Raw genomic sequence first — 72,089 nt, 5'->3', positions numbered from 1 at the left:
TTTGGCTTCCGTAAAGATTTCGGGCATTATCGGTAAAGTACCGGGAGTGACGAATGGGTCCCGGGGTTTTACCGGGAGGGGCCACCCACCCGGGAGAGGACCTAATAGGCCCGTGGGTGGCGCATGAGCCCTTAGTGGTCTGGTGAGGCGAGCCCAATAGGGCTATTTCGGCTAGAGCAACAATAAAGGAAAGGGAAAAAAAGAGGAGGTGGGCAAGAAGGAAAGGACTCCTTGTAATGCCCCAAGAGTGTATCTTTCCCTTTTTGGAACCTTCTTCATGTGGGTCCAACTTGTCATTGCTATGAGAGCTATCCTATACTTATGATTTCATGTGTTGTCACTTTGTTCACTCTTCCTTTGCATGCATGCATGCCATATCATTTCATGCCCTTGTCTTGTGTTGGTGCATTGTGAATATGAGTGTGTATGTGCTTTGATGTTTATGTGTTGGTGTAGTGACATGTGGTATGATGTGAAGATGCTAGGTGAAGTGGATGTGTTTGTAGAAGGAAGTTTCTAGGTTGCCTGCATTAAAGTTTCAAAACCATCTCCCTCTCTTTCACCTCAAGCTCAAATATTCTTTTGCCCCTTCTCTTTTTTAAAACTGCCCATGGTTTAGGATATTTTGTGGTGATTTTGAGATATGGAAATGCTGTTTTGAAAAGGTGTTTCAAAAGGTGCAAATATTCCCAAAACAGATAAAATAAATGCTGTTTTGAAAATATTTAATTGCCCCAAATAATTCTTTTCTATTTTATTCAAATTGGTCATAATTCCCTTATGACCAGGGGGTATCTGTTTTATTTTTATTCCCCATCAGTTTTGCTTTGGATTTAAATCCTTCTCTGGCTTATTTAGAAATAGAAAACCTCTCAGAGAGTCTTTCTCTCTTTCTATCGCCAGCATTGGGCCATTTCTCCTCCCGTGGCCCAACTACTCTCCTCCTGCGCGGCAGCCTAGGGCGCGCGTCCCTCCTTCCTCCTCTGACGGCGTCTAGACCCCGTGTGCTGCTTTCCATCTGTAGTGCAGAGAGAGGAGTCGCGGCATGACAACGTCCATCCCATCAGTGGCCTTAAAGCCTCGGCGTTCGGGCCTTCCTTTCCCTAGGGTTTCCCCCTTCCCCATCTGCGTCGCCACCCTCTCCTTCCCCTCTTCCTTCCCCGCAGGTAGTCTCTGTAGATAGCACGCAAACAGAGAGAGAGTAGCACGCCGTCGATGACCGCCGCGCTCCCGTTGTCTCCGGCGCCGGCCGTCATGTCCAGGGGCACGGGAAAGGTGCCCACGCCCCATTCCCGTCCTCGGTGAGGCCGGGGAGTGACCTCACCGACGGCCAGGACCTCGTCTTCGGCTCGGTCCCGGTGTACTCCGTCCTCTTCCTCGGTTCTGCGGTAGAGCACTTTGCATCTGCGTTAGGGCGTCTCCATTCGGCTTCTTCCCCTTCCGATCTTCCCCATCTTCCTACCCCTAGGTGAGTAGGTTCCTCCTCTCCCTTACCCTCGAGTAGATCGGCCTAGGGCTCTCCGGCACTTCTCTGTCCCAAGAGGAGGTAGCCATGGTTGTTGTGTGTTGTCTGTGTGGTGTGTGCGTGGATGTTGCTTGAGTGTGTGATTGTGTAGTAGAAGAGCATGGCATGTGTCGGGACCCCGATCCTAGGTCATAAGAACCCAGCCTGTAACACATCACATCACTTTGCGGCCTCACGCACGGTAAACTCCACGGATGCCACCTTACCTTGGCCGGGACCGTTTGCGTCTTTTGGCTCACGTATATGAATATGTTGCTAGCGTTCAAACGACAAAGAACCCGGGTCGACATGACTAGTTATAAACCCAAGCGGTACATCCGTACAGGGACAGGCATACATAACCCAGCAAAGCAGGTGTCGGTCATCAGCGTGTGTAGACGAGTCGTAGCAAGCTACAAGTACTCCATTACACCGCGTGACATTTCCCCGAGGGGACAGACACAGCAGCAAAGAAGGATACATGCCGGTCGATCAATGTGTTCCGAGCAGTAGCAAACTACCAAGGCTCGATGGAATCACAAAGAGGCATTTCCCTGTAAAGAGTACTACTAAAGGCAAACAACTAGGTGTCGAATCCCACACATATAATGCATTTCAAACATACACACATTATGCACGATATGTGTAGATACAACATGGCATCACAACATAACTCTATGACTCAAGCATTTATTAAAGACTCATAAGAATCAACATAGTGTGGTATTACAAACAGGGGTCTCGTGACCCGACACTCAAGTCATACAAACAACAAGCGGAAGCAAATCATGTCTGGGTACAGACATCTACTAAAAGTGGCTGGAAGAGCCTGAAAAGCTACTACGACCCTACCAAAGGAGCCAGACCTCTGTCTGGGATTCCCAAGCTATTCCGGTCAACATCGAACACATCGCGTAGAACCTTTTAATGAGTCTAAGTCTTCTCTGCAAAAGCTACAAAGGTACTCAGCAAGTCTTACATCAGAACTATCTACATATGCATCATGTTTCAATGAAAGGATTGTGGGGTTTGATTGCAGCAAGCCAGCTTTGACTCTTGGCTAACCTGTACTACGACTACAAGTTCTTTCTTTGAGGTGGGATAACGCACACGAGTCCACATATTCACCAATGCAATACACCACTATGGATCCACTCTCGTCTCCCTACGAGAAGGCCTTCCATAGCACTCACACTTATCTTGCATGTTTTAGAGTATCCATTTAAATTGTCTATGTACCAGGTAATGTTTCCAAGTAGTCCATATCCGAGGACGCGGCTATTCGAATAGATTGAAACACCCTGCAGGGGTATACTTCTTCACACATGCTCCCACCACTTAGCACCATATGCACGTCATGCATCTCGGCAACCTTCAAGCGGAAGCACTGGCGTGGGTGTCAGCCACGACCGTTAACCACACAAGACCCTAGCCCAGGTTTATCGCCTATTTAAGACTGAACCCGCAAGGAAGTCCGGCCGAGGTTTCCTCTACGGCCCCAAGCGATGCGCGTAGGGTTCCCAAGCCCACCATCCGGGTGCCACTTGGTACACTGTGCCACTGTGTATCTACCGTAGTGAAGCCTACCCCGTCGGGCAGAGCTAAACACGGCCGCCAACACTTTTCCTACAAACACCAGAAACTAATTGCAACTCCTAGACAGAGATCTAGGCAATTAATAAGCCGAGCGGGGTCATATTTCAGGGCCCAATGCATGGTACTATCTTGTCTTGGATAACATACACAGAACTCAGTTCTTAAGGACGGTCCCAATGAGACAACCCGCCATGTACTCCTACATGGCCTCTCATCGCTACCTTTACCAAATCAGATTCACACCTTTACTCTCATACTGTAGGACATGAACACAACCATTCCGATACATCATTCAGATGGATCAGACCCGACACGACTCTAAGCATAGCAGGCATTGTAACAAGCATGGATGAGTAAGCACAACAAGGCTCAAGCAGTTGCTACTCATGCTAAGTGGTTTCAACTATTTACTGTGACAAAATCAGGTCATGCAGAGGAATGGGTTCAACTACCGATAACATGTACAGTTGAATCGTGTTTGTCCTGATGCAGTAAAAGAGAGCAGGAGCGAGAGAGTGGGTTTATATCAATATGCTCAAGGGGGGTTTGCTTGCCTGACACGTCTGAAAATAGCAATGAGTCTTCATCAATGTCAACGATCACATCGTCGGAAACATCGTTTACCGAGAGGGAACACCACCGGCAAACAAGAAAGAACAACAATTACTTCACGGAAATGCAACACTATGATGCATGCTCAAGACATGAAATGAAAGGTGGCAGGGCTAATGTGGCTATCACTTCTTAAGTCGAAGTTGGTTTGAATTAGGATCCAAGCATCACTTCAAGCCGGGTATCTTTTCAAGTACCCTTATAATTGATTCGACCTGATGCTCATAACAAATTGTTCGAACATGCATGGGGTTAGTGTTTTGAGGTACTGTTTTGCATTGACCAATGTTTGGTCATAACAATTGAAGTGTAATTCAAATAAGTATCAAATTCCATCTCCAAACTAATTATGAAATTTACCATATTCATCATTTTGCCTATTTGGTGTTGTTAACTTTCTCAAACATGCATGAAAATGCCATAATCAGATTCCTTGGATTTTTCTGATATTTTTTCATATATAAATTATTTTCATCCGAGTTATATTTTAATTTCTATGATTTTACAAGTTTTAGGCATTTTCTGGAATTAATTAAAATCAGAAAAGCTTTATTGCGTCACTGCGACGTCAGACTAGCGTCATCAGTCAACAGCAGCCGTTAGAGGTCAAACCTGACCAGTGGGGTCCACTGGTTAGTGACCCAGGGCTTAATCCCGCGTTCACCCACCCTAATGGTGGTTTGACTCACCCGTGGGGCCCTATGTCAGCGTCTCTGGGGAGGGGCGTTAGTGGCTAATAGCTGGCCACGTCGGCCCCCACCGGAGGGTGGTCGCCGGCGACCAAGCCCGCGGCGGAGGGCTCGCCGGAGTTGCGCTAAAACGCGCTACAGAGCACCAAATCGAGCGGGGTTTGCTGCTATAGGTTGGTGGCGAAGCGCCTGATCGACCAGGGCCATCAGAAGGAGCTAGGGTCACCGGAGAGAGTGCCGGCAACGAGCGTGCGCGGCAGCCGGAAGTGGAGCTCATCGGGGAGATGCTCTGGAGGGCGATTTCGAGCGGGAGAAAGAGGGAGAAGCATCGGAGGCTCACAGGGGTTCCATTCCTAGCATCGGAGAAGTTGGGGGGGCTCTCTGGCAGCGGATCGACGGCGGCGGATCTCGGTGATCGGAGATGGGGAATACGGCGGTGGCGACGCTTCAAGAGGCTGCAACTTGATTCCTTTGGCGTGGAGAAGCTACTCGTCGTGGCAGAGAGGATGGACTGCTCGGGGAGGCTTCGCTGCGGCCGAAAATGCGCCGGTGAGCTCAAGCAGAGCTCGGCCATGGCGGGAGGAAGAGGAGCGGGAAGCAGGAGGAGGAAACGGTGCTAGGTGAGGGGGAAAAGATCCAGGGGCTCATCCACATCGATTGCATACGCGGATAGGGACGGAGGAGGTGCCTCTAGCGCAAAGCATGAGGTGGAGCCGGCGCACGCGCTGCTGCCACGCAGCTGCTCGGGGAAGACGACGAGCAGGGGGAGGCCCTGGTGGGCTGGGCCTGCACGGGTGACAGGTAAGAGTTTCCTTTTTTTCTTCTATTCTTTTCTGTTTTGTTATTTCTAACATTTGTTTTATTTGTTTTTTCTCCTACTAATTCAAAGAAAATAGGTAAACAACTCTGGGATGTTATTTGGAGTATTTCCAACCCCATGTGAAGTTTTCAACATTTTATAAAACTAGGAAGCATTTGAAATCAGTTAATTAATTGATTTCAGTGGCTTTTGAGTTTAGAATAAAATGCCAAAAGTATTTTGAAAATAACTTTTTGGTGCTAAGAAGTATGCATTCTTTTGGTGCTAAGAAGTATGCATTCTTTACAATGTGCTCCTGTTTTAACTTCCCCAATTCCATAGATGATATTTCATCTTCAGGAAGAGGATTTCTATATATCACCCCTGATATTTTCTTTCCAACATTTATCAAAAATGATGGACTTTTATGAAAACCACTTTGATTCATTGATTTGTCACCACTTTTGAATTGTTTTCCATATAGAGTTTCTAGGGTTTTGTTTTGAATATAGAGTAGCTAGGATTTTTTTCTTGTTGAACCTATTTGGATGTTGTTTGGTGTTAGGGTTTGGTCATCCCCATTTGTAGATCATCCAAATTTGAATTAAATTGATTTTAATGCATTCATGAATGCTTACTGATGCAACTAACTACAAGATATAATCTAGGGCTGTGACAGCATGGGCTAGCCCCGCGTAGTAGTTGTGCAGTAGCGGTAGTGGTATACCCCCTCGTGGTGCAGCAGCAGTAGCAGTGCAGCCACGGCGGCCTCCCTGTCGTCGGCGCTTCTCTGTGCTTTGCAAAACAGAGCACACTGTAGTGGTAGTATACCTTGCAATTATTCCCTACTATGTCGAGCCTGTAGTTAGTAGCAGGGTGGTGAGTAGATGTGTTGTGATAACAGGGGGTCTGGAGTTCGACTCCTCCCCTGTGTCTTATTTTTTTAGTTGCTTTTATTTCCTGTTTTAGCTTTGCTTGATGCATACTTGGTGTGGCATGCTAGGTTAGATTAATGGGTTTTGTTTCTTGCCTCATACAGTAGGTTGTGGCTGTTATTGTGGCATGTGCAGATATCATATGTGCTTGTGTAGGTTATGTAGTGTTGTGTGTAGGTGAAGGGCCTTGTGTGCATGGGTGTTGTGTGAGTTAGCTAATGCTTGGCAGTTAGCTTGGCATGTATATGTGTGTAGCATACATGTTGTGGAGTGTGTGGTGATGTTATGTGCATGGGTGTGGTGCAAGTACTAAGGGTGGTATATATGCACCTCTTGTGCAATATGTGATGTGAGTGTGTGTGTGGTTTTCCCCCTCACCTACCTTGTGTATATGTAGGAGCTCTTGTCATGAGATGTGTGTGTAAGTGTGTGGTGACCTACACATGCCCAAGGCTTGGTGAGCCTTGGATGTGCACATGTGCTATCTTGTGTGTGTAGGAGTGGAGTGCATGAGGTGTGTGTAGCTAGTGGTGGTGATACTAGCAAGTGTATGTGATTTTATGCATGTGCTTGATGTGTGTGGTGTGTGGTGGTGTGCTAAGGCACATGAGCATGAGGTCTACCCCTCATGTGCACCAATGTAGTGTTGTTAGAGTGCATGTGGTTGTGTAGGTATTGTTCTGATGAATAGCACATGTGATGATGCACTATTCATTAGATATGATTCCATGTAGATTTACTCTTCTAGTTTGTGCCCTTTTGTTCCATGCAAGTACATAGTTATTATATATGTTTTTGGGGTAGAATCATCCCAGGAATCCATTGGTGAAGTCAGTTTTTCCATTGAAACACTTTCTGGAGATGACATATTTCAGATTTGTTCTATGTTTGGAGCTTGGTCTCATGAGTTGTGGTGTGCACAAGAGTTTGATTCTTGGTTGTGGCAGTAGAGGGTGACCCCCTCTACCACACGTTGGTTTCATATCATGCTTAGGAATTCATATGTGCAAATTGTGCCCATTCAAAGTAGGCATGTGGCTGAAATTCCAGATTAGTGAAAATCTGTGATTTTCACCAAGTCTGAGAATCTGCTTATATTTTCTTCTCCTGTAGATGAGCTTGTGCAGGTCAATGTGTTGTGATTCAGCCTTAGCTTTAAAGTGGAAAGTTGAAGCTTATGTGTTTGTCTAGCTCCTTGTAAATTTCATTCCATTTGGAGTCTTGTAGATATTGTTTTGGGTGCTGTCAAAATGCTTCAGAGCATAAACAACTAGTGAGAATCTGGAATTTTCACGAAGTCCCTGAAATCTGATATTTTTGGCCAAGTTAGCAGTTGTGTAACTCTTTGTGCATAACTCCTTTGTGTGATCTTTTTCCTTGTGCTTGTAGTACTCTGGGATAGATTCTTCCACATATCTTATTTGGCATGTTTAGGTGGTTGTAGTTGCTTTGCATGTAGCTCTCAAAGTGCTATGATGTTGTTTATGGCAGATGGTGTAGTTTTGGTGTTTTGATGTTTGTGAGTGCATAGATGATGGTGTGGTGATATTATTTGCACGACCCCATCCATGTTGGTTTATTTTATGTCTTGGCAACCCGGAAACACCAGAGTTATGCCATTGGAGTGTGTTGTGATGTATTTGACACGTAGCACTTCATTTCTTGTTTCGTTGTTTCCCGTTGATCCGTAGCTCCGTTTGTAATGTTCTTTATATGCTTTTGCATTGTTTTCACGTGACGCATCTGATCATGTCATTCTCATGCATGTCAAGATAGCTTAGGGTGCAATTCTGTCCAGGAGCATGTATTTACTTCTCATGCTTGTGCTAGTGAGTAGAATAGAGATGCATGCTCATATTCATCTCATGCATCATGTGCTTGTTGCATCTTCAGGAGTTGTTGTCCATTGGATGCTATTTTTATGTTGGGTAGCACCGGGATCTGAGAACGAGTACGTGGATCCGGGAGAGTACGGGCAGGACGAACAAGAGCAGTTCCAACCTGAGGATATCACAGGCAAGATGATATGACCTTGATTCCATCTCTAGACTTGTTATGCTAGATTACGTTTCCTTTGTCATATGCTTGCTGCCTACCACTGAAATAATTGCCTCGTGAATTGCCATGAAACCCAAACACTTATCCCTTCCTAGCAAATCTTGAATGGCTAAGTAGACTTGCTAAGCTTCTAATGTTAGTGTTGCTAGTTGCAGGTGCTTTGTCTCATGTGATAACATGAGCTTGATATCATTATCTTAATCTGTTATTTAATTAATGCACCTATATACTTGGTCAATAACAGAAGTCCTAGCCTTTTGCCGGGTGCTTTGTTCCGTTATTGCCACCATAGTTACCGGCTACCGGTGTTTGATTCCATAATGATCGCTCCTAACATGTTCAGGGTTGTTATGGGGACCCCCTCGATAAATCGCGTAGTGTTAAGACTTGTCCGGCAGGACCCAACATTGGTGTTAATTTGCTAATCACTTAATAATAATTTGCATAGGGAATGATCAACCCAAGGTTCTTTAATCAACAACCCGGGCCAGTGCTCCTCATGAGTGTTGGTCCAAACTGGTGTGCCTGCGGGGCCACCACAAGGAAACTTGAGGTTTGGTTCTCGTAGCTAGTTCCATCCGTCGTGTCCTGAGACTGAGATACGCGGCTCTTATCGGGGTCGTCGACACGACGGGTGGTCCTGCTAGTCTTGTCTTAGCTTAGCGATATATCTTGCGTATAGGAATCCCGGTGAAGCTTTGGTTCTCCCCAGAGTTGAGGTTTTCCTCTAAGGAATCCGACGAGATCACGAGATTCGTGATAGAGGATTACTTTGCGGCCCGTGTACGTTTGTGATGGACTAGTTGGAGCACCCCTGCAGGGTTTAATCTTTCGGAAAGCCGTGCCCGCGGTTATGTGGCAACTTGGAATATTTGTTAACATCCGGTTATAGATAACTTGAACATAAGCTAATAAAACTACCAACTATGTGTGTAACCATGACCGTCCCCTTCGAAGACCTCTCTGCGATCGGGAACACGGTGGGGTTATGATTGACGTAAGTAGGTGTTCAGGATCACTTAGTGATCATCTATCATCGACCACTATATTAGACCACCTTCAATACATGTTCTACGTAAGTTAGCCACCATATAAAGCTTAGGATGCTGCAACCTAAATACTCCACCTTTCAAACCTAACAACTTGACTAGTTCTGGCACCGAGGTCATAGATTGCTGAGTCCCCGTGGCTCACAGATTCCTTCACAACACCAATAGGTTCAGGTACCCCCGAGACAGGTGATCCCGATGGCATGCAGCTGGCGTGGCAGTACGATGAGGAGAACGACCGCCTGTACGTGAACTACCCAGAAGACTGAGGCGTGGTCATGATCATGGGCAAGCATGCAGGGTAGCATAGTCACTTCTCATGTTTTGTAGTCCGTAGCGGAACTACCTTGTTTGGATGCGTGATGTAACTCTGATATATTTATGAGATGACAGTTGAATCCCTTATTGTCATTCCTCTATTATTATGTATGTGCTATGTTACCATGTTTGCGAAACGCTTAGATGCGCTTCTTTCCAATTCGGGGCCTCGGTCCCCAAATCGGAAAGGACCGCATCTTAGTCGTTACAAGTTGGTAATCATAGCCTTACGACCATAGGAGCCTTTGTGTGATCGTACTTCGCCGAGTCGAGTCTAGTAAACTGTTTTGAGTCTTAGTTATATCGGAGAGTAGGATTCTTTTTTCTCCTCTTCCATGCTCTGGTGAGGTTCCCGACTTAGGAAATTTTAATTCTACCCCTCTTCTCGCTCAAAAAAATTAGGATCACACGGGTATTTGTGAAATCTATATGATTTCGATGTGACGGAGTTCTGTCTTGGTGCCTCCTGTCTGCCTTGATTTCTTCCGGGGAGTTGAGCTCCAGGGGATTCTTGCGCACATCGCCATCATTCAGATTTCTGAGTATCTAAGAACGAAGGATGTCCGTTATTGGTTCAATACTAGTAGTGGCGAGATAACCCCGATGTCCATAGTACTGGTGCAGATTGTACGGGAGTAGTGCCATACTTTGTATCGTTGTGATCATGAGGGTCTGTTGTAGATGAAGGTCCGAGATTCTGGTTGTGTGTTGATGGATGTGATACAGGTGACGGGTTAGTATAGGAGTTGTGTGATATTACTCCTTGTATCCGTGTACCAGATTACATGACCAGTTATTTCAGGAATTCAAGGGTGGGATATCAAGTAGTAACTTATAGGACATTCTTCCTACAGATGCATGATGTGAGATTGGGATTCGATGTTCAATGGGTGTGTTTGTTCACGGTCGTCTTACAGCGGTTCTCGTTGTGTCTTAAAGAGTCCTTGTAGCTCGCTACGACTTGGGGATACTTCATAAGTCGTGTGCACTACCTTGCGCAAGATGGCTATTGTAAATTCGAGCCTGTGCGATCTTATCCACGAAGATATCGGATGAAATCTCGATCATATGTTTGTTCCGAGCAGTTCTAGCTCATACTTGTTTGTAGTGGTCTTAATCAGAATTTTGTCGACCGTCACTTTGAGGAAGCATTCTTACTATTTTGTTTGAATGCAATTGCTATATTCCTGTTCAGATATTCCTGTCATTTTGATTCAGCTTTATCTTCAATTTATTCTGTGGGCTAATGTGTTGTCCGTCTTCAGGATGGCTCCACCAACTCGTCAGAACCCACGGCGTGAGAATGTGTCGCCACCACCTCCTCCTCCGGAGAATCCTCCTCCGCCGCCGCCTCCTCCTGTAGAGGCCTGGCAAGCGGTGATGGCTGCTACAAATGCAAACACTCATATGCTGCTACAAGTGTTGCAACAGAGGGGTAATCAGCAGCAAGGCAATTTCCAGCATGGTGGCAATCAGTTTGCTAATCTAAGTCAGTTCCTGTCGAATCAACCGAAGACTTTCACTTCCTGTGACCAGTCGTTTGAAGCCAAGGATTGGATCCATGATATGAACAAGCATTTCGAGTGTAGCAATGTTCATCCTGAGGATTTCGTCAAATTTGCAACATTCCAGTTGAAGGGGCAAGCTTCTATCTGGTGGCAACAGTTGAAGGATTCCAGAGGCGCTAGAGTGATCACTTGGGATGAGTTCTGTCGTGACTTCAGGTCCCACTACGTTCCTTCCAGCTTCATGGAGGAGATGCGTGAGAAGTTCAGGCGCTTGAAGCAGGGTGGTAACTCCGTGTACAAGTACAAAGTTGAGTTCCACGAGCTAGCCCGTTACGCCTTGCAGGATATCCCTGCTCACAAGAGCAAGATTTATCAGTTCAGAGGTGGCTTGAAAGAAGATTTGCAGTTAGCTCTTGCTTTGCACGATCTTGAGGAGTTCGACAAGTACTACAGCTTAGCTCTCAGGGCAGAGGCAGCCTTGCTCAGGGTGGAGAATTCTAAGAAGCGCTTTAGAGATTCCAACTCTTCCTCTACTCAGGTGGTTCAGAAGCAACAGAAGTTTTGGGTGTCTCCTCCTCCTCCTCGGCGCTTGCAGCAGCTCAAGCATTCTGGTGTCCGTGGTTCTTCCCACCCACCCAACCCAGGTTTTCAGCAGAGATTCCAGCATCAAAAGCAAGAGCCTCCTCAGACTCAGTATCGGCAGCCAGTAGAAGTTACTTGTCACAAGTGTGGGCAGAAGGGTCATTATGCCAACAAGTGCACTTCTCAGCTTCGTCTGCCGCCTCCTCCTCCAGGCAAACCTCCAAGTAATGCTCTTGTCAAGTTCAACCCCAGGTCAGCTCGAGTCAACATGGTGAATGCGGCTGAGGCAAAAAACTCGTCAGATGTGATCATGGGTAACCTCCTCGTTAATGATATTCCCGCTAAAGTGTTGTTCGATTCTAGTGCATCGCATTCTTTCATGTCATATCCCTTTGCATCTGGTAATAATATTGCGACCGAGTTTCTTCCCAAGTCATTGCAAGTTGTGTCTTCGGGTATGCGGATGAGCTCTCAGTTGTTCGTTCTGGATGGTTCTGTCAAGATAGGAAGTTATTCTTTTTTGGCTTCTCCGTATGTCTTGGGCAATTCCGACATTGATTTGATCCTTGGTATGGACTGGCTAGCCATGAACAAGGCATCGATTGATTGTGAAGCTAAAGAAGTGAAGCTTACCCACTCTTCCGAGGACGTGATTATATTCGCGGCGCGCGATGATACAATCTGTCTGTTCTCGTTGAACGAAAAGGGTGAGATTAATCCTATTTCACAAGTCCCAGTGGTCTGCGAATATGAAGATGTGTTTCCTGAAGAGCTGCCAGGCATACCTCCGCACCGAGAAGTTGAATTTGTGATTGAGCTTGATCCAGGTACTGAGCCCGTGTGCAAACGGTCGTACAAATTGGGTCCAAAAGAGTTGAAGGAACTTAAGAGGCAACTCGATGAGCAGGAGCGTTTGGGTTTGATCAGACCGACCTCGTCTCCATGGGGCTGTGGAGTTTTGTTTGTCAAGAAGAAGGATGGCACGGACCGGCTGTGTGTCGATTACCATCCATTGAACAAGAAAACAATCAGGAACAAATATCCACTTCCGAACATAACTGAGTTGTTCGAACAGTTGAAAGGTGCTAAGGTCTTCTCCAAGTTTGATCTCAGAATGGGCTATCATCAAATTCGCATTCGCGAAGAAGATATTCCGAAGACTGCCTTTAGGACTAGTTTTGGCTCGTATGAGTATACGGTCATGTATTTTGGTCTGGCAAATGCTCCTCCGACATTTTGTCGATTGATGAACTGCATATTTTCTCCGTTCAAGAATAACTTTGTCTTTCTCTATCTCGACGACATTCTAGTCTTTTCTGAAACTGAGGAAGAACATGAAGAACATCTCAGATTGGTGCTTGATAAGCTAAGGGAGTACAAATTGTATGCCAAGTTTTCCAAGTGTGAGTTCTGGCTGAAAGAGGTCGTCTATCTTGGTCACATTATCTCTGCCGAGGGCATCAAAGTTGATCCGTCGAAGGTGCAGGCCATTGTTGAATGGGAGCCTCCGCAGAATGTGAAGCAGCTTCGAAGCTTTCTCGGGCTCGCAAGCTATTGTGGAAGGTTTGTTGACAACTTCTCCAAGATTGCTAAGCCGCTCTCAAGTCTTCTTCAGAAAGGTGTGAAGTATGCTTGGTCTCCAGAGTGTTAGTTGGCCTTCGACACACTCAAAGAGAAGCTCACCTCCACTCCAGTGTTGGTTCCTCCGGATGATTCCAAGCCTTACCAGGTGTTCTGCGACGCTTCTCTCCATGGTCTTGGTGCAGTTCTGATGTAAGAGAAGAAAGTGGTTGCTTATACCTCCAGGCAGTTGAAGCCAGCGGAGAAGAACTATCATGTGCATGATCTTGATCTAGCAGCTGTGGTACACGCTCTGATGACTTGGAGAAACCTCTAGTTGGAACGAAAGGTTGAAGTTTTCACCGATCACAAGAGTCTCAAGTACATCTTCAGTCAGCCTAACCTGAATCTTCGGCAAACTCGTTGGGTGGAAATGCTCCAAGATTTTAATCTGAGTGTTGAGTACACGCCAGGCAAAGCTAATGTCGTGGCATATGCCTTCAGCAGGAAGGCGTACTACAACAGTCTCATTCTGCAACCTCTCCAGCCTGACCTTTGTGAGTCTTTCAGGAAGCTCAACCTTCAGTTAGTACCTCAGGGACTTCTTGCAAACCTTCAGATCTCTCCTACCTTGGAACATCAGGTCCGAGCAGCACAGCTTCTTGATGCGATGGTGAAGAAAGTCAAGATTGGCGTGGCAAAGAGTCTTCCCAAGTATAAGTGCTTCAGTGTTGATGCCAGAGACACGTTGTTCTTCGAGGATCGTCTTGTCGTCCCGAAAGGTGATCTAAGAAAGGTAACCATGGAATAAGCTCATAACTCTCTGCTCTCTATTCATCCTGGAAGTTCCAAGATGTATCAGGACTTGAAACAGACCTTCTGGTGGACTCGAATGAAGCGTGAGATTGCTCAGTTCGTAAATGAATGTGATGTATGTCAAAGGGTGAAAGCAGAGCATCAACGTCCAGTAGGTCTTTTGCATCCTTTGCCCATTCCCAAGTGGAAGTTCGATCATATTGAGATGGATTTCGTCACCGGGTTTTGATACGTCTCAAACGTATCTATAATTTTTGATGGTTTCACGCTATTATCTTGTCAACTTTGGATGTTTTGTTTACCTTTTATATCTTTTTTGGGACTAACTTATTAATTCAATGCCAAGCGCGAGTTCCTGTTTTTTATGTGTTTTTGACTCTTTCCAGATCTGCTTTTGGAACGGAGTCCAAACGGAATAAAATCCCCAAAATATTTTTTTCCAGAACGAAAGAAGATCGGGAGGCTTTAGGGCCAAGGAAGTGGGCCCACAGGGGGCCACAAGCCCTGTTGCCGCGGCCAGGGGGGAGGCCGCAGCAACCAAGCTTGTGGCCCCCCTCGAACTTGATACGTCCATTTTGCATCATGCTTTCATGTTGATATTTATTGCTTTTGAGCTTTTATATTACTTGTGGTGCCATATTTATGCCTTTTCTCTCTTGTTTTGCAAGGATTATTTGAAGAGGGAGAATTCAGGCAGCTGGAATTCTGGACTGGAAAAGGAACAAATCCTTGTCCACTATCCTACACATCTCCAAATGCCCTGAAAATTTACGTGGATTTATTCTGTAATATATTAAAAATACTGGGCGAAAGAACTACCGGAGGGGGGCCACCAGGGCCCCACAAGCCCCCACTCCGCCACCACCCCCTGGTGGCGGTGGGCAAGCTTGTGGGCTGCCTAAAGGCCCACTATCCCCCCTCTTTTGCTATATGATGCGTCCTAACCTGGAAAAAATCAAACAAGAGCTTTTTCGTGGTTTCGCCGCCGCCACGGGGCGGAACTTGAGCAGATCCAATATAGAGCTCCGGCAGGACGATCCTACCGAGGAAATTTCCCTCCTGGAGGGGGGAATCGTCGCCATCGTCATCACCAACACTCCTCTCGTCGGAGGGGAGGCATCTTCATCAACATCTTCATTAGCACCATCTCCTCTCCAATCCCTAGTTCATCTCTTGTAATCAATCTTTGTCTCGCGACTCCGATTGGTACTTGTAAGGTTGCTAGTAGTGTTGATTACTCTTTGTAGTTGATGCTTGTTAGATTATTTGGTGGAAGAGTTTATGTTCAGATCCTTGATGCTATTCATTACACCTCTGGTCATGATTATGATTATGTCTTGTGAGTAGCTACTTTTTTTCCTGACGACATGGGATAAGTCATGCTGATAATAGTCATGTGAATTTGATATTCGTTCGGTATTTTGATATGATGTATGTTGTTTTTCCTCTAGTGGTGTTATGTGAACGTCGACTACATAACACTTCACCATATTTGGGCCGAGAGGAATGCATTGGGAAGTAGTAAGTAGATGATGGGTTGCTGGAGTGACAGAAGCTTAAACCCCAGTTTATGCGCTGCTTCGTGAGGGGCTGATTTGGATCCACCAGTTTAATGTTATGGTTAGACTTTGTCTTAATTCTTCTTTTGTAGTTGCAGATGTTTGTGAGAGAGGTTAATCATTAAGTGGGATGCTTGTCCAAGTAAGGGCAGTACCCAAGCGCCGGTCCACCCACATATCAAACTATCAAAGTAACGAACGCGAATCATATGAACATGATGAAACTAGCATGACAGAAATTCCCGTGTGTCCTCGGGAGCGTTTTTCCTCCTATAAGACTTTGTTCAGGCTTGTCCCTTGCTACAAAAGGGATTGGGCCACTTGCTGCACCGTTTCTACTACTTGTTACTTGTTACTCTTTTCTTGCTACGTTTCACCTCGCTACACAATCACTTGTTACCGCTACTTTCAGTGCTTGCAGTTATTACCTTGCTGAAATCCATCTATCAGAGCCTTCTGCTCCTCGTTGGGTTCGACACTCTTACTTATCGAAAGGACTACGATTGATCCCCTATACTTGTGGGTCATCAAGACTCTTTTTTGGCGCCATTGTCGGGGAGTGAAGCGCCTTTTGTAAGTGGAAATTGGTAAGGAAACATTTTTATACTGTGCTAAAATTTATTGTCACTTGTCACTATGGAAACTCTTCCTTTGAGGAGTTTGTTCGGGGTATCTTCACCACGAACGGAAGCACGAGGAGTTGTTCCTCAACCTGAGGTACCTACTGAAAATATCTTTTATGAAATTCCTTCGGGTATGCTTGAGAAACTGCTGGCTAATCCTTTCACAGGAGATGGATCTTCACATCCACACTTGCATATGATCTATGTAGATGAAGTTTGTGGTTTATTTAAGCTTGCAGGTTTGCCCGAGGATGAGGTAAAGAAGAAAGCCTTTCCTTTATCTTTGAAGGATAAGGCGTTGACATGGTATAGGCTATGTGATGATACTGGATCATGGGGCTACAATCGGTTGAAATTGGAATTTCATCAAAAGTTCTATCCTATGCATTTAGTACATCGTGATCGGAACTTTATTTATAACTTTTGGCCTCGTGACAGGGAAAGCATAGCTCAAGCTTGGGGGAGGCTTAAATCAATGCTATATTCATGCCCCAATCATGTGCTCTCGAGACAAATCATCACTCAAAACTTTTATGCTCGGCTTTCTCATGAAGATCGTACCATGCTTGACACTTCTTGTGTCGGTTCTTTTATGAAGAAGGATATTGATCACAAGTGGAATTTATTGGAGAGAATCAAACGCAACTCTGAAGATTGGGAGCTGGAGGAAGGTAAGGACTCAGGTATGAATTTCCAGTTTGATTGTGTTAAATCTTTTGTTGAGACAAACACTTCTAGAGATTTTAGCGCTAAGTATGGACTTGACTCTGAGATAGTAGCTTCTTTATGTGAATCTATTGCTGCTCATGTTGAACTTCCCAAAGAGAAGTGGTTTAAGTATCATCCTCCAGTAGAAAGCAACATAGCCAAAACCAATCTAGTTGAGGAGAAAATCATAGCTGTCAGTGATCCTGTTGTTCCTTGTGCTTACACTGAGAAACCACCATACCCTGCTAGAATGAAGGATTATTCTAAAGCTCCAATTGTGATACGTAGGGGTTACATTAGACCACTTGCACCCCCTGAGGAGATTAGAGTTGAACCTAGTGTTGCTATTATCAAAGATCTCTTAGCCGAAGACATAGACGGGCATGTTATTAAATTCTGTGAGGACTCCGCTAGAATTGCTAAACCTCACGCGAAAGACAAGAACGGACCTGTAGTTGGCCTGCCCGTTGTTTCTGTTAAGATAGGAGATCACTGTTACCATGGTTTATGTGATATGGGAGCTAGTGTTAGTGCAATACCCCGTTCTCTCTATGATGAAATCAAAGATGAGATTGCACCTGCTGAGATAGAACCCATTGATGTCACTATCACGCTAGCTAATAGAGACACTATCTGCCCTCTGGGAATTGTGAGAGACGTAGAAGTCCTTTGTGGTAAGACGAGGTATCCTACTAATTTCCTCGTCCTTGGTACTGCACAAGATAGCTTCTGTCCCATCATATTCGGTAGACCCTTTCTCAACACTGTCAATGCTCACATTGATTGCATTAAGCAGACTGTCACAGTAAGTTTCGAGGGTGTGTCTCATGAATTAACTTCTCCAATTTTGGAAGACAACCCCATGAAAGAGAGTCGTCTAGTAGAGATGAAAGCATTGCTCTTGCCTCTATTGTCGTACCTCCTACGGATCCTTTAGATCAATATCTGCTTGAGCATGAAAATGATATGCATATGGAAGAGAGAGATGAGATAGATAAAATTGTCTTAGAACAATATCCTATTCTCTAGAATAATCTGCCTGTTGAACTGCTTGGGGATCCTCCCCCACCAAAGCGTGATCCTGTGTTCGAGCTTAAACAGTTGCCTGATACTCTTAAGTATGCCTATCTTGATGAGAAGGAGATATATCCTGTCATTATCAGTGCTCTCCTCTCAGAGCGCGAAGAGAAGAAGTTACTAAAAACTCTGAGGAAGCACCGCGCTGCTATTGGATATACTCTTGATGATCTTAAGGGTATTAGTCCTACTCTATGTCAGCACAAGATTAAAACCGGTCCTGATTTTAAACCAGTTGCTGATCATCAAAGGAGATTAAATCCTAAGATGAAAGAGGTAGTCAGAAAAGAAATATTAAAGCTTCTGGACGCAGGAATCATTTATCCTGTTGCTCATAGTGATTGGGTAAGTCCAGTACATTGCGTACCTAAGAAGGGAGGTATCACCGTCGTTCCTAATGATAAGGATGAACTAATCCCACAAAGGATTATTACCGGCTATAGAATGGTGATAGACTTCCGAAAACTGAACAAGGCAACCAGGAAAGATCATTATCCTTTGCCGTTCATCGACCAAATGCTAGAAAGGCTATCAAAGCACACTCACTTATGCTTTCTAGACGGTTATTCAGGTTTCTCGCAAATACCTGTTGCACAATCTGATCAAGAGAAAACCACTTTCACCTGCCCTTTCGGTACCTTTGCCTATAGACGTATGCCTTTTGGCTTATGTAATGCACCTGCCACCTTCCAAAGATGTATGATGGCTATATTCTCTGACTTTTGTGAAAAGATTGTCGAGGTTTTCATGGATGACTTCTCCATTTACGGGTCTTCCTTTGATGATTGCCTCAGCAACCTTGATCGAGTCTTACAGAGATGCAAAGAAACCAACCTCGTCTTGAATTGGGAGAAGTGCCACTTTATTGTTATTGAAGGTATCGTCTTAGGACACAAAATCTCAGAGAGAGGCATTGAAGTTGATAAGGCTAAGGTTGATGCAATTGAGAAAATGCCTTGCCCCACAGATATCAGAGGTATACGAAGTTTCCTAGGTCATGCTGGTTTCTATAGAAGGTTCACTAAAGACTTCTCTAAGATTTCTAGGCCTCTTACCAACCTCTTGCAGAAGGATGTTCCTTTTGTTTTTGATGAGGATTGTGAGGAAGCTTTCAAAATACTTAAGAAGGCTTTGATAACCGCACCTATTGTTCAACCACCTGACTGGAACTTGCCCTTCTAAATCATGTGTGACGCTAGTGATTATGTTGGTGTTGTTCTAGGACAAAGAGTTGACAAGAAGTTGAATGTCATTCACTACGCTAGTAAAACTCTAGACAGTGCCCAAAGAAACTATGCCACTACGGAGAAGGAATTTTTAGCAGTCGTGTTTGCATGTGAAAAGTTCAGATCTTACATAGTTGACTCCAAAGTCACTATTCACTCTGATCATGCTCCTATTAAGTACCTTATGCAGAAGAAGGACGCTAAGCCTAGGCTGATAGGATGGGTTCTCCTGCTACAGGAATTTGATTTGCACATCGTTGACCGAAAGGGTGCTGATAACCCTGTAGCAGATAACTTGTCTAGGCTAGAGAATGTCCTTGATGACCCACTACCAATTGATGACAACTTTCCTGATGAGCAACTAAATGCCATCCGCACTTCACTTAGTGCATCGTGGTATGCCGATTATGCAAACTATATCGTAGCCAAATACATACCACCCGGTTTCACCTATCAACAAAAGAGGAAATTCTTCGTTGATTTGAGACACTAGTTTTGGGATGATCCTCACCTTTATAAGGAAGGAGTAGATGGTGTTATTAGACGTTGTGTGCCTGAACATGAACAGGGACAGATCCTGCAGAAGTGTCATTCCGAAGCCTACGGAGGACACCATGCTGGAGATAGAACTGCCCATAAGGTATTGCAATCAGGTTTCTATTGGCCCACTCTCTTCAAGGATGCTCGCAAGTTTTTCGTGTCTTGTGACGACTGCCAAAGGATAGGGAACATCAGTAAGCGTCAAGAGATGCCTATGAACTATTCACTTGTCATTGAACCATTTGATGTCTGGGGCTTTGATTATATGGGACCCTTCCCGAGTTCCAATGGGTACACTCACATCTTAGTTGTTGTGGATTACGTTACTAAGTGGGTAGAAGCTATCCCCACTAAAAATGTTGATCACCACACCTCTATTAAGATGCTTAAAGAAGTCATATTCCCAAGATTTGGAGTCCCTAGATACTTGATGACTGATGGCGGTTCACACTTCATTCATGGTGTTTTCCGCAAGATGCTAGATAAGTATGATGTCAACCATAGAGTTGCATCTCCTTATCATCCTCAGTCTAGTGGTCAAGTGGAGTTGAGTAATAGGGAGATCAAGTTGATCCTACAAAAGACCGATAATAGATCTCGAAAGAACTGGTCTAGCAAACTTGACGATGCACTATGGGCTTATAGAACTGCTTATAAGAATCCCATGGGCATGTCACCGTATAAAATGGTTTACGGTAAGGCCTGTCATTTACCTCTTGAGCTGGAACACAAAGCTTATTGGGCAATCAAAGAGCTCAACTTTGATTTCAAACTTGCCGGTGAGAAGCGGTTGTTTGATATCAGCTGATGAATGGAGAGCCCAGGCATACGAGAATGCCAGGTTGTTCAAGGAAAAGGTTAAGAGATGGCACGACAAATGGATATAGAAACGAGAGTTCAATGTAGGTGATTATGTCTTGCTATACAATTCTCGTTTGAGATTCTTTGCAGGCAAGCTTCTCTCTAAATGGGAAGGTCCGTATGTTGTCGAGGAAGTATAGCGTTCCGGTGCCATCAAAATCAATAACACAGAAGGAAACTTTCCTACAGTGGTAAATGGGCAAAGAATCAAGCATTACATCTCTGGTACTCCCATAAATGTTGAGACCAATATCATCAATGTCATAACTCGAGAGGAGTACATAAGGGATGTTTATCAGCCTGTTTCAGACCTTGAAAATGAAGATGTATCTGTTTCGGTAAGAAATTGGACTCCGATACTTTTCCAATAGGAAATTTCCTCATTTTGGAATTTTTAGAAAATTAGAAAAATAAAAAGCAGTCCGAAGAGCAAACGAGGAAGCCACAAGGGCCCACACCGCCACCACCCCCCTGGTGGCGGTGGGCAAGCTTGTGGGCACCTCGTGTGCCTCCCGGACTCCGTTTTCTTGCGGAGGACTCCTTCTGGCCTAGAAAAAATCAATATATAGTCGCCCGAAGGTTTTGATCTCCGTATCGCGTTGTTTTCCTTTGTTTTCGTTTCGAGCTTGTTGTCTGCCACAGATTTAGAGCAAAGATGTCTCAGGAATCTGTTGGGGAGAATGATCTTCACCAAGTTCATGAGGAAGTAGATGCTGATCTGAAAAGAGTAGAAGTTACGGAAGCCAGGGACCAAGCTATGGAGAAAACCCAAGCTAAGGAGGAAGTTCAACCTATGTTCAACGTTGAAGACGTTGAAGGAATAGACTTTCTCCAACCCTTCGTCCACATGTTGTCTCCATCCTTGATTGAAGTCTTGAGGTTTTGCGAAACAACTCGTGCTCGCAATATTTCTCTTTCTCGTGAAGTTGTTTTGCTGGAAAACCATGTCACAGATCTCACAGGTATAAATCAAAGGTTGATAGCTCTCTTGGAATCAAAGGCGACAACAACACCATCACCACCAAAGGAAGACAACTAAGCATTGGTATGGGCAATCCCCTTGGCTTCTGCCAAGCTTGGGGGAGTTGCCCTGGTATCGTATCACCTTTATATCTTTTGCTTTTACCTTTGTTTTAGTTCTTTCCTTTTTAGTTTTTATTTCTTGTTTTAGAGGAATAAGTCTTTAGTTTTTAGTTTGAGTATTTTACTTTTGTCTCTCCCCCGATGTATTCGAGCTTACGAGCTATATAATAAAGAGTGTCTTAGTCAAAGGCTTTGCTTTGTGCCATGATCAAAAGTATGAAAAGAATGATAGCATGAAAGATCATGAGACGATCTTATGGAAAGTGATAACTTCACTTGGGACACGTATGATGATTGAAACTTGTTGAGAATAAATCAACATAGACATTAGTCATTGTTGCAATTAATAAGAAGTGATAAGGAAAGAGAGGTTCACATATAAATATATCATCTTAGACACTTTTTACAATTGTGACCACTCACCAAACTATTACATGCCTAGGAGTAGATGTGGGACAAGGAAGACAACATAATGAATTGTGTTTGCTTAGTTCCAAACAATGTTATATTATTAGAGATCCCTTAGCATGTGACGATTGCTTCCACCTCATATTAGCCAAAACTCCCGCACCAAGTAGAGATACTACTTGTGCATCCATAAACCTCCAACCAGTTTTGCCATGAGAGTCCACCATACCTACCTATGGATTGAATAAGATCCTTCAAGTAAGTTGTCATCGGTGCAAGCAATAAAAATTTCTCTCTAATATGTATTATCTATTATCTATTAGTGTGTGGAAAATAAGCTTTGTACGAACCTGTGGTGAGGAAGACATAAAAGCGACAGACTACATAATAAAGTTCTTTATCACAGGAGGCAATATAAAGTGACGTTCCTCCGCACTAATAGGACACGCATTCAAACCTCAAAAGTGCATGACAACCTCTGCTTCCCTCTACGAAGGGCCTATCTTGTACCTTTACTGTTTACCCTTGTAAGAGTCATGGTGATCATCACCAATTCCCTTTTTGCCTTTGTCTTGGCTACCGTCACATGTTTAGGAAAGATCTATGTTCATATATCAACTTGGGGTTGAGTACTCATGCTTTATTGTTGTTGACTTTACCCTTGAGGTAAACCGTTGGGAGGCAAAACTATAAGCCCCTATCTTCCTTTGTGTCCAGCTGAAACTTTGACACCATGAGTACCACGTGAGTTATAACAATTGTGGAAAATAAAAGAGATGATTGAGTGTGTGGGTTTGCCTTACAAGATCTTATTTGACTCTTTTTGATGTTGTGATAAATTGTAATTGCTTCAATGACTATGGACTATTGTTGGTTACTTCTCGGTAAGGTTTTTGCTTCATGCTTTGCTTTGTGAAGGAATTCTTACTTTCCCATAAGAATATTTATGATATATTGTTGTTCTATGTGTGATCATGATGCCCTCATGTCTGTATTATGTTTTATCGACACCTTCGTCCCCAAACATGTGGACATGTTTATGGAACTTGGTTTTCGCTTGAGGACAAGCGAGGTCTAAGCTTGGGGGAGTTGATACGTCCATTTCGCATCATGCTTTCGTGTTGATATTTATTGCTTTTTGGGCTGTTATATTACTTGTGGTGCCATATTGATGCCTTTTTTCTCTTATTTTGCAAGGATTATTTGAAGAGGGAGAATTCACGCAGCTCGAATTCTGGACTGGAAAAGGAGCAAATCCTAGTCCACTATTCTACACATCTCCAAATGCCCTGAAAATTTACGTGGATTTTTTCTAGAATATATTAAAAATACTGGGCGAAAGAACTACCGGAGGGGGACCACCACGGCCCCACAAGCCACCACTCCGCCACCACCCCCTAGTGGCGGTGGGCAAGCTTGTGGGCTGCCTGAAGGCCCACTAGCCCCCCTCTTTTGCTATATGATGCGTCCTGACCTGGAAAAATCATACGGGAGCTTTTTCGTGGTTTCGCCGCCGCCACGGGGCGGAACTTGAGCAGATCCAGTCTAGAGCTCCAGCAGGACGATCCTGCCGAGGAAATTTTCCTCCCGGAGGGGGGAATTGTCGCCATCGTCATCACCAACACTCCTATCGTCGGAGGGGAGGCATCTTCATCAACATCTTCATCTTCATCAGCACCATCTCTTCTCCAATCCCTAGTTCATCTCTTGTAATCAATCTTCGTCTCGCGACTCCGATTGGTACTTGTAAGGTTGCTAGTAGTGTTGATTACTCTTTGTAGTTGATGCTTGTTGGATTATTTGGTGGAAGAGTTTATGTTCAGGTCCTTGATGCTATTCATTACACCTCTGTTCATGATTATGATTATGTCTTGTGAGTAGCTACTTTTGTTCCTGACGACATGGGATAAGTCATGCTGATAATAGTCATATGAATTTGATATTCGTTCGATATTTTGATATGATGTATGCTGTTTTTCCTCTAGTGGTGTTATGTGAACGTCGACTACATAACACTTCACCATATTTAGGCCTATAGGAATGCATTGGGAAGTAGTAAGTAGATGATGGGTTGCTGGAGTGACAGAAGCTTAAACCCCAGTTTATGCGCTGCTTCGTGAGGGGCTGATTTGGATCCACCAGTTTAATGCTATGGTTAGACTTTGTCTTAATTCTTCTTTTGTAGTTGCGGATGCTTGCGAGAGAGGTTAATCATAAGTGGGATGCTTTTCCAAGTAAGGGCAGTACCCAAGCGCCGGTCCACCCACATATCAAACTATCAAAGTAACAAACGCAAATCATATCAACATGATGAAACTAGCATGACAAAAATTCCCGTGTGTCCTCGGGAGCGTTTTTCCTCCTATAAGACTTTGTTCAGGCTTGTCCCTTGCTACAAAAGGGATTGGGCCACTTGCTACACCGTTGCTACTACTTGTTACTTGTTACTCTTTGCTTGATACGTTTCACCTCGCTACACAATCACTTGTTACCGCTACTTTCAGTGCTTGCAGTTATTACCTTGCTGAAATCCATCTATCAGAGCCTTCTGCTCCTCGTTGGGTTTGACACTCTTACTTATCGAAAGGACTACGATTCATCCTCGATACTTGTGGGTAATCAGCACTCCCCTGCCCTAGGTCTTTGACCTATAAGTTCCCTAAAAATCCAGAAAAAATCACGGCATCCACGAAAACACTCTTCCGCCGCCGCAAGCTTCCATTTCCGCGAGATCTCATCTGGAGACCCTTCCCGGTGCCCTGTCGGATGGGACTTTGGAGTTGGAGGGTTTCTTCATCAACATCATCGCCCCTCCAATGACTCGTGAGTAGTTCACTTCAGACCTACGGGTTCGTAGTTAGTAGCTAGATGGCTTCTTCTCTCTCTTGGATATTCAATACAAAGTTCTCCATGATCTTCATGGAGATGTATCCGATGTAATCCTCTTTCGCGGTGTGTTTGTCTAGATCCGATGAATTGTGGATTTGTGATCAGATTATCTATCATATATATTTGAGTCTTTGCTGATTTCTTATATGCATGATTTCATATCCTTGAAAGTCTCTGCGAGTCTTGGGTTTTGTTTGGCCAACTAGATCTATGATTCTTGCAATGGGAGAAGTGCTTGGTTTTGGGTTCATACCATGTGGTGACCTTTCCTAGTGACAGAAGGGGCAGCAAGGCACGCATCGTGTTGTTGCCATCAAGGGTACCAAGATGGGCTTTTATCATAGATATGAGATTGTCCATCTACATCATGTCATCTTGCTTAAGGCGTTACTTTGTTCTCATGAACTTAATACACTAGATGCATGCTGGATAGCGGTCGACGTGTGGAGTAATAGTAGTAGATGCAGAAAGTATCGGTCTACTTGTTTTGGACGTGATGCCTATAGATATAATCATTGACATAGATAACGTCACGAATTTCCACGGTTCTATCAATTTCTCGACAGTAATTCGTTCACCCACCGTCTACTTGCTTTCATGAGAGAAGCCACTAGTGAATACTACGGCCCCCGGGTCTATTCACACCTATCGTTTCCACTTTCACTTTTACTTTGCTTTGTTTCTTTTTGCTTTCAGTTCTCACTTGGCAAACAATCTATAAGGTATTGACAACCCCTTCATAGCGTTGGGTGCAAGCTCATTGTGTTTGTGCAGGTACTTGTGATAATCCTTCACTGGATCGATACCTTGGTTCTCAAAACTGAGGGAAATACTTACCGCCGCTGTGCTACATCACCCTTTCCGCTTCGCGGGAACACCAACGCAAGGCTCCAAGGCCACGGGGGAATCCTTTGCATATTTGCCAAGGAAGTCCCTAAAGGTGTAGCCGTAGCAGAAGGATTCCTGGTGCCGTTGCTGAGGAGTATCAAGACAAGAATAGTCTCCCGTTAGCACGCTTGTTTCTGGCGCCGTTGGAAGGTCTTTTGTTGTTGTAGCAAAAGTATTTCTAGGGTCGTTTCTGGGGAAGGAGAGATCTATCCAAGTAGGTCTCACAAACTCATCTCTTGCATTTACTTTTTTGCCAGTTGCCTCTCGTTTTCCTCTCCCCCACTTCACATTTGCCGTTTTCATTTGCCTTTCTCCTTTGCCGTTTTATTTTGCCTTTTGCCTTTTTGCTGTCTTCCTTTGCCGTTCTCTTTTGCCCGCTTCACTCACTTTCTTCCTGCTCGTTCTTGTGTGGGATAGTCCATCAATGGCTAGACCCACTACTCCAAACGATACCCCTGAGAACGAAGTTCTCAATTTCAGGCAGAATGAGGAAGAAAATTTAAAGGACGCTTGGTACAGGATTTGCAATGCTCAAAGTAGATCCACTCGTAAGCAATCCACTGCCGTCCTTTTTCACAGTTTTTATGTTGGAATCTCTCCTTGGAATAGGTATATTCTTGATACCATCGTAGGCTGGAATTTTTTGGGGAGCCATATTGTTGACTCCTATGGAGCTATCATGAATTTGGTAGGCTCACCCCCGCTCATGGTTAATGAAACTACCTTAACCTTGGAACACGTGATGCAAAGGCTTGACGCTATTGAAAACAAAATTGCCACAGTTGAACTTATTGAGGGTTTGGATAGAAAGATCCACAATCAAATTACTCAGTACGGGTCCAAAGTGGGAAATGTTTTGAAAAATTTAAGGGAGAAGGAACCTATAGTTAATGATTCTTCTAGAATTGGCAAACTAGAAGATGTCATAACCAACTTGGGTTCCGTTTTTGCCGCTGTTGAGAGGCAACCCAACGAATCTATCTTTTTTCTTTATGTTTTGTGTTTTCCACACTTTCATAATCCTGTTATGATTGTGTTTTTTGTGTTTCTTTTTGCGTTTGTGCCAACCAATACCGTTATGATTAGTCTTGGGGATGATCGTTTGGTCATGCTCGAAAAGACAAAAACTTTCTGCTCACGAAAATAATTTTCATTTTTTTTCTGTAAGAGCTTTTGAGTTGATTCTTTTTGCTTCTGATTGCTACACAAAGTCTTCAGACTTTCGTAATTGTTCAGAATTTTTGAAGTACCAGAAGTATACAGATTACTACAGACTGGTCTGCTGTTAACAGATTCTGTTTTTGTTGTGTTGGTTGCTTATTTTGATGAAACTATGGATAGTATCGGGGGGTATTAGCCATGGAAGATTTAAAATACAGTAACCCAACATCAAAATAAGTAGAATTTAAGTTTTCTACAATACCTAAGGAAGTGGTGGTTTGCTTTCTTATACTAATGTTATCACGAGTTTTTGTTTAAGTTTCGTGTTGTGAAGTTTTCAAGTTTTGGGTGAAGTTCTTATAGACAAAAAGGTAAAGAGTGGCAAGAGCTCAAGCTTGGGGATGCCCAAGGCACCCCAATATGATTCAAGGATGCCGTAAAAGCCTAAGCTTGGCGATGCCCCGGGAAGGCATCCCCTCTTTCGTCTTCAATCCATCGGTAACGTTACTTGGGGCTATATTTTTATTCACCACATGTTATGTGTTTTGCTTGGAGCGTCTTGTATCGTAGGAGTCTTTTATTTTTGTTGTGTCACAATCGTCCTTGCTGCACACCTAGAGAGAGAGACATGCACTCACCGTGATTTTGTCGAGCTTCACTTATATCCTTTGGTAGACAATTCAGCTCACATGTGCTTCACTTATATCTTTTGAGCTAGTTGATTTTGCTCTATGTGCTTCACTTATATATTTTAGAGCACGGCGGTGCGTGGCTTGGTAGTTGATCTATGCTATGAAAGTAGTCTCAAAAGGGGTAGTTATCCAAAGGGATACGAAAACTTCCACCTTCCTGTGCATTGAATAGTTAGAGAAGTTTGATCATCTCAACTAGTTTTGAGTTGTGGTTATGGTAGTATTGAAGTTACATTAGTAAGGTGATGTGGATCTAGAAATACGTGTGTTGAAGTTAGTGATTCCCGTAGCATGCACGTATGGTGAACCGCTATGTGATGAAGTCTGAGCATGATTAGTCTATTGATTGTCATCCTTTGTGTGGCGGTCGGGATCGCGCGATGGTTTATACCTACCAACCCTTCCCCTAGGAGTATGCGTTGAATGCTTTGTTTCAATTACTAATAAAACTTTTGCAACAAGTATATGAGTTCTTCATGACTAATGTTGAGTCCATGGTTTAGATGCACTTTCACCTTCCACCATCACTATCTTCTTTAGTGACGTGCAACTTTCGCCGATGCACAAAACCCACCATTAGCCTCCCTCAAAACAGCCACCATACCTACCTACTATGGCTTTTTCAAAGTCATTCCGAGATATATTGCCATGCAACTAGCACCATGACATGTGCCACCACGTCTACATTGCCATTGCATGATCATAAGATAGCTAGCATGATGTTTCCATTAATGTCTATGCCATGGTAGATCATTGTCACGGTACACTACCGAAGGCATTCCATATAGAGTCATCATTACTCTAAGTTTTGAGTTGTAAGTGTGATGATCATCATTGATGGAGCATTGTCCCATGTGAGGAAATAAAAGAGGCCAAAGATGCCCACCAAAATATTAAAAAAAAGGCCAAAGAGCCCATTCAAAAAAATGAGAGAAAAAGAGAGAAGGCACAATGCTACCACCTTTCCACACTTGTGCATATTAAGCACCATGATCTTCATGATTGAGAGTCTCTCGTTTTGTCACCACCATATAGCTAGTGGGAAATTCTTATTATATAACTTGGCTTGTATATTCCAATGATAGGCTTCCTCAAATTTGCCTTAGGTCTTCGTGAGCAAGCAAGTTGGATGCACACCCACTAGTTTTCTTTAAGAGTTTTCACATACTCTTAGCTCTAGTGCATCATTTGTACGGCAATCCCTACTCATTCACGTTGATATCTATTGATGAGCATCTCCATAGCTCATTGATATGCCTAGTCAATGTGATCATCTTCTCCTTGTTTATCTTGCAACCTCCACCACACTCCACACCACTTTGCTAAAACCATGGCTCGGGCTCATGTATTGCGTGAGAGTTGAAAAAGTTTGAGAAAGTAAAGGTGTGAAAACAGTTACTTGGCCAATACCGGGGTTGTGCATGATTTAAATTCGTTGTGCAATTATGATAGAGCATAGCCAGACTATATGATTTTGTAGGGATAACTTTCTTTTGGCCTTGTTATTTTCAAAGTTCATAATTACCTTGCTAGTTTGCTTGAAGTATTATTGTTTCCACGTCAATAGCAAACTATTGTTTTGAATCTAATGGATCTGAACATTCACGTCACATAAGAGGAGTTACAAAGGACATCTATGCTAGGTAGCATGAAAGCATCAAAAATTCATTCTTTATCACTTCCCTACTTGAGGACGAGCAGGAGTTAAGCTTGGGGATGCTTGATACGTCTCAAACGTATCTATAATTTTTGATGGTTTCATGCTATTATCTTGTCAACTTTGGATGTTTTGTTTACCTTTTATATCTTTTTGGGACTAACTTATTATTTCAGTGCCAAGCGGCAGTTCCTTTTTTTCTATGTTTTTGACTCTTTTCAGATCTGATGGAACGGAGTCCAAACGGAATAAAATCCCCAAAATAATTTTTTCCAGAACGGAAGAAGATCGGGAGGCTTGAGGGCCAAGGAAGTGGGCCTACAGGGGGCCCACCAGCCCTGTTGCCGCGGTCAGGGCGGAGGCCGCGGCAACCAAGCTTGTGGCCCCCCTGGCACTCCCCTGCCCTAGGTCTTTGGCCTATAAATTCCCTAAAAATACAGAAAAAATCAGGGCATCCACGAAAACACTTTTCCGCCGCCGCAAGCTTCCGTTTCCGTGAGATCTCATCTGGAGACCCTTCCCGGTGCCCTGCCGAAGGGGGCTATGGAGTTGGAGGGCTACTTCATCAACATCATCGCCCCTCCAATGACTCGTGAGTAGTTCACTTCAGACCTACGGGTCCGTAGTTAGTAGCTAGATGGCTTCTTCTCTCTCTTGTATCTTCAATACAAAGTTCTCCATGATCTTCATGGAGATCTATCCGATGTAATCCTCTTTGGCGGTGTGTTTGTCGAGATCCGATGAATTGTGGATTTGTGATCAGATTATCTATGATATATATTTGAGTCTTTTCTGATTTCTTATATGCATGATTTGATATCCTTGTAATTCTCTCCGAGTCTTGGGTTTTGTTTGGCCAACTAGATCTATGATTCTTGCAATGGGAGAAGTGCTTGGTTTTGGGTTCATACCATGTGGTGACCTTTCCTAGTGACAGAAGGGGCAGCAAGGCACGCATCGTGTTGTTGCCATCAAGGGTACCAAGATGGGCTTTTATCATAGATATGAGATTGTCCATCTACATCATGTCATCTTGCTTAAGGTGTTACTCTGTTCTCATGAACTTAATACACTAGATGCATGCTGGATAGCGGTCGACGTGTGGAGTAATAGTAGTAGATGCAGAAAGTATCGGTCTACTTGTTTTGGACGTGATGCCTATAGATATAATCATTGCCATAGATAACGTCACGACTTTCCGCGGTTCTATCAATTGCTCAACAGTAATTCGTTCACCCACCGTCTACTTGCTTTCATGAGAGAAGCCACTAGAGAACACTACAGCCCCCGGGTCTATTCACACCTATCGTTTCCACTTTTGCTTTTACTTTGCTTTGTTTCTTTATGCTTTCAGTTCTCACTTGGCAAACAATATATAAGGGATTTACAACCCCTTCATAGCGTTGGGTGCAAGCTCTTTGTGTTTGTGCAGGTACTTGTGATAATCCTTCACTGGATCGATACCTTGGTTCTCAAAACTGAGGGAAATACTTACCGCCGCTGTGCTACATCACCCTTTCCGCTTCGAGGGAACACCAACGCAAGGCTCCAAGGCCACGGGGGAATCCTTTGCATATTTGCCAAGGAAGTCCCTAAAGGCGTAGCCGTAGCAGAAGGATTCCTGGTGCCGTTGCTGAGGAGTATCAAGACAAGAATAGTCTCCCGGCAGCATGCTTGTTTCTGGCGCCGTTGGAAGGTCTTTTGTTGCAGTAGCAGGTTTCCGAAGTCCAAGAAGGGTAATGATGCCATCTTCGTTGTCATCGACAAGTTGAGTAAAGTGGCTCATTGTCTTCCAGTCAAGGAATCCATTTCCGCAGCTCAGCTTGCAGAGTTGTACACTTCTAGGATTGTGTCTTTTCACGGCGTGCCTATGATGATCTCTTCGGATCGCAGAAGTATCTTGACTTCCAAGTTCTGGGACTCTTTTTAGTCTGCTATGGGCACGAACATCCACTTCAGCACAGCTTTTCATCCTCAGACTAGTGGTCAAGTGGAGCGAGTCAATCAAGTTCTTGAGGATATGCTGAGAGCCTGTGTTATCTCTTTTGATATGAAGCGGGAGAATTGCCTGCCTTTTGCGGAGTTCTCGTATAACAACAGTTATCAAGCTAGTTCTGGCAAGGCTCCGTTTGAAATTCTCTATGGCAGGAAGTGTCGTACCCCGCTCAACTGGTCCGAGACCGGCGAGCGTCAGATCTTTGGGAATGATTTGATAGAAGAAGCTGAGGAGATGTGTCGGGTCAATCGCGACAACCTCAGAGCAACTCAGTCCCGTCAGAAGAGCTATTACGATAGCAAGCATCGTGACATGTCTTATGAGCTTGATGACTTGGTCTATCTCAAGGTGTCGCCTATGAAGGGTATGCAGTGCTTTGGGATCAAATGCAACTTGCTCCTTGTTTCGTTGGTCCGTTCAGAGTGGTTGGAAAGAGAGGCGACCTTGCGTACCAGCTCGAGCTCCCATCAAACTTTGCAAATGTCCATGATGTGTTCCATGTCTCTCAGCTCCGGAGGTGCTTCAAGACCCCCGAGCACACTTTTCATCATCAAGACATCGACCTTCAGCCTGACCTATCTTATCGTGAGCATCCAGTTGCGGTTCTCGAGGCGACTGAGCGCAAGACCCGCAACAAGACTGTCAAATTTCTCAAAGTGCAGTGGTCACACCATTCCGATAAAGAGGCAACTTGGGAACGCAAGGATCACCTTCGTTCTGAATTTCTGAAGTTCTTTCAGGCATAGATCTCGGGGCGAGATCTTTTTGTAGTGTGGGAGAGTTTGTAATGCCCCAAGAGTGTATCTTTCCCTTTTTGGAACCTTCTTCATGTGGGTCCAACTTGTCATTGCTATGAGAGCTATCCTATGCTTATGATTTCATGTGTTGTCACTTTGTTCACTCTTCCTTTGCATGCATGCATGCCATATCATTTCATGCCCTTGTCTTGTGTTGGTGCATTGTGAATATGAGTGTGTATGTGCTTTGATGTTTATGTGTTGGTGCAGTGAGATGTGGTATGATGTGATGATGCTAGGTGAAGTGGATGTGTTTGTAGAAGGAAGTTTCTAAGTTGCTTGCATTAAAGTTTCAAAACCATCTCCCTCTCTTTCACCTCAAGCTCAAATATTCTTTTGCCCCTTCTCTATTTTAAAACTGCCCATGGTTTAGGATATTTTGTGGTGATTTTGAGATGTGGAAATGCTGTTTTGAAAAGGTGTTTCAAAAGGTGCAAATAGTCCCAAAACAGATAAAATAAATGCTGTTTTGAAAATACTTAGTTGCTCCAAATAATTCTTTTCTATTTTATTCAAATTGGTCATAATTACCTTATGACCAGGGGGTATTTGTTTTATTTTTATTCCCCATCAGTTTTGCTTTGGATTTAAATCCTTCTCTGGCTTATTTAGAAATAGAAAACCTCTCACAGAGTATTCCTATCTTTCTGTCGCCAGCATTGGGCCATTTCTCCTCCTGTGGCCCAACTACTCTCCTCCTGCGCGGTAACCGAGGGCGCGCGTCCCTCCTTCCTCCTCTAACGGCGTATACACCCCGTGTGCTGCTTTCCATCTGTAGTGCAGAGAGAGGAGGCGCGGCATGACGGCGTCCATCCCATCAGTGGCCTTAAAGCATCGGCGTCCGAGCCTTCCTTTCCCTAGGGTTTCCCCCTTCCCCATCTGCGCCGCCACCCTCTCCTTCCCCTCTTCCTTCCCCGCAAGTAGTCTCTGTAGATAGCAGACAGACAGAGAGAGACCAGCACGCCGCCGACGACCGCGGCGCTCCCGTCGTCTCCGGCGCTGGCCGTCATGTCCAGGGGCACGGGAGAGGTGCCCGTGCCCCATTCCAGTCCTCGGTGAGGCCGGGGAGCGACCTCACCGACGGCCAGGACCTCGTCTTCGGCTCGGTCCCGGTGTACTCCGTCCTCTTCCTCGGTTGTGCGGTAGAGCACTTTGGATCTGCGTCAGGGCGTCTCCATCCGGCTTCTTCCCCTTCCGATCGTCCCCGTCTTCCTGCCCCTAGGTGAGCAGGTTCCTCCTCTCTCTTCCCCTTGAGTAGATCGGCCTAGGGCTCGCCGGCACTTCTCTGTCCCAAGAGGAAGTAGCCATGGTTGATGTGTGTTGTCTGTGTGGTGTGTGCGTGGATGTTGCTTGAGTGTGTGCTTGTGTAGTAGCAGAGTATGGCGTGGGCTAGCCCCACGTAGTAGTTGTGCAGTAGTCGTAGTGGTATACCCCCTCGTGGTGCAGCAGCAGTAGCAGTGCAGCCACGGCGGCCTCCCTGTCGCCGGCGCTTCTCTGTGCTTTGCAGAACAGAGCACACTGTAGTGGTAGTATACCTTGCAAGTATTCCCTACTCTGTCGAGCATGTAGTTAGTAGCAAAGTGGTGAGTAGATGTGTTGTGATACACGGGGTCTGGAGTTCGACTCCTCCCCTGTTTCTTTTTTTTAGTTGCTTTTATTTCCTGTTTTAGCTTTGCTTGCTGCATACTTGCTGTGGCATGCTAGGTTAGATTAATGGGTTCTGTTGCTTGCCTCATACAGTGGATTGTGGCTGTTATTGTGGCATGTGCAGATATCGTATGTGCTTGTGTAGGTTATGTAGTGTTGTGTGTAGGTGAAGGGCCTTGTGTGCATGGGTGTTGTGTGAGTTAGCTAATGCTTGGGAGTTAGCTTGGCATGTATAGGTGTGTAGCATACATGTTGTGGAGTGTGTGGTGATGTTATGTGCATGGGTGTGGTGCAAGCACCAAGGGTGGTATATATGCACCTCTTGTGCAATATGTGATGTGAGTGTGTGTGTGGTTTTCCCCCTCACCTACCTTGTGTATATGTAGGAGCTCTTGTCATGAGATGTGTGTGTAAATGTGTGGTGACCTACACATGCCCAAGTCTTGGTGAGCCTTGGATGTGCACATGTGCTATCTTGTGTGTGTAGGAGTGGAGTGCATGAGGTGTGTGTAGCTAGTGGTGGTGATACTAGCAAGTGTATGTGATTTTATGCATGTGCTTGATGTGTGTGGTGTGTGGTGTGCTAAGGCACATGAGCATGAGGTCTACCCCTCATGTGCACCAATGTAGTGTTGTTAGAGTGCATGTGATTGTGTAGGTATTGTTCTAGTAAATAGCACATGTGATGATGCACTATTCACTAGATATGATTCCATGTAGATTTACTCTTCTAGTTTGTGCCCTTTTGTTCCATGCAAGTACATGGTTATTATATATGTTTTTGGGGTAGAATCATCCCAGGAATCCATTGATGAAGTCAATTTTGCCATTGAAACACTTTCTGGAGATGACATATTTCAGATTTGTTCTATGTTTGGAGCTTGGTCTCATGAGTTGTCGTGTGCACAAGATTTTGATTCTTGGTTGTGGCAGTAGAGGGTGACCCCCTCTACCACATGTTGGTTTCATATCATGCTTAGGAATTCATATGTGCAAGTTGTGCCCATCCAAAGTAGGCATGTGGCTGAAATTCCAGATTAGTGAAAATCTGTGATTTTCATTAAGTCTGATAATCTGCTTATATTTTCTTCTCCTGTAGATGAGCTTGTGCAGGTCAATGTGTTGTGATTCAGCCTTAGCTTTCAACTGGAAGGTTGAAGCTTATGTGTTTGTCTAGATCCCTATAAATTTTCATTCCATTTGGAGTCCTGTAGATATTGTTTTAGGTGCTGTCAAAATGCTTCAGAGCATAAACAGCTAGTGAGAATCTGGAATTTTCACTAAGTCCTTGAAATCTGATATTTTTGGCCAAGTTAGCAGCTGTGTAACTTTCTGTGTATAACTCCTTTGTGTGATATTTTTGCTTGTGCTTGTAGTACTCTTGGATAGCTTCTGCCACATATCTTATTTGGCATGTTTAGGTGGTTGTAGTTGTTATGCATGTAGCTCTCAAAGTGCTATGATGCTGTTTATGGCAGATGGTGTAGTTTTGGTGTTTTGATGTTTGTGAGTGCATAGATGATGGTGTGGTGATATTCTTTGCACCACCCCATCCATGTTGGTTTGTTTTATGTCTTGGCAACCCGGAAACACCAGAGTTATGCCATTGGAGTGTGTTGTGATGTATTTGACACGTAGCACTTCATTTCTTGTTTCGTTGTTTCCCACTGATTCGTAGCTCCGTTTGTAATGTTCTTTATATGTTTTTGCATCCTTTTCACGTGACGCGTCTGATCATGTCATTCTCATGCATGTCAAGACAGCTTAGGGTGTAGTTCTGCCCAGGAGCATGTATTTACTTCGCATGCTTGTGCTAGTGAGTAGAATAGAGATGCATGCTCATATTCATCTCATGCATCATGTGCTTGTTGCATCTTGAGGTGTTGTTGTTCATTGGATGCTATTTTTATGTTGGGTAGCACCGGGATCGGAGAACGAGTACGTGGATCCGGGAGAGTACGGGCAGGACGAACAAGAGCAGTTCCAAGCTGAGGATATCACATACAAGATGATATGACCTTGATTCCATCTCTAGACTTGTTATGCTAGATTAGTTTCCTTTGTCGTATGCTCGCTGCCTACCACTGAAATAATTGCCTCCTGAATTGCCATGAAACCCAAACACTTATCCCTTCCTAGCAAATCTTAAATGGCTAAGTAGGCTTGCTAAGCTTCTAATGTTAGCGTTGCTAGTTGCAGGTGCTTTGTCTCATGTGATAACATGAGCTTGATATCATTATCTTAATCTGTTATTTAATTAATGCACCTATATACTTGGTAAATAACGGAAGGCCTAGCCTTTTTTCGGGTGCTTTGTTCCGTTATTGCCGCCATAGTTACCGGCTACCGGTGTTTGATTCCATAATGATCGCTCCTAACACGTTCGAGGTTGTTATGGGGACCCCCTCGATAAATCGCGTAGTTTTAAGACTTGTCCGGCAGGACCCAACATTGATGTTAATTTGCTAATCACTTAATAATAATCTGCGTAGGGAATGATCACCCCGAGGTTCTTTAATCAACAACCCGGGCCAGTGCTCCTCATGAGTGTTGGTCCAAACTGGTGTGCCTGCGGGGCCACCACAAGGAAACTTGAGGTTTGGTTCTCGTAGCTAGTTCCATCCGTCGTGTCCTGAGACTGAGATATGCGGCTCTTATCGGGGTCGTCGACACGACGGGAGGTCCTGCTAGTCTTGTCTTACCTTAACGATATATCTTGCGTATAGGAATCCCGGTGAAGCTTTGGTTCTCCCCCAGAGTTGAGGTTTTCCTCTAAGGAATCCGACGAGATCACGAGATTCGTGATAGAGGATTACTTTGCGGCCCGTGTACGTTTGTGATGGACTAGTTGGAGCACCCCTGCAGGGTTTAATCTTTCGGAAAGCCATGCCCGCGGTTATGTGGCAACTTGGAATATTTGTTAACATCTGGTTATAGATAACTTGAACATAAGCTAATAAAACTGCCAACTGTGTGCGTAACCGTGATTGTCCCCTTCGAAGACCTCTCTTCGATTGGGAACACGGTGGGGTTATGATTGACGTAAGTAGGTGTTCAGGATCACTTAGTGATCATCTATCATCGACCGCTAGATTAGACCACCTTCAATACATGTTCTACGTAAGTTAGCCACCATATAAAGCTTAGGATGCTGCAACATAAATACTCCACCTTTCAAACCTAATAACTTGACTAGTTCTGGCACCAAGGTCATAGATTGCTGAGTCCCCGTGGCTCACAGATTCCTTCACAACACCAATAGGTTCCGGTACCCCCAAGACAGGTGATCCCGATGGCACGCAGCTGGCGTGGCAGTACGATGAGGAGAACGACCGCCTGTACGTGAACTACCCAGAAGACTGAGGCATGGTCGTGATCATGGACAAGCATGCAGGGTAGCATAGTCAGTTCTCATGTTTTGTAGTCTGTAGCGGAACTACCTTGTTTGGATGCGTGATGTAACTCTGATATATTTATGAGATGACGGTTGAATCCCTTATTGTCATTCCTCTATTATTATGTATGTGCTATGTTACCATGTTTGCGAAACGCTTAGATGCGCTTCTTTCCAATTCAGGGCCTCGTTTCCCAAATCGGAAAGGAGAGCATCTTAGTCGTTACACTCCTCCAAACCGAATTGGAGGAGGAATCCTTCCACCTTGGCTCGGCCGACCCCTCCTACTTGGAGTAGAAGGCAAGGTAGCCACCCCTTGGTTCCTCCTATATATAGTGGAGGTTTGAGAGGGTTTTTGCACCTCAAGCCTTTGTGCAAACCTCTCTCCCTCCACTACTTCATGACACATCGTAGCTAGATCGGTAAGGCACGGCGAAGCCCTGCCGGAGTAGCTCCGCCATCATCACCGCCATGACGTCTTGCTCCTGGATAATTCAGCTACCTCTTCGTCTCTCTTGCTGGATCAAGAAGGAGGAGATCGTCATTAAGCTATATGTGTGCTGAACGCGGAGGTGTCGTCCATTCGATGCTAGATCGGGTCGGATCATGGGACGGCGGCGATTTGGATCATGAAGACGTTCCACTACATCAACCACGTTTCTTAACGCTTCCCGCTTAGCGATCTACAAGGGTATGTAGATCCGATCTCCCTCTCGTAGATGATCATCACCATGATAGGTCTTCGTGTGTGTAGGAATTTTTTTGTTTCCCATGCAACGTTCCCCAACACATCCACACTCGCAATTCTGGGCATTACGCCGGCTCAAGATCATTGGTAGCAAAGGCTTTTCTACATGGGTTTTATTGGTTGACGGCTCATGCAGATACGGAAGATCTTGTGCGCACATGCGATGGTTGTCAAAAATTTGCACAGCAAGCTCATGTGCCGGCTCAAGAATTGCGCATGATCCCAATCACATGGCCGTTCGCAGTCTCGGGGCTTGATATGGTCGGACCATCCAAAATGTCACTAGATAAAAATACCCACCTCCTAGTGGCGGTTGATAAGTTCACCAAGTGGATTGAGGCAGAGCCCGTCAGTAATTGCGATGCGGAAAGAGCGGTGAAATTTTTGAAAAAGCAAATCTATCATTTTGGCTATCCCCATAGTATTATCACACACAATGGTACTAATTTATCAAAGGGGGCTACAGAACAGTTTTGCCAGAAGGAACACATCCGGCTTGATTTAGTGGTTGTGGCGCACCCGCAATCTAACGAGCAAGCTGAAAGAGCAAATCAAGAAATTTTGTGTGGGATTAAACCCCGGCTTATGGTCCCGTCGACACGAACTTCAGGATGTTGGGTGGAGGAGCTTCCTTCAGTTCTTTGGAGCATTAATACTAATCCAAATAGATCCACTCTGTATACGCCTTTCTTCCTGGTCTATGGTGTTGAGGCGGTACTCCCAAGCGACATTGGGAACCACTCTGCTAGAGTCGCCGCTTATGTTGAGGCAGACAATGAAGAGGCAGGGAAAGACTCTTTGGATGCTTTGGAGGAGGAACGAGACTTGGTAGCAATTGGGTCAGCAATAAACCAACAAGACTTGCATTGCTACCACAGTCGTAGGGTTAAAAGCCGAACCTTTCAACAAGGCAAATTGGTCCTCCCGCTCATCCAGGATCAAACAGGGCATAAACTTTCGCCACCCTGGGAAGGACAGTTTATTATCAACAATAATCTCAACAACGGTTCATATTACCTAATTGATTTATGAACCGATAAGAACGCCACTCAAGCAGAGATAAATCGCCCTTGGAACATTGCTCATCTATGGCCTTATTACACATAGAGCTACTGACTCATTTTTACTTGTAAAACCTCTGTGATATTTCAAATTTAATAAAGCTCACCTTCTCGCCAAAAATTAAGTGTGAGCCTTTGTTATTTACATTTCATTGGGGATTACAAGACAATATCATCGTAATCCATAAGAATTAAGCCAACTTATCTGGGGACCACTGGTCTCCGGGGTTGTTTAGGATTAATAGCATTGTCTTTTCCAATCCTATGGCAGGCCTTTCTATTGATCATAGGTCACTTGGGGGGCTTCTAACTCAATGAGTTTAGCTTCCTTATCCTCTTGATCGACAAAGACGCCACAAAATGGTTAAACCCGCCAGTATGCTTTGGCGACTCCGAAGAAGGTGACTCCTTGTACTCTTGGCTAATCAATCCGTTATGGACCCTGAATTACCAAGGTTAAAACATGTGTATGTCATGTGAGAGAAGGCATATTGAAAGCGAGGATAAACCATGGGTTATAATGCTCACTTCATTGAATCAAGACTAGAACTTCGAAAGTTGGTCTATTTACACTACGTCTCACTGAGCCGGATTTTATCGGTGTCATCACTTTAGATTGATAGGCATAAATATAATCTCTCTTCAATAAGTAAGAGGGATAAAGGATGAGTGATGATGGCTCAATTTAAACAGATTCAGAAGGTACAAAGGTTATCTCGCTCATATATTTGCAAAGACACTCAAAGGCGAGTCAAATATACTACAAGGCACTCGAGGTCCAATTGATGGACATTTATTTTATTAAAAATTTAAGACTAAAATTTGTCTTGATCCTTTGTCTGAGACATCCTTATCTGATATTCTTCTTGAAGCGTCGGCTCTATTATTTGAAGGTCATCCAAATTCTAGTTGCAATGAGCAAAGGCTTCAAACATGGCTTCCTCATTAAAAATTGGTGATGGATCGACGTCGCGAGCAAAGGTTTGCATGTGACGCTACGGAGTCACACCAACTGATTTAAATTGAGGTTGTTGAATCTTAGCATTGTTTGAGTCATAAGCAGGATGATCACTCTTCAAAGAGATGCCACTTACAAGTTGGCTAGCCAATTTTCGGGCTGGTCACACACTTTGACGATAGTCAGTTTCTTCGAAAGGTGAGCCGTTAGCCTTTAGTTCTCGGAATCCTTTCAACATTTCTGTCGAGTCAAGTTTAGATGAGTAAGCTAGATCATGACTTAAAGAGTAAGTGGCTCTAGCCCGGGCAGCTGGTCTTTTTAGCTCCCCGATCTGTTTTGGAATTGTAGAAAGGAAGGCCAGGACATCTTTTATAAGAGTGACCGGCTCTTTATTCCTAGAAACAACCTTTATGGTGCACAAGCTCCCTGTATACAGTTGTTCAGTCAAAATGTACACGGCTTTAAGCTTCAGCAAGCAGTTGTCCTGAAGGTTGCGTGAACGACGGCCTGCAAAGGAACAAAAACACATAAGGCGTCATAATATTGACTTTTAGCAGGAAAAAAATTGAAAAGCTCCACAAACACTCGCCAAAGATAGCGTGATTCATCTCTTCGATATGCTTTTTAAGCTTGGACAACTCTCCGGAGACTATTTTCAAATTGTTTCCAGCATCAATGCAGCGTTTCATCAAGGCGGCTTTTCGTTCTCAAAGGATTCCCTTTCTGCCACGAAGCCAGCCTTGATTTTTTTGGTTTTCTCCCAAGATAGACAAAGTTTTTCTTGAAGCTCCGCTCGGGAGAGTTGTCCCAGTTCAAGAGCTTTGGTCAAATCTGAGATTTTTGATTCAGCAGATTTCATGTTTTCCTACAAAAAAGGATGGGATGACAATTATGATAACAAGTCCCAAGCAGACTTCACACAATATGCTTGGCACTTGGGGGCTAATGCATATCAGTTTTTAATTTACATAATGGATAAAAGACCCGACTCATCTCAAGAAGATGAGTCGGCCCTTGGGGGCTACAGGTCAAGTTCAAAATTTCGAGTAAGTTATAAAGACGAGAATCATCTCAAGGAGATGAGCCGGCCCTTGGGGGCTATAGCTCAAATTCAGAATTTCAAATGAAGTTATAAAGACCTGACTCATCTCATGGAGATGAGCCGGCTCTTGGGGTCTACAATAAAAGGTGTGCATATGAGGTGCATACCTTACCTCACACTTCATCTTTATCGTACTCACAAGGCCAGCTTCCATTTGACGGCTTGAAGAAATACGCTCAAGATAACCAGCGTATAATTCTTCAACACCAAGAGAGAGATTGAGGTTTAGCTTTCATCAGATAGGGTGTTTCCTTCTTTCGTGGGTTGCTTTGCCAAAATATTAGAAGGCCGAGGACCAGCATAGTCTGACCCAAGGATAGCTACTTCTGCAACAGTATCACAAGGGATATCTTGGAAAGGAGGATTAGAGGTTGTCGGGTCATCCTCAACACCCGTAGAGGAAGCAATATCTTTCTCAACCTCAGGCTGAGGTAGATCAACAGGAGCCTACTAACAATTTTCACCTTGCCCGGTGCCTGCGGAAGCTGTCGTATCTAAATCCTCCAGCTCAAGAGTAACAAAAAAGTTGCCAACTTTCCGTGTCTTGGCCCTAGCTTTATAAAACAAGAACACAATAAGCTTTAAAGAGAAATCTATATAGGCAGGTATATATCACCAAAAGTGAGGGAACTTACGCTTGGTTAACAATGAAAGGCGGTTGTTTCATGGAAGAAGAGTCGTCAGACGAAGGAAGTGATTCCTAATAATCTAAATCAGCACGATTGAGTGGTTGTATAAAAATACCAGCCTCTGGATGATAAAGAGTTGGACTATGTGGCACCTTGTCTTGGAGTTGTAGAGAAGCGGATTGTTCGGATATATCAGCCAAAGGAGACTCATTTGAGATGGTGAGGCGGTGCCAGCAACGAGTTAGATCCACTCCGGTCAAACGATGATGTTTGAGAGCCGCCAATTTTTGGAAGACAAAGGTGAACTTATCATGCTCTTCCTGAGAAATTTGTCCAGGAAGTTTGAAATCCACTGGAAGGCTAGTTGGTTTGTAACCCGACACGAGATTTTTACTCTCTAGAGCAGTATTTTTACAATAAAACCAAGTTTTGTTCCACCCTTTAGGATGGCTCGGCAAAGCAACAGAAGGGAAGATACCATTTCTACGTCTTTGAATCGAGATTCCACCCAATTCCTGGCTAAGTCCGTCTGTGCACTCAGTTTGGCAGTTCAAATAGAAAAAATCCAAGAAAAGTGGAATGGTGGGTTTCATCTACAAATATACCTCACACAAGACTTGGAATTGGCAAAGATTTGATATGGAGTTGGGTGCCAAATCCTATGGATGAAGATGGAAAGCATGAAGTACATCTCGGAAGAATTTTGACCCGGGAGGCGAGAAGCCTCTGAAACGATGACCCACAAAAACCACAACCTCTCCTTCGTTAGGATTTGGCCTTATTTCTCCCTGAGGAGCTCACCATCCGAGTATTTCTTTAGTAGACAATATACCTTGATCTACATGTTCCTGAGGCAGATCTTCTAAAACTTGCGAAGGCACCCAATTACACATAGAAGTCTTCAACATAATGACCTACTTGGACATAAGTAGAAAAGTAACAAAGAGTTATCCATATTATGAGCAAAGATCAAACAACACAAAGGTAGGAAGCGCTATAAGGCTAAGCAGGAAATCCAGAAGAGGGAAATTATTCATATGGCGGGTTAAAGTAATCTAGAAATAAAGCCGGCAACCTTGGAGGCGCCTCACCAGTAACCAAAGGTTTTTCTTTTACAAAGGCTCAATGGAATATAAGGCAAACAAGTTACATCGAACTTTGCAACAACCACGGATCTATATCACGAAGGCTTTGGGGAGAAACTGAAACATACTGCCCGGAAGAAGAAGCTATTCATGTCTATTATCCTCTTGCGGTAGAAATAAAGGGTTCAAAGCATGAAGAAATAGGAGTGTTGATGAGCTAACAGAAAGATTGCTTGAGGTCTCTGATGAACCCTAGGGATAATTTAGACAAGTAACTTACACAAGAAAGGAGTAACATACCTCGTCGATCAACGGAGATGTCTCATGTTTGTTGTGTATCCCTTGCGACGATGCCAGAAATAGTTGTGTCGAAGGCACCAGGAATCCTTCAGCTGCGGCTACGCCTTAAGGGACTTCCTAGGAAAGTATGCAAAGGATTTCCCCCATGGCCTTGGAGCCTTGCGTTGGTGTTCCCTTGAAGCGGAAAGGGTGATGTAGCACAATGATGGTAAGTATTTCCCTCAGTTTGAGAACCAAGGTATCAATCTGGCGGAGGAGTATCTCAAGATCCTGCACAAACACAAAAGCTTGCACCCAACGCTATGAAGGGGTTGTCAATCCCTTATAGATTGTTTGCCAAGTGAGAACTGGAAGCAACAAAGTAACAAAGCAAAGTAAAAGCGTAGGTGTAAACGATGGATGTCAATAGACCCGGGGGCCGTAGTGTTTACTAGTGGCTTCTCTCATGAAAGCAAGTTGACGGTGGGTGAACAAATTACTGTCGAGCAATTGATAGAACCGCACAAAGTTGTGACGATATATATGCAATGATTATATCTATAGGCATCACGTCCGAAACAAGTAGACTGATACTTTCTGCATCTACTACTATTACTCCACACGTCAACCGCTATCCAGCATGCATCTAGTGTATTAAGTCCATAAGAACAGAGTAACGCCTTAAGCAAGATGACATGATGTAGAGGGATAATCTCAAACCAATGATAAAAACCCCATCTTTTTACCCTTGATGGCAACTACTTGATGTGTGCCTTGCTGCCCCTACTGTCACTCAGAAAGGTCACCACATGGTAGAACCCAAAACCAAGCACTTCTCCCATTGCAAGAATCAAAGATCTAGTTGGCCAAACAAAACCCAAGACTCGGAGAGACTTACAAGGATAACAAATTATTCATATAAGAAATCGGCAAAGACTCAAATATATATCATAGATAATCTGATCACAAATCCACAATTCATGGATCTCGACAAACACACCGCCAAAGAATATTACATCGGATAGATCTACATGAAGATAATGGAGAACTTTGTATTGAAGATCCAAGAGAGAGAAGAAGCCATCTAGCTACTAACTACGGACCCGTAGGTCTGAAGTGAACTACTCATGAGTCATTGGAGGGGCGATGATGATGATGAAGAAGCCCTCCAACTCCAAAGTCCCCTCCGGCAGGGTGCCGGGAAGGGTCTCCAGATGAGATCTCGCGGAAACGGAAGCTAGCGGCGGCGGAAAAGTATTTTTGAGGCTCCCCCGATTTTTTGCGGAATATTTGGGAATTTATAGGCCAAAGACCTAGGTCAGGGGGCGGCTAGGGAGGCCACAAGCCTGCCCACCGCCGCCTCCCCCCTGGTGGCGGAGTGGGGGCTTGTGGGCTCCCTGGAGCCCACCTGGCTTCGCCCAAAAGCCCCATGGTCTTCTTTCGTTCGGGAAAAAATCATTTCGGGGTTTTTCTTTCGTTTGGACTCCGTTCCGAAATCAGATCTGAAAAGAGTCAAAAACACGGAAAAAACAGGAACTGGCACTTGGCACTGAATTAATAAGTTAGTCCCAAAAAAGATATAAAAGGTACATAAAACAACCAAAGAAGACAAGATAAGAGTGTGAAACCATCAAAAATTATAGATACGTTTGAGACGTATCAAGCATCCCCAAGCTTAACTCCTGCTCGTCCTCGAGTAGGGAAGTGATAAGAATGAATTTTTGATGCTTTCATGCTACCTAGCATAGGTGTCCTTTGTAATTCCCCTTATGTGACGTGAATGTTCAGATACATTAGATTCAAAACAATAGTTTGCTATTGATGTGGAAACAATAATAATTCAAGCAAACTAGCAAACTAATCATGAACTTTCAAAATAATAAGGCCAAAAGAAAGTTATCCCTACAAAAGCATATAGTCTGGCTATGCTCTATCATCATTGCACAATGAATTTAAATCATGCACAACCTCGGTATTGTCCAAGTAATTGTTTCACACCTTTACTTTCTCAAACCTTTTCAACTCTCACGCAATACATGGGCATGAGCCATGGTTATAGCACTATAGATGGTGCGGAATGTAGTGGAGGTTGCAAGACAAAAAAGGAGAAGATAGTCACATTAACTAGGCATATCAATGAGCTGTGGAGATACTCATCAATAGATATCAATGTGAATGAGTAGGGATTGTCATACAAATGATGCACTAGAGCTACTAGTATGTGAAAGCTCTTAAAGAAAACTAGTGGGTGTGCATCCAACTTGCTTGCTCACGAAGACCTAAGGCAATTTTGAGGAAGCCTATCATTGGAATATACAAGCCAAGTTATATAATGAAAATTTCCCACTAGCTATATGGTGGTGACAAAACGAGAGACTCCCAATCATGAAGATCATGGTGCTTAGTATGCACAAGTGTGGAAAAAGTGGTAGCATTGTCCCTTCTCTTTTTTTCTCATTTCTTTAATTTTTTGGTGGGCTCTTTGGCCTCTCTTTTTTTTGGTGGGATTCTTTGGCATCTTTTATTTGCTCACATGGGACAATGCTCCATTAATGATGATCATCACACTTTCAACTCAAAAGTTAGAGTAACGATGACTCTATATGGAATGCCTTCGGTAGTGTACCGTGACAATGATCTAGCATGGCATAGACATCAATGGAAACATCATGCTAGCTATCTTACAATCATGCAATGGCAATGTAGACGTGGTGGCACATGTCATGGTGGTAGTTGCATGGCAATATATCTCGGAATGACTTTGAAAAAGCCATAGTAGGTAGGTATGGTGGCTGTTTTAAGGGAGGCTAATGGTGGGTTTTGTGCACCGGCGAAAGTTGCACGGCACTAAGAAGATAGTGATGGTGGAAGGTGAAAGTGCATATAAACCATGGACTCAACATTAGTCATGAAGAACTCATATACTTGTTGCAAAAGTTTTATTAGTAATCGAAACAAAGCATTCAACGCATACTCCTAGGGGAAGGGTTGGTAGGTATAAACCATCGCGCGATCCCGACCGCCACGCAAAGGATGACAATCAAAAGACTAATCATGCTCAGACTTCATCACATAGCGGTCACCATACGTGCATGCTACGGGAATCACTAACTTCAACACAAGTATTTCTAGATCCACAACACCTTACTAGCATGACTTCAATATTACCATAACCACAACTCAAAACTAATTGAGATGAATCAAACTTCTCTTACTATTCAGTGCACATGAAGGTGGAAGTTTTCGTATCCCTTTGGATAACTACCCCTTTTGAGACTACTTTCAGAGCATAGATCAACTACCAAGCCACGCACCGCTGTGCTCTAAAAGATATAAGTGAAGCACAAAGAGCAACAGTATCTAGCTCAAAAGATATAAGTGAAGCACATGTGAGCTGAATTGTCTACCAAAAGATATAAGTGAAGTTCGACAAAATCACGGTGTGTGCATGTCTCTCTCTCTAGGTGTGCAGCAAGGATGATTGTGACACAACAAAAATAAAAGACTCCTACGATACAAGATGCTCCAAGCAAAAACACATAACATGTGGTGAATAAAAATATAGCCCCAAGTAACGTTACCGATGGATTGAAGACGAGAGAGGGGATGCCTTCCCGGGGCATCCCCAAGCTTAGGATTTTAAGGCATCCTTGAATTTCTTGGGGTGCCTTGGGCATCCCCAGGCTTGAGCTCTTGCCACTCTTTATCTCTTTGTCCATAAGAACTTCACCCAAAACTGGAAAACTTCACAACACGAGACTTAAACAGAAACTCGTGATAACATTAGTACAAGAAAGAAAACCACCACTTCCTTAGGTACTGTAGAAAACTAAAATTCTACTTGTTATGATGTTGGCTTACTGTACTTTCAATCTTCCATGGCTAATACCCTCCCCCCCGATATTATCCATAGTTTCATCAAAATAAGCAACCAACACAACAAAAACAGAATCTGTTAACAGCAGACCAGTCTGTAGTAATCTGTATATTTCGTATACCTTTGGTACTTCACAAATTATGAAAAATTACGACAGTCTAAAGAATTTGCATAGCAATCAGCAACAAGAAGAATCAACTCAAGATCTCTTACAGAAAAAAAATGAAAATTCTTTTCGTGAGCAGAAAGTTTCTGCCTTTTCCAGCATGACCAAACGATCATCCCCAAGACCAATCATAACGGTTTTGCTTGGCACAAACGCAAAAATAAACACAAAAAACACAATAATAACATAATTATGAAAGTGTGAAAAACAGAAAACAGAAAGAAAAAGGATAGATTCGCTGGGTTGCCTCCCAACAAGCGCTTTTGTTTAACGCCCTTAGCTAGGCGAAAGGTGATGAAATCACGTATAGTCATCTTTGGTGCTCAAACCATAGGTAGCCCTCATCATAGATTCATAAGGCAATCTTATTTTCTTTCTAGGAAAGTGCTCCATGCCCTTCTTTAAAGGGAATTGAAATCTAATATTCCCTTCCTTCATATCGATGATAGCACCAATAGTCCTTAGGAAAGGTCTACCAAGAATAATGGGACATGAAGGATTGCAATCTATGTCAAGTACAATGAAATCCACGGGTACATAGTTCTTATTTGCAAAAATAAGAACATCATTGATCCTCCCCATGGGTTTCTTGACAGTAGAATCCGCAAGATGCAAATTAAGAGAACACTCTTCAATCTCATGAAAACCAAGAATATAACATAAAGACTTTGGAATCGCGGAAACACTAGCACTCAAATCACACAAAGCATTGCACTCATAGTTTTTTATCTTGATTTTGATAGTAGGTTCCCACTCATCATGAAGTTTTCTAGGTATAGAGACTTCTAGTTCGAGCTTCTCTTGAAGAGATTTCATCATAGCATCTACGATATGCGCGGTAAAGGATTTGCTTTGGCTATAAGCATGTGGAGAGTTTGCAATGGATTGCGTCAAAGAAATGCATTCAAACAAGGAGCAATTATCATAATTGAATTCCTTGAAATCCAAAGTGGGAGTTTCATTACTACCCAAAATTTTGACTTCTTCTACTCCACTCTCCACACCTTTATCATCAAGATAGGTGGACTCCGAATCATTGGGGCGTTTTTCAACCAAAGTGGATTCATATCCAGCCCCTCCATAAGTAGGTTTGACACGCGAAAACAAAGATTCAAGAGGAGACACACCAAGCACTTTAAGATCTTCGTGATTTGCATCACAAATTTCAGCTTTAGCTGCCATCTTATTGACTAAGGTAGCGTGCTTGTCAGAAATCTGGCCTACCAATTTTTCCAGGTGAGCAAACTGAGAACTAAGTGCAAGGAAATCATTGGCCATATCATCAACCTCTTTATTCAAACAGACCAAAAAGGAATTTTTCTCTTTTAATTCCCTACAGAAGTAACTATTTTGGTCAAACTGAGAAGACATGAAACTTTTGACATTAGTTTCAATCTCTTCCAATTTTCTGAAATAGTTTAGTTTGGCCATGAGGAAAGGTCTCTCACGAACAAACCTAAGAGCGGACGGGCGAAAGGGAATGGCAAAGGCAAAAGAAAACGGCGAAGGAGAAAGGCAAATGAAAACGGCAAATGGGAAGTGGTGGAGAGCAAAACGAGAGGCAACTGGCAACAAAAGTAAATGCAAGACAACAGTTTGTGAGACCTACTTGGATAGATCTTGTTTTCTCCTCTCCGGCAACGGCGCCAGAAATACTTCTGATGTTTGCTGTGTATCCCTTGCAACGGTGCCAGAAATAGTTGTGTCGACGGCACCAGGAATCCTTCAGCTGCGGCTACGCCTTAAAGGACTTCCTAGGCAAGTATGCGAAGGATTTCCCCCGTGGCCTTGGAGCCTTGCGTTGGTGTTCCCTCGAAGCGGAAAGGGTGATGTAGCACAGCGACGGTAAGTATTTCCCTCAGTTTGAGAACCAAGGTATCAATCCGGCGGAGGAGTATCTCAAGATCCTACACAAACACAAAAGCTTGCACCCAACGCTATGAAGGGGTTGTCAATCCCTTATAGATTGTTTGCCAAGTGAGAACTGAAAGCAACAAAGTAACAAAGCAAAGTAAAAGCGGAGGTGTAAACGATGGATGTGAATAGACCCGGGGGGCGTAGTGTTTACTAGTGGCTTCTCTCATGAAAGCAACTAGACGGTGGGTGAACGAATTACTGTTGAGCAATTGATTGAACCGCGCAAAGTCGTGACGATATCTATGCAATGATTATATCTATAGGCATCACGTCCGAAACAAGTAGACCGATACTTTCTGCATCTACTACTATTACTCCACATGTCGACCGCTATCCAGCATGCATCTAGTGTATTAAGTCCATAAGAACAGAGTAACGCCTTAAGCAAGATGACATGATGTAGAGGGATAATCTCAAACCAATGATAAAAACCCCATCTTTTTACCCTTGATGGCAACTACTTGATGTGTGCCTTGCTGCCCCTACTGTCACTCGGAAAGGTCACCACATGGTAGAACCCAAAACCAAGCACTTCTCCCATTGCAAGAATCAAAGATCTAGTTGGCCAAACAAAACCCAAGACTCGGAGAGACTTACGAGGATATCAAATCATGCATATAAGAAATCAGCAAAGACTCAAATATATATCATAGATAATCTGATCACAAATCCACTTTTCATCGGATCTCGACAAACACACCGCCATAGAAGATTACATCGGATAGATCTCCATGAAGATCATGTAGAACTTTGTATTGAAGATCCAAGAGAGAGAAGAAGCCATCTAGCTACTAACTACGGACCCGTAGGTCTGAAGTGAACTACTCACGAGTCATTGGAGGGGCGATGATGATGATGAAGAAGACCTCCAACTCCAAAGTCCCCTCTGGCAGGGTGCCGGGAAGGGTCTCCAGATGAGATCTCGCGGAAACAAAAGCTTGCGGCGGCAGAAAAGTATTTTCGAGGCTCCCCCGATTTTTTGCGGAATATTTGGGAATTTATAGGCCAAAGACCTAGGTCAGGGGGCGGCCAGGGAGGCCACAAGCCTGCCCACCGCCGCCTCCCCCCTGGTGGCGGAGTGGGGGCTTGTGGGCTCCCTGGAGCCCACCTGGCTTGGCCCAAAAGCCCCTGGTCTTCTTCCGTTCGGGAAAAAATCATTTCGGGGTTTTTCTTCCGTTTGGACTCCGTTCCAAAATCATATCTGAAAAGAGTCAGAAACACGGAAAAAACAGGAACTGGCACTTGGCACTGAATTAATAAGTTAGTCCCAAAAAAGATATCAAAGGTACATAAAACAACCAAAGAAGACAAGATAACAGCGTGAAACCATCAAAAATTATAGATACGTTTGAGATGTATCAATGTCGAGGCGGCCCGAGTGAAACCATGAAGCAGCAAGGGATCGTAACAATGGCGGACTATTGTCGAAAGAAAGACGATGGTAATGGTGCGACTAGGTGCTTGGGCTAGAGGAAGAAGAGGGGGTGGGAAGGTAAAAGTGAAAAAGAAAGGTTTTCATCCATTTTAAAATACCTAAAGGGACAGCTGCAAGGCACGGGAATAGAGGAGCCGCAGTAAAAACATTGACGGGATGATGCCTCGATTTCCAGGATAAGGATACATGCAGGACCAGCTATGATGACGATGTGATGTCATTAACTCTCACGAGTGATGTCAGGACACGAAGAGCTGAAAATTACAAGCCAGTAGTCAGAAAGATTGCGACAAAGGCAAAAAAGTGGCCGACTCCTTGTGTCTTGGTCAAAATAGGTTCACACGAACAAAATTCAAGTCAACCACGGGCCTAATGTCCGGGATATGACCCCAAGATGTAACCCGCCCGATGGGGCTGGGTCAAGTCGCGAGGATGATGTGAGAAGATGGGTCGGGAAATTTAGTTGACGAGCCCCCAAGCGGCCCATCACCCAAAGGCGGCAGCTTAAAGATATGAAAGACACGAGAGGCGAGAAGCTTTCCTAAGCTAGGAAGAAAGACAAGATAGACTTATAGTAGGAGAAGGGAACTTGTTCGACCCGGACTCTCTTGTAAACTTGGGGCCTCTACCTATATATAAAGGAGAACCCTCAAGTTAGAGAGGTCAAGTAAGAAACCCCCGAGAGCTAGGTTAGTGATTCTGCACCCTTGTAATCGAGATTCCCATCAATACAAACACAAAGGAGGACGTAGGCTTTTACCTCCATTGGAGGGGCTCAACCTTGGTAAATCCGTCTCTCGTTTCCTAATCAACCACTTCGAGTCGCAACACCGCGACAATGGCCTCGCCACTAAGTCCGTTCATGAAATCACGAGGACATCTGTCATGACAAAACAACGATAATGGGCTTCGTGGAACTTTCTCTCATTTTCATCAGAAGCCCTCTCGTATGCCGTCACTAACATGAAAAACTGTCAGAGCGGTAAGCCAGAGCGTGGACCTCACTTGCCATATTTAACTAAGGAAATTGCCTATAATTACGTTTTTGGATTGTTGGAAAATTAGGCAAGATCATGATTAATTCCAGTAAACAATTAATGACAAGAACCATAATTAGCATGCAACAATGTAGTAAACTAGATGAACATCAGAATATGCACATCATCATCTCACACAAAGTAGAAACTACACAGAGAGACATTAATAAATCATGAATATTGTGCTATTCATTAGTTGTTATAGGAGCGACGGTGTTGATGATGATGTTGGTGATGAACTGTTGTTACCGGCAATGGAGACGGCGATGACTAGCACCGCCCGACTTGGCCAGTAGACGACCCGTGATAACGAATTTGAGCAGTCGTGTAGAGCGTTTTCCAAAAACCTAATTCATCCTCTCCCGGTGCAGGATCGCAAAGACGAATAGTTTCGTAGACCTGCTCACCCGCACTGATGCACGTCGGCGTTTGAGATGAGGTAGACTATGATGGTGGCGCAAGTTGTGAGATAGGGCAAAACCCTAGGTGTTTTCGGTGTATCCTTGGCTCGGGCTGATAAGCAGTATAAATAGGAGGACTAGAGGCGGTACCGTGTCGCGACCACGATCTCAAACCGACTTGGTTTCTAAGTCATATATGTATGGGACAAGAAATAATTAACTCGTCTGCCAAGCCATAAAAACTAAAACGACAAAAGGAAGATGCGTCCCCGCAAGGCAACAGACCGAATTTCGGCGGACCATTCACGCATATGTCACACGTACGCGACGCGATGCGATTCCCGCCCCGCCTAGGCTAGGCGAGGTGAGTGAGCGTGCGTGTGGTCTTTCCTTTTCTCTTCTCAACACACACTTGGAGAGGTGGGGAGAATTCACTATATAAAGAGGTACAACTCTTCTTTGACTAGCATGATATTAAACTTTAGCATCACCACACCATCACTTGCCATTTTATTTATGAGTTCTTTTAAGATTTCAGAATTTATAGATGAGCCAAGCCCATTTATTCTAACAATCTGAATAAGCAATGCAAGGTAAATCTTATTTGATGTTCGAGCCACCGGTTTCTACAGTTTTCGCAAATCGACGTCTAAAACAACTCACTCGCACGCCTAGTTGGCCTGGCCCATACTTTTTTTTTCTTTTTTTCTTTAACGTGCAAACAATCCTGCAAGATTGTCGCGCTACGCAAACCAACCTAGACGCATCAGCTTCATAATTACTATAGCATTTTATTTATTTTCTTCTTTCCTTTTTCTTGGAACTATTATTTTACTTTTCATTTTTTTTCTTGGAATACTCTTGTTCATTTTTTCTTTTTTTTCTTTTTTGCTAAATGCATGAACATTTTCTTTAAATTCATGATATTGTTTTAAAACTGATGAATTTTACTTCAAGATTGATGGTTTTTTCTTCAATCCATGATTTTTTTTAAAATTGATGAACTATTTTCAGAATCAATGAAGTTTTCCAAACTTGGTGAACTTTTCTTCAAATTCGATGATAATTTTCAGAATCGATGATTTTTTTGGAATTTGTTTGTATTTTTTTTCAAATTTCATGAGTTTTTCACAAGTTCAATGATCTATTTGTCAAATTCAATAATTTTATTTTCCAAATTCGGTGAACTTTTCTCAAGTTTGATGAAATGTTTTCCAAATTTGACGAACTTTTTTCAAATTCGATGAACTTCTTTCAAATCAATGAACTTTCTTTCAAAATTGATAAAATTTTATCATTTCCTCAATCTTTTTCCATTTTGTATGAACATTTTTTAAAATTCGTGTATGTCTTCAATATTATAAGATTTTTTCTTCAAATTAAAGCTTTTGAATATTTTTATATTTCTGCATACTTTCCTTCAAATTTGAAGAATAATTTATCGAGTGTATGTATGTATCATACGTTAACTAAAGGAAGAATCAATAAACACTATTTCGAATTGTTGTCAACGACATGGGCTCGACCTAGTGGTTATTAGCGTCAGCTTCCAATGCTCTCCGAGTCCCTCTTCTCCAATTACAGCGATAGGGTCACCTCTTTTCTTTTTTCCCGATGTGTTCGAGAATTTTGTTGGGCCAGCACAACAATGTGATGAGTGAACTTCAGGTGCAAGAACTGGCGCAGTGATGCGGGCAACCAAATCTCCACTCCTAATTGCTGAGTTGGCAGCCTGGTACATGATTTTTTTATACACAAATTTTTTTGGTACGGTTATTTTTCGTCCCACCTCCGACCATCCATTTTCATTGGTTTATTTTCTTCCGGTCATTAAGAACCAAATCCATCATTGAAAGGGAAGATTTTGTTTTATGCTTGCTTTGACAGGTGATGATTCGATTTAATCGCGTAAATAATATTATCTCCGTTCAAAAATACTTGTCCTAAAAATGTATAAAATAGATGTATCTATAATTAAAATAAGTCTAGATACATCTATTTTTAGGACAAGTATTTCCGGACGGAGGAAGTATGTAATTAAGAACTCAGGAATTGTATATGTAATATATATAAGACAAATTTTATCTACCATCGGTGGTAGTTACCACCACTTGCATTTTGTATGTTTTATGTATTATCTATCAAATCGAAGAGTATGTATATCTAGTATGTAGTATATAATCATGTTTAGTTAGTATATATACTATTTTTTGCTAGTATGTATCATATTTTGCGTATGTTCTTTTTTACGTACAAATATATACATATTTCACAAATATAATAAAAACTATGGGTTAACTTGTAATTTCTTCATATAACTCATTGTGAAAAATCTTATATATAGTATATGAACATAATAAAAACGATAAATTAGTATATATACTCTCGCGTGGTAGTACATGGAACATTTGGAGTAACTACCCGTGCATGGTAGGATGTATTTTTCATATATATATATATATATATATATATATATATATATATATATATATATATATATATATATATATATATATATATATATATATAAATTATAGGCAACTAAGAATTCAGAAATCATACCATATATATGAGATTACCTTCCGAGAAAACAGACATAAGATTTTTGTCGATAATCTTCCAAAACAAAATATATATTTTTAAAGTGGTCATGATGGTCGGTTTGTTTGTAGTTTTGTATGTTCATTTGCTTTGCTTCGCCCGTTCCGTCTCATCTATCTCTACTCTTAATTGCTCAGGTGGTAACCTGGTACACGGGTTTTTTGGATACACGGGTTTTTTTTGGGTACGGTTATTTTTCGTCCCACCTTCCACCATCCACTTTCATTGGTTTATTTTTTTTTCTCATTAAAAACCAAATCCACCATTAAAGGGGAAGATTTTGTTTTGTGCTTGCTTTGGGAGTGATGATTCGATCTAATCACCTAAATAATAGGTAATTAAGAATTCAGAAATCATACCATATATATATGAGATCACCTTCCGAGAAAATAGACATAATAGGTAATTAAGAATTCAGAAATCATACCATATATATGAGATTACCTTCCGAGAAAACAGACATAAGATTTTTCTCGATAACTTTCCAAAACAATATATCTACTTCTATAGTGGTCACAATGGTCGGTTTGGTCGTAGTTTCATTTGTTTGTTCGCTTCATTTCGCCCGTTCTATCACACCTCTCTATTCACGCATGAAAAAAGGAATCGTCCTTAATCTTAAAATAAGGAAGCATCCTTCTCCTCTCTTGACTCTCCTGATTTTCTCTTTACTAAATAAACGGTCTCGCGAGCGTGGGTTAGGTCTCCTTCTAGATCTCCTAGAAACACCGCTGCCAATACAAGCACCATCCCCTCGATCTACGTGCCACTAACGGATCAAGTCTGGGGGAGACGCCGCCGATGGATATGAATCGACATGTCTTGCTGCTCCGGACGAATCGAGTTGGGAGGAGACGCTGTCGTCATCGCTCTACCAGAGAAGACGCCGTCGAGGACGTGTGGCATCGAGGCCGCGGACGTAAGGGTTCACCGCCGTAGACGTAAGATATCACCGCCACCGACCTCAAGAGGAGACACCCGACGCAAGTGTACGGCTTGATAAACCCCAAATTCATGGTGATACACAAGTATGCTTAAACAATACAACGACTATAGATATTTGTTACGTTAGTTCATCATCCAGACAACTGGTGCGTGCATTTTTGGCCGTCTAACGAGGACGAAAGCCCTTTTCGCTGTGAAGTGGGTGTGCATGTGATGACGATTTGATGCATATACTTCTCGCCCCTTGTTGGTTACCCCAAGTGGAAGGTGGAGATGTAGTCAGCAGCAGATTTCCCTTACACGGAGACTGTAAGGTCTATTGAACCAGAAGGACTCATAGGCTCAACAAGTAGGTGTCTTCCACCCTGACGCTAGCAGAAGACGTGGACCTGCACACACAACAAATAACTTTGCTCCCAACGAGTACAGAGAGGTTGTCAATCTCTCCGGACTTGTAGTTTGCAAAGGATCAAAACACAAGCGGGGAAGTAATAGTTATTGCAACGGAAAAGTAAATGAAAGCGGTAAATGATGGACGTGTAAACAATGATGGTGATATGGACGGGAGTCACATGATGTTCACTAGTGATGTCTCTCTCCCAAAAGACGATAAACAACTATGCTTGGGTAAACAAATCACAGTTAGACAATTGATAGAATTATGATCGCACCGCAATGCTAATTATGCTACTTGATAGTTAGAGGTTCAATAGTAATGGGCGGTATGCCAAGACAAGTAGACCGTTTATTCATCAGCATCTACTCACTAATCATCCACCTTGAGATATCTATCCAGAACATCTCGTCGGTATTAAGTTGCGAGCGCCACCCAAAGTGTAAACTCAAAGCAATGGACAACTGCATTAACGAACTATGTGTAAGGTAAACAATCCTTGCAACCGCGGTCACAAGCACTGTTGTTTTCTCCCTGGTGGCAACAAGAACATCCCCTAGTCTCATGTTTCTGTCACTCAAGCTAGAAATCGAGGGGCATGAACCCACAATCATGCATAACGCTCCCTCTTGAAGTTACAATCTACTACTCGGCAAAGCAATAAATAGCAACGGAGAACATGGATGAATCACTAAGGAACATATTATGAAAGGATAATCAAATATACAACTCATAACAATCTGAAAATAATCTCATAATCCATCGGATCCCAACAAACCGAGCATAGCAATAGCAAGAGAATTACATAGATGCCTTGATCATGTAGGGCAACTCACAAGGACTAACCATTGAAGCACAAGATTGGAGAGAAGACATCACATAGCTACTAGTCATGGACTCATGGTCCAAGAAGGACTACTCACGGCATGTCCGGGAAGCGTCCATGGCAGTGGAGAAGCTCCCGGAGGTCAATCCTCCCTCCGGCAGGGTGCCGGGAAGAGGTCTCCTCACGCTCCCGATCTCGGAACCGCTACGGCGGCGGAACGATGGAGAAATTCGTGATTCCAGATGTTTTGGAAGGGCTTCCTCTCGGGACACTAAATATAGGCCAAAGGAGGGCACCGGAGGAGGTGGGGCCCACCCGGGCGGCCTCCTGGCGCGACCTAGGGCCTGGGCGCGCGAGCAGGTCGCCTGGGCAGCCCATGGCCCCCCTCTGGCCCATCTTTGGTGATCCGGAAGCTTCTGTCTCGCTGATTTTTTATATATTTTTTCTGGATTTGTTCGGACTTCGAAAAATTGGGTAAAAGTTCCTGCAAAATAGACATCGGCACACTAAAACTGGCACTGGGTGCACTGAGTTAGTAGGTTAGTCCAAATATGTGTAAAATGATATAAAAGTGTAGCAAAACATATAACAATGTCACCCAAAAGATCATGGAACAAGCAGAAATTATAGATACGTGTGGGACGTATCAACATCCCCAAGCTTAATTTCTGCTCGTCCTTGAGTAGATAAATGATAACACAATAATTTCTGTGGTGACATGCTAACAGACATATAAGAACTTCAAAGTAAAGCAAGTGAGATATGCAATTCAAGTCAAGATAATAACAAGCAAGAGTCTATATCTAGTATTGAATTTAACAAAGTAAGAACATAAAGGTGCAAGAGCTCTCACTTCCGTGAGTCGAATGTATCCAAATGGTGTTTGCGTGCAAGAAGTGGGAGATGGGTTGAGATCATAAAAATATATTTTTAATTGAGAACTCAATCTACTAAAATTTCACACTTGGTCTCCTTCGGAATCTTATTTTGACTCATCCCCAGACCACTAGTCAGGCACAAGTCAAAATGATCCTCTCCCTTTCAATTTTGAGCACTCATGCAATGGATGAGCATAAGCAAGATATGTTGGCACTTAGGATGGCAAATAGAATAATGATGGGGAAGGAAGACAAAAAGGGTGTGAAAGGCTCACATCAATGAGGACAACCATAGGTGAGAGAAAGCCAAATGATAGATATGATGTGAGGAGTAGGTATTGCCATGTAACGGATGCACATATAAGCTAATGTAAGCTCTCCAATGGAACTAGTGGGGGTGCATTCAACTTGTTTGCTCATGAAGACCTAGAGCTCATTTGAGGAGGCTCATCATTGGAATATGCAAACCAAGTTCTATAGTGTAAGGATCCCCACATAGTTATGCATGAATGATAATCTCTATGTAGTACCAATATTACAATGGAGTACGAGTGTGGATCTTTCAAAAGGAATAGTAGTGTTGCCCCCTTCTCTCTTTTTATTTCTTATTTTTGTGGCCTCTTTGGCTCTTTCTTCTTATCTCTCATTTGTCCTCTTTGGGATCTTTTGTTTGTCTTCTTTGGGATCTTTTCCTCTATTAAGGGCAACACTCTATGTTTTACATGAATAAAAAGAAAAATCATCACACTTTATAAGAAGTACTCAACATAAAAACAAGTGAAAACTATCATGATGTATGCAAATGTATGCCTCTGCGAGTGTAGGAGGATATGCAATGATACTAGCGCGTCATGTAGCAATAATTGGAGCAAGGCCCAACAATCATGCGGCTCTATGATCAAGCAAAAGCATGTATGACATGAAGATCAAGTCATGAGATGGTGGATGTTGCATGGCAATGTATCTCAGAAAGGCTATGGAAATGCCTTAATAGGTAGGTATGGTGGTTGTTTTGAGGAACGATATAATGAGGCTTATGTATGGCAGAGCGTATCATGTCATGGGTTTGGATGCACCTCCGGAGTTTGCACCAACTCTCAATGTGAGAAAGGGCAATGCACGGTACCGAAGAGGCTAGCAAAATATGGATGGTGGAAGTGCCAACAATCGAATACTCACATTAGTCCGAAGAAATCATACACTTATTATTGGTAACTCTCTATATAGTTAGGAAATTCACAAAGAGACAAGTATCCCGAGGAGGAGTGTTTGGGGGTTTCGTTATCCTTGCTCATCCTCGACTCATGATAACGTGAGGGTACTCTATATATTCCAACCCCTCTAGAGGTTAGCGATCAATTTAGTAGCTAGAGTTCTCAACTAATTTTTAGTTTTTGAAAAACACACGGATTTCCCAAAATACGACACCTATCACTAATAAGCTCAAGCTCTTGGCACCAATAGTCCAAACATTACTCAAGTCAATACCTCAAAACTATTGCAAGTTACTACTATACTTAAATAGCAACCTCAATTACCTACTCATGCAAGACAGACAACTAAGCGCAACGATCCAACTCTCTAAACAAGATAAGCATGATAACTCAAGAGAGTTCCAAAAGCAACCTAAATAAAAGCTTTTAAAAAGATAAGCATGAAAACTAGGAGCTAAGCATGACAATAGCTACGAAAAGATGAAGAACACACAAAAAATATAAGCATGAAAACCTATGTTGTGTTCTAGAGTGGAATGGAGCGTGTCTCTCTCCCAAACAAGATAGGCTAGGTTCCGACTTGTTATGAACAACTAGCAAAACTAAAACAAACTAAAAAGTAAAGCGCAAGATGCTCCAAGCATAGCACATATCATATGAAGTGATAAAAATATAGCATGGAGATGGATGAACTGATGATTGTTGATAGAGAAGCTTAGACGCTTGAGTCTCTTTTGAATATTTCTTGGGGAGCATGGGGGCATCCCCAAGCTTGAGCTCTTGACACTCATGTATCTTCTTTCATCAAATCCCATCGCATACTTGAAAACTCCCTTCATACGAAACTCATCATAAGTTGATTAGAGTGGTTAGTTCCCTTAATAAAATAATTCATTACCTGCTGGAAATAGAGATTTTCATGAAAAGCTATTGCTTCATATGAATGCCAAAAGGTTTTTGCAAATAAAAAGTAAGCTTAGGATTTGCAAAACAATGAAAACGCAAAACATGGCATAATCTGTGAAAAACACAACAACACGTAGTAAATAATTTATTCGGGGCACTTGTGCAACTCAAATCAAAAAAACTCAGAACAGATGCCAGAAAGGCAATTATATAGAGCATGTTGTCAAAACAATTCAGATCATAAAGATGATCTGGTGATTTTTGGCGAATTTTTCCGTCAAACAGACAAAATCTATTTTTGGACAACATGTCATAATTTTTGAACTTTCTTGCAATCGGAGGCTATAACTTGGCACAAAGCTTACAAAAAATACAATGATGTTGCTACATTAGTAACAAGCATCAAGACCACTAAAACAGAAAGTAAAAAACAAATGTGGTTGCCTCCCAACAAGCGCTTTCTTTTATGCCTTTGAGCTAGGCATAATGCAAGAAGATCAAGTGTTATCAACTCTAAAAGAATAACTTGCCCGAGTAACGGACTCATAAGGTAAATTAATCTTCTTTCTAGGGAAGTGTTCCATTCCATTTTTAAGAGGAAATTGGAATTTAATAATTCCCTCTTTCATGTCAATGATAGCACCAACGGTGCGGAGAAAAGGATGTCCCAAAATAAATGGACATGAAGGATTACATTTAATGTTCATAATAAGAAAATCAACAGGCACATAATTATCATTGACAATAATAAGAACATCATCAGTTGTCCTTAAAGGTTTCTTTATGGAAGAATCAACAACACGAACACCAAAAGGACATGGATCATAAGGTTTCCAATCAAGCATATCATACATTCTTTTGGGCATAACGGAGGCACTAGCTCCAACATCACACAATGTAAAGCAAGAGATATTATTCAATTTAATTTTGACCATAGGATCCCAACAATCTTCTAATTTTCTAGGAATAGAAGTCTCTAGATTTAGCTTCTCCTCCCTAGCTTTGATAAGAGCATTGGTAATATGCTCAGTGAAGGCAATATTGAGTGTACTAGTGTGGGGGTCTTTAGCCATTCTTTGCAAAAAAGGTGATAACTTCGGAGAGACTACAATTGTCAAAATCAAGATTACTACCATTAATTAAAGTGTTAGTAATGTCATCTAAGCTCATTCTTTTGGTAGTCTCTAAATTCATAGGACCTTCATGTCCTATAGTTGAGGTATTAGCATCACCATTAATAGGTCAATTGGGACTAGGAGTGCGATGGGTGCTAAAAGTTTTGAGATCCTCAACAACTTGTATAGTAGCAATGGTAGTGTGTGTAGGAAGACTCTTAATTCTCTCTTCCCCTTCCTTTTCTCTAGCCCGTCTATCCTTAAGTTTGGCTAGCATTCTTATGTTCTCATTAATTTGGACTTGGATAGCATTCATGGGTGTGGTGTTCCTTTCCTAAAGTGGGGAAGTTCTAATTTTAAGCATCTCTACATCATGAGCTATGTTGTCCACCTTCAAACAAAGACTATCTAATTTTTCTAGTTTCTCTTATACACTCTTGTTGAAGGCTTTATGAGAAGTGATAAATTCCTTAAGCATGCTCTCTAATTCAGAAGTGGAGTTATTGGTGCTAGGATAATTGTTATTGTTCCCATAGTTGTTGGATGGGAACGGTCTTGGATTGCTACCAAAATTACTCGTATAAGCATTGTTATTGAAGTTGTTCCTAGAAATAAAATTAACATACACCTGCTCTCTTTCTTGAGCAACCAAAGAATTTAAAGGAAGATCATGAGGATCAATAGGAGCTTGCTTAGTAAGTAGAGTCATGATCATGTCAACCTTATCATTAAGGGAGGAGATCTCCTCAACAGAGTTTACCTTCCTACCTGTTGGAGCTCTCTCGGTGTGCCATTGAGAATAATTTGTCATCATCTCATCCAATAGCTTTGTGGCAGCACCAAGTGTAGTTTACATAAAGGTTCCTCCCGTGGCCGAGTCTAACAGATTCCGCGAGGTAAAGTTCAATCATGCATAGAAAGTTTGGATAACCATCCAAGTAGTCAAACCATGTGTAGGGAAATTATTAACAAGAGATTTCATACGTTCCCAAGATTGAGCAACATGTTCATTATACAATTGTCTAAAATTCATAATTTTACTCCTCAACTGGATAATCTTAGCAGGCGGGTAATACTTCCCAATAAAAGCATCTTTGCACTTATCCCAAGAATCTATGCTATTCCTAGGCAAAGATTGAAGCCACACTTTAGCTCCTCCTCTCAAGGAGAAAGGAAAAAAGCTTAAGTTTAACAATATCACCATCTACTTCTTTATATTTTTGCATATCACAGAGCTCAACAAAATTGTTCAAGTGCAAGGTAGCATCATCTCCAGCACCGGAGAATTGATCTTTTATAACTAGGTTCACTAAAGCAGGTTTAATCTCATAGGACATGGCTCAAGTGGCGGGAGCAGCAATAGGAGTGCAGATAAAGTCATTGTTGTTGTGACTAGTAAAGTCAGACAACTTGGTGTTCTCAGTGGAACCCATAGCAGCAGCGACAAGCAACAACAAAGCAACTAATTATTTCGTGGTTTTTGGTATAAGACTCTAAAGCAAAGACTAAAAAGCAAACTACCAAGACTAAAAAGCAAGGATAAAATATAGCGTGCAACTCCCCTATCTTGAAGACTGGAGTCCCCGGCAACGGCGCCAGAAATTTGCTTGATGACGAGTTGATCTATATACTTCTCGCCCCTTGTTGGTTACCCCAAGTGGAAGGTGGAGATGTAGTCAGCAGCAGATTTCCCTTACACGGAGACTGTAAGGTCTATCGAACCAGGAGGACTCATAAGCTCAACAAGTAGGTGTCTTCCACCCTGACGCTAGCAGAAGACGTGGACCTGCACACACAACAAATAACTTTGCTCCCAACGAGTACAGAGAGGTTGTCAATCTCTCCGGACTTGTAGTTTGCAAAGGATCAACACACAAGCGGGAAAGTAATAGTGATTGCAACAGAAAAGTAAATGAAATCGGTAAATGATGGAGGTGTAAACAATGATGGTGATATGGACCGGAGTCACATGATGTTCAGTAGTGACGTATCTCTCCCAAAAGACGATAAACAACTATGCTTGGGTAAACAAATCACAGTTGGGCAATTGACAGAATTATGATCGCACCGCAATGCTAATTATGCTACTTGATAGTTAGAGGTTCAATAGTAATGGGCGGTATGCCAAGACAAGTAGACCGTTTATTCATCAGCATCTACTTACTAATTATCCACCTTGAGATATCTAACCAGAACATCTCGCCGGTATTAAGTTGCGAGCCCCACCCAAAGTGTAAACTCAAAGCAACGGACAACTGCATTAACGAACTATGCGTAAGTTAAACAATCCTTGCAACCGTGGTCACAAGCACTGTTGTTTTCTCCCTGGTGGCAACAAGCACATCCCCTAGTCTCATGTTTATTTCACTCAAGCTAGACATCGAGGGGCATGAACCAACAATCATGCATAACGGTCCCTCTTGGAGTTACAATCTACTACACGGCCAAAGCAATAAATAGCAACGGAGAACATGCATGAATCCCTAGGGAATATAATATAAAGAGATAATCAAATATATAACTCATAACAATCTAAACATAATCTCATAATCCATCAGATCCCAACAAACCGAGCATAGCAATAGCAAGAGAATTACATTGATGCCTTGATCCTGTAGGGCAGCTCACAAGGACTAACCATTGAAGCACAAGATTGGAGAGAAGACATCACATAGCTACTGGTCATGGACTCATGGTCCAAGGAGGACTACTCAAGGAACGTCCGGGAAGCGTCCATGGCGGTGAAGAAGCTCCCAGAGGTCAATCCTCCTTGCGGCAGAGTGCCGGGAAGAGGTCTTCTCACGCTCCCAATCTCGGAAGCAATTCGGCGGCGGAACGATGGAGAAATTTGCGATTCTAGATGTTCTAGAATGGTTTCCTCTCGGGACTCTAAATATGGGCCAAAGGAGGGCACCGAGGAGGTGGGGGCCACCCAGGCGGCCTCCTGGCACGACCTAGGGCCTGGCCACGGCAGCAGGTCGCCTCGGCAGCCCCTGGCCCATCTTCGGTGATCCGGAAGCTTCTGTCGCGTTGATTTTTATATATTTTTTCTAGAAATTTTCGGGCTTTGGAAAATTGGGTAAAAGCCCCTGCAAAATAGACACGAGCAGACAGAAACTGGCACTGGGTGCGCTGAGTTAGTAGTTTAGTCCAAATATGTGTAAAATGGTATAAAAGTGTAGCGAAACATATAACAATGTCACCCAAAAGATCATGGAACAAGCAGAAACTATAGATACGTTTGGGACGTATCAGCATGCAATTGCCACGGACCAAATGCCTCCACCGGAGTACCCTCCGGCGCCGGAGGTAACTGGACCAGATGATTTCAAGGAAGATGAGGATGTGGAGAAAGAGGAAGCACTCGCTGAAACCGACGTGGAGGAAGGAATGATTCAGGGACAAGTGAAGCAGCGGATCATTCTTATGCTCGTGTCCTCTGTGATAAACCAACACCACGTAAAGAGGATCTCACATTCACGTTTTTGGAGGTAATAAATATTTGTGCACTTTGGGTGTGGATATGGTACACATTCTTTGATGCCTCGATGAATTGAGGAACATATGTGGTGGTACGTGCTCTATGTCAGGAAATGGGAACAATCCTGCATATATTTGTTGGTTTTTAATTTTAGTCTTTCAACTCAAATGGAATTTTTATTTGTACAATATTTAGTGATTTTTACCCCATGTTGGCTATCTAGAACGATTGTGGGTATTAATGAAGAAGTCCTTGTTAGGTCGAGTGGCTCAAAATGGAGAAGCATGCTGGTAGCTTCTTGGTTGATTGTTTTAAGCAATTAAGCTTGTAGCAATCTGTAACGTCAATATCTTTGGGATGTCTTGCAATATTTTAGAAACAAATCCGACGTGATGTGATTCGGCTTGATGTGATGTGCTGCCCGAAGATGTCCTTACCCATTTCCTCCTTGCGTATGGTTTGGGTTTTTGGATAGCCTGAACATATGGAGACAATTTGGGGATTTTTTTCTCTCTCTTCCTCCCTCCCTCTCTCATAGTTACCAATAAAATAATGAAAATTCAGTAAACTAATATTATAGATCTCCTTCTTCTCAATCGTACCATGTATTATTGAATTTTGTGCTAATACATGAAAAAAATATGTTGTGAACTTGTGAGTTGTGAGCAATATTCTCTGGGCAAGTTTAGCCTTGTTATTCACAATTGATGATGCATGTCATTCTCCCTTTCACCCTTATATTTGATGTTAATGTCTTAGTGTACGTATAATTAGGTTTTTTCTCTATTTGGTATTTTACTAGGAGTTGCTTGCTTCCCTTTTACGTCATAGTTCATGGTACAACACACTCATTTCCTTTTGAGTCGTATGTGAAATTCCTTTTAAGCCGATACACCAAATCTGAAGTTACATAAATAAAGCAAACTATAAATAAATGCCAACAAATTTTTATTCAACAAATGTTATCAAAGATTGATGTATGTACCTCAACCAAGATAGGTACGAGTAGCATGTTCTAGAAGATGTGTTTTGCCACATTAGTTTCTAAGTGATAAATTGTATAATTTCAAGTGCCTAAATTCATATGTAATAACTTGCGAGCCAGTTGCACATTGCAATAAAATTTCTGGTTTTAATATCTTGGAACATTTATTGAAGGGGAACAAAAGCATCCATGTGTCAATGTTAATTAATGGATAATAACAATACCCATTGTATCGTGAGGCAAGCCATCTTCATCATAAAATTAAAAAAACATTCGAGTATTGTTATCATTTGTAATGCAACGCACAATAAAGATGTCAATGTTTGTGTACCTTCTTTAGTTTGTGCATCATATACTATAATATTTTTGTTTCTGGATATAGGGTAGAATTCTGTTTTTTGGCATACATTACAAGTGAAGTAGATTATAATTATTTTTTTCATTTGTTATTGGCTATCTTTTCTATCTTTATAAAATTTGTCATGCAACCAATACAAATTCTAAAAAGCCGATGGCAGCGCACGGGTAGTCTACTAGTATGAGTAAGGAGCTAGTTTTACTAGATACTTGGGCTATTTATCTATAAGTATTCAAAAGATTCTGCATTGGCTGGGGGGTGGCGGCCCCCACCCGAAGCTCCGCCACACTAGGTAGTTGATTTTCTAACTGTTTGTTCCTTTGTCAAGATTCGTGTTGTTTTTCTATTATGTTGTTTCATTGCTTCTTAGTGTGGTTTTTGACTAGCCCTTGTTAGGGTAACTTGATTTTTTTATAATGTTTTATTTTGACTTGTCTCTATTTGTGGTAAGTCGATTTTTTCCTTGAAACTCGGTACACATTGCCTGATTTTCTTAATGTGTTTTTGCTTTGGGTTTTATTTTTAGTTTTTAGTTTTTTTACATGTTGGGTGAGAAAAATGTATGCACGCAAGTACTATACAATATGTATGTAATTTATATTAGAGTATAAAAAATACACAGTTACATACTTATCATTTGGACATTAAGAAGAGCATTTTCTATGCAAAGTTGTTCGTTTATTTTTTAACTTTTTTTCTTTCTTTATAAAGTGTAGTCACTAATTCATTTTTGTTAGAAAGCTTCATTACTTTGACTTTTATTTTATTTATTGTGTGATTGTAATATCGGGGTCAATAATTTATTTCTTTCTATGATAATTATTTTTGCAAAAATATTATATGCTTAGTTTGCATAATTTAAAAAAAACAAAAAAATTGTGTAAGTTATGTGCAAATTTTATCATTTTTTACCATTTTCTTTCTTCCTAAATAGTAATACCAAGGTCTTTAATTCAATTTTTTTATTATTTGATTTTTGTTTTTGTTTTGATTTTATTTCTTCAAAGGTAATACCAATGCTGCTAATTTATTTAATCTTAAATAACTTCTTTTCATGAAAAAATCTTTAATTATATGCGTGTTCTTGCATATGATAAAAAGGGTTTCGAATTTATTTATTTCTGTTTTGAAAAAAAGGTGTAATTTATATGTCAATTTTGTGATATATTTTTGCCATTTTTCATTTCTTCTTATGGTTGTATTTGGTTTACAAGGGTTTGATGGGGGTTTAGCAAGGTTTGAAGTAGATTTAATCCCCAACAAGTCAAAATTCTCCCAAATCCCATTCAATCCTCTTGACGAGGATTGTAAGTAAACAAGGCCTAAAGGGTAATGACATGCTACTAATTCATTTTTTCTTTGAAAATTTATTATTTGAATTTGTTTTAGTTTTACTTGATTTTTTATTCCTTAAATGAAAAATACCAATGTCACTAATTTATTCATTCTTATAAAAGTTATTTTATACGAAATTCCACTACTAGATATTCAAGATAAATTGGCTTACCCAAGAGAAATTTTGATCCAATAGAAACGGGCTTACCCATAAAAAAATCAAGACACTTGTCGGTAGCTATTCCTTTTCTTCTTTTTCCAACTTAAGGAGAGTCCAACTACCAATTGCAATGGATCAATGACACCAACACTACAATAGGGGTATAATCTAATTAGCGAGGATTCAATTTTAACGTTACTTCACTACCATGCACTAGACGGCCAAAAATTTGAAAGTTTGCCAAAACCTTCACCCGACTACTTATTACATAATAGCAAATCTCGAAAATAACTCCACCTCCATATGATGGAGTTCATATTGTTGGGGAACGTAGCATAAATTCAAAATTTTCCTATGCCATATTCAGATCTTCCTATGGAGAGACGAGCAACGAGAGAGGGGTGAGTGCATCTTCATACCTTTGAAGATTGCTAAGCGGAAGCGTTGCTAGAATGCGGTTGATGGAGTCGTACTCGCAGAGATTCAGATCGCGGTGTGATTCTGATCTAGTGCCGAATCACGGCACCTCCGTGTTCAACACACGTGCAGCCCGGTGACATCTCCCGCACCTTGATCCAGCAAGAAGAAGGGAGAGGTTGGGAAAGATCTCCGGCAGCACGATGGTGTGGTGTCGATGAAGAGACGAGGTCTCCCGGCAGGGCTTCGCCAAGCACCGTGGGAGATGAGGAAGGAGGGAAGCAGGGCTGCGCCGAGGGAGATGGAAAACTGTGTGCAAAACAGCCCCAAAACCCTCTCTATATATAGGAGGAGGGGAGGGGGTGCCACCCCTAGGGTTCCCACCCTAGGTGGTGCGGCAGCCCCCCAGATGGGAGGTGCGGCGGCCACGGGAGGGAAAGGGGGTGGCGCACCCCTAGGTGGGCCTTAGGCCCACCAGCGCCTATGGTTTGCCCCCTCTCCACCTCGTGCGCCTTGGGCCTTTATGTGGGAGGCGCACCAACCCACTTTGGGCTGTTTGCCCTCCACCTTTTGGCCCAAGCTGCCTCTTGGGGCTGGTGGACCCCCGGAACCATTTCCCGTGGTCCTGGTGGTCCCGGTACGCTATCGGTGACGCCCGAAACATTTCCGGTGTCCAAACCCATCCATCCTATATATCAATCTTTACCTCCGGGCCATTCTGGAGCTCCTCGTGACGTCCGGGATGTCATCCGGGACTCCGAACAACTTTTGTTAACCTCGTATAACATTTCCCTATAACCCTAGCGTCATCGAACCTTAAGTGTGTAGACCCTACGGGTTCGGGAAACACGCAGACATGACCGAGACACCTCTCCGGCCAATAACCATCAGCGGGGTCTGGATACCCATGGTAGTTCCCACTTGCTCCATGATGATCTTATCGGATGAACCACGATGTCAAGGATTCAATCAATCCAGTATACAATTCCCTTTATCTGTCGGTATAGAACTTGCCCGAGATTCGATCATCGGTATACCTATACCTTGTTCAATCTCGTTACCGGTAAGTCTCTTTACTCGTTCTGTAGCACGTCATCATGTGTCTAACTCCTTAGTCACATTGAGCTCATGATGATGTTCTACCGAGTGGGCCCAGAGATACCTCTCCGTCATACGGAGTGACGAATCCCGATCTCGATTCGTACCAACCCAACAGACACTTTCAGAGGTACCCGTAGTGCACCTTTATAGTCACCAAGTTACGTTGCAACGTTTGATACACCCAAAGCACTCCTATGGTATCCGGGAGTTGCACAATCTCACGGTCGAAGGAAAAGACACTTGACATTAGAAAAGCTTTAGCATACGAACAATACGATCTAGTGCTATGCTTAGGATTGGGTCTTGTCCATCACACCATTCTCCCAATGATGTGATCCCGTTATCAATGACATCTAATGTCCATGGTGAGGAAACCATGATCATCTATTGATTAACGAGCTAGCCAACTAGAGGCTTGCTAGGGACACATTGTGATCTATTTATTCACACATGTATTACTGTTTCCTGTTAATACAATTATAGCATGAACAGTAGACGATTATCATGAACAAGGAAATATGATAATAACCATTTTATTATTGCCTCTAGGGCATATTTCCAGCAGTCTCCCACTTGTACTAGAGTCAATAATCTAGTTACATTGTGATGTATCAAACACCCATAGCATTATGGTGTTGATCATGTTTTGCTCGAGGAAGAGGTTTAGTCAACGGGTCTGCAATATTTAGATCCATGTGCACTTTACAAATATCTATTACTCCACTCTAGACATGGTACTGGATGGAGTTGTAGCGGCGTTTGATGTGCTTCGCCTTCCGGTGAAACCTGGGCTCCTTGGCTATGGCAATGGCCCCAGTGTTATCACAGAAGAGTGTCATCGGACCCGACGCGCTTGGGACCACTCCAAGGTCGGTGATGAGCTCCTTCATCCAAATTCCTTCATGAGCCGCTTTTGAAGCAGCTATGTACTCTGCTTCACATGTAGATGCTGCCACGACTTCTTGCTTGATGCTGCACCAGCTCACTACCCCACCATTCAAAACATACACGTATCCGGTCTGTGACTTAGAGTCATCTGGATCTGTGTCGAAGCTAGCATCGACGTAACCCTTTACGACGAGCTCTTCGTCACCTCCATAAACGAGAAACATCTCCTTAGTCCTCTTCAGGTACTTAAGGATATTCTTGACCGCTGTCCAGTGTTCCATACCGGGATCACTTTGGTACCTCCCTACCAAACTTATGGCAAGGTTTATATCAGGTCTGGTACACAGCATGGCATACATTAGAGAGCCTACGGCTGAAGCGTAGGGGACAATACTCATCTTCTCTCTATCTGCTGCCGTGGTCGGTGACTGAGTCTTACTCAATCTCATACCTTGCAAAACTGGCAAGAACCCCTTCTTTGAGTTTTCCATATTGAACTTCTTCAATATCTTGTCAAGGTATGTACTTTGCGAAGGACCTATGAGGCGTCTCGATCTATCTCTATAGATCTTGATCCCTAATATGTATGCAGCTTCTCCAAGGTCCTTCATTGAAAAACTCTTGTTCAAATAGGCCTTTATGCTCTCCAACAACTCTATATTATCCCCCATCAATAATATGTCATCCACATATAGTATGAGGAAAGCTACAGAGCTCCCACTCACTTTCTTGTACAGACAGGATTCTCCATAAACCTATATGAACCCAAATGCTTTAATCACCTCATTAAAGCGAATGTTCCAACTCCGAGATGCTTGCACCAGCCCATAGATGGAGCGCTGGAGCTTGCATACTTTGTTAGCACCCTTAGGGTCGACAAAACCTTCTGGTTGCATCATATACAACTCTTCCTTAAGATTCCCATTAAGGAACGCTGTTTTGACGTCCATTTTTCCAAATTTCATAATCATGAAAAGCGGCAATTGCTAACATGATTCGGACTGACTTCAGCTTCGCTACGGGAGAGAAAGTCTCTTCGTAGTCGAGCTTTATACACGGTCACATTACCGTTTGCATCAGTCTTGTTCTTGAAGATCCATTTATTTTCTATGGCTCTCCGATCATCGGGCAAGTCCACCAAAGTCCATACTTTGTTCTCATACATGGATCCTATCTCGGATTTCATAGCCTCAAGCCATTTGTTGGAATCCGGGCCCGCCACTGCTTCTTCATAGTTCGAAGGTTCACCGTTGTCTAACAACATGATTTCCATCACAGGGTTGCCGTACCACTCTGGTGCGGAGCTACCCTTGTGGACCTTCGCGGTTCAGTAGCAACTTGATCCGAAGCTTCATGACCATCATCATTAACTTCCCCTTTAGTAGGCGTAGGCACCACAGGAACAATTTCCCGCGCTGCGCTACTTTCCGGTTCGAGAGGGGGTGTAATTACCTCATCAATTTCTACTTTCCTCCCACTTACTTATTTTGAGAGAAACTCTTTCTCTAGAAAGGATCCGTTCTTGGCAACAAAGGTTTTATCTTCGGATCTAAGATAGAAGGTATACCCAATAGTTTCCTTAGGGTATCCTATGAATACGCATTTCTCCGCTTTGGTTTCGAGATTCTCTGGTTGAAGTTTCTTCACATAAGCATCGCAGCCCCAAACTTTAAGAAATGACAACTTAGGTTTCTTGCCAAACCATAGTTCATACGGTGTCGTCTCAACGGATTTAGACGGTGCCCTATTTAAAGTGAATGCTGCAGTTTCTAATGCGTATCCCCAAAATGATAGCGGTAAGTCGGTAAGAGACATCATAGATCGTACCATATCTAATAAAGTGCTATTACGATGTTCACACACTCCGTTGCATTGCGGTGTGCCAGGCGGCGTCAGTTGTGAAACGATTCCACACTTCCTTAGGTGTGTGCCAAACTCATGACTCAAATATTCTCCTCCACGATCAGATCGTGGACACTTAATTTTTCTGTCACGTTGATTCTCAACCTCACTCTGAAATTCCTTGAACTTTTCAAACGTCTCATATTTGTGCTTCATCAAGTAGATATACCCATACCTACTCAAATCATCGGTGAGAGTGAGAACATAACGGTAGCCACCGCGAGCTTCAATGTTCATTGGACCACACACATCAGTATCTATTATTTCCAATATGTTGGTCTCTCTCTCCATTATTCCTGAGAATGGAGTCTTAGTCATCTTGCCCATGAGGCACGGTTCGCATGTGTCAAATGATTCAAAGTCAAGAGACTCTAATAGTCCATCAGTATGGAGCTTCTTCATGCGCTTAACACCGATATGACCAAGGTGGCAGTGCCATAAGTATGTGGGACTATCATTATCAACTTTACATCTTTTGGTACTCACACTATGAATATGTGTAACATCACGATCGAGATTCATCAAGAATAAACCATTCACCAGCGGAGCATGGCCATAAAACATATCACTCATATAAATAGAACAACCATTATTCTCTGACTTAAATGAGTAGCCGTCTCGCATTAAGCAAGACCCTGATACAATATTCATGCTCA

The sequence above is a fragment of the Hordeum vulgare genome, chromosome 2H, assembly GCF_904849725.1.
Source record: "Hordeum vulgare subsp. vulgare chromosome 2H, MorexV3_pseudomolecules_assembly, whole genome shotgun sequence".
Classification (NCBI taxonomy): Eukaryota; Viridiplantae; Streptophyta; class Magnoliopsida; order Poales; family Poaceae; genus Hordeum; species Hordeum vulgare.
This window is presented reverse-complemented; position numbering follows the sequence as displayed.